The sequence below is a fragment of the Dipteris shenzhenensis genome, chromosome 29 (genome assembly GCF_047967505.1).
Source record: "Dipteris shenzhenensis isolate YYH24624 ecotype China chromosome 29, Dip_SZ_1.0, whole genome shotgun sequence".
In the NCBI taxonomy this organism is placed as follows: Eukaryota; Viridiplantae; Streptophyta; class Polypodiopsida; order Gleicheniales; family Dipteridaceae; genus Dipteris; species Dipteris shenzhenensis.
The window spans coordinates 5,870,704-5,938,173 of record NC_141624.1 but is presented as its reverse complement, the minus strand read 5'-3'; the positions used below and the strand labels follow the sequence as shown (position 1 = coordinate 5,938,173).

General features: G+C 44.1%; 1 protein-coding gene across 5 annotated transcripts; it reads right to left on the bottom strand.

Annotated features, from left to right (window-relative positions):
- Positions 1 to 6,939: 6,939 nt before the first annotated feature.
- On the bottom strand, positions 6,940 to 63,473 carry LOC147882349 (mitogen-activated protein kinase 4b-like). 5 transcript variants are annotated; one of them, XM_087400811.1, is made up of 8 exons: positions 63,316 to 63,473; positions 63,185 to 63,262; positions 62,461 to 63,024; positions 61,536 to 61,665; positions 46,201 to 46,338; positions 27,336 to 27,668; positions 27,010 to 27,193; positions 6,940 to 7,649 (listed from the first exon to the last, which is right to left on the bottom strand). In XM_087400811.1, the coding sequence occupies exons 3-8, from the start codon at positions 62,631 to 62,633 to the stop codon at positions 7,474 to 7,476; spliced, it is 1,134 nt and encodes a 377-aa protein (XP_087256937.1). In that variant the 5' UTR covers positions 62,634 to 63,024; positions 63,185 to 63,262; positions 63,316 to 63,473; the 3' UTR covers positions 6,940 to 7,473. The 5 variants fall into 5 exon arrangements, with proteins under 5 accessions (XP_087256937.1, XP_087256940.1, XP_087256938.1 ...); XM_087400814.1 differs by having other exon boundaries at positions 62,461 to 62,972; XM_087400812.1 differs by lacking the exon at positions 63,316 to 63,473 and having other exon boundaries at positions 63,185 to 63,289.
- Positions 63,474 to 67,470: the final 3,997 nt, after the last annotated feature.

The window sequence follows — 67,470 nt, the reverse complement described above, 5'->3', positions numbered from 1 at the left end:
TCTTTTGTTTACCGAAGCAACATGCTTCATAAACTTTTCCAAGAAACTGTAGCTTAGGAATTCCAATTGGCTTTGAAATTGACATGTCCATATCTCAATAAGTTGCATTAGTTGTTCCTATTGAGCTGACATGGCATGTGAGTCTGGAACTGAAGCTAGCATTCTAAACAAGCGTCCTTCCTTGACTGCTTTTCCTTCTAGCTGATATCCTCTTTATGTGTCTCTGATAGTGCATTCATCTCCATTGAAGATCACTCTGTAATTGTTTTCTGTCATTTGCCCAACTGACAAGAGGTTCTTGCTGAGCTTTGGAACATAGAGTACATCTTTCACCAATCCTTTTGTACTAGTGAAATTGTTTATAGGGACAATGCCTTTCCCTTGAACTGGATTTGGTATGTTATTTTCCGTGTAGATCACATTCTTTGGTCCTTCTAATGGTTTCATCTTTGTGAACCATTCTTGATGCTTTGTCATGTGAGATGATGCACCACTGTTAATGTACCAAGGATCTTGATATGCTTGATCAACTTGATAGATGCATTCCCCTTGGAATTACAATCTATGTCAATGCACACTGTATCAGTCTTCTGCATATCCTCACTTGCAAGATACATATTTTGAGGTTCATTGGCATAATGACTAATGTCCACCGTGGTGATTTTCACTTTCATGAAAATTCCCTCAATTACTGCTAGATTGACCTCCTTGGTTGTACTGCTTCTTACGGCAATCTCTTTTGCAGTGTCCAAACTTTTGACAGTAGTTTCATTGAATGTTTAACAAGTTGGTGGATGCATTCCCTCTTCCTTGAAATCTTCCTCTATTGGAATGATTTCCTCTTGGATACTGATGTTGATGTTGTTGTTGCAGATGATGCTAACGTTGTTCTTGATGCTGGATGAACACTTATGAGTCTTGAGTTCTTCACCAAGTAACACTGATTGTAACTCATCCAGTGTTGGAATGGTAATACTCTGGACTAGATTCTCATAAAGACCTCTCCTAGTCCATTCAGGATTACTTAAACCATTTCTACGTGATTCAGAGTCTCCTTTTACGAGTTGATTGTTGTAATCCTTGATTCTGAGTACATAAGCATGACCAGTTTCATTGTTGTTTTGCAAAATTATCCCATTCTTCCTATACTCGGGCAATGGAAGGATCTATTATAGGTGTAGATCCTTTAGCTTATGTTGCGGCATTGGTGGGAGTTACTATTGGAACATTGGATGGTGTAGGTGCAGGTGCAGATCCATTGACATACTCCCATTTGTCCTGAAGTACAAGAATGGCCTCCATTTGATATTTCCATGTACCGTAACTTGAGTTTTCTAACTTATCAAATGCCTCCGAATTAAGGTTCCTAGTCGTAGACATGATGTAAGCAATGTACTCAAGTCTCAAAGTGACTGTGAAAAAACATTGTCTGAATCACCTACAAAACACTGTCTGTATCAATTGAGATCTAAACTACTGGTGAACATAGAATTGCAATATATTCCAATCTGTTACAAAGCTAATGTGGCAAATGATACCGAGAATAGCCAAGAGGCTTTACAAGGCTCAAAATAGTGTGCACAATGCCAGAAAAACAGCCTATAAGGCTTAAGAAATGATGTGCAATCTACCCTCTAATTAATCTGCCAATACTTCTGAATATTTTGAAATCTACCCAATTGATGTGTCGATGGTCAGGTTTCAGGACATGTGATGATGTGAAACAACATGTGAGCATAGGGACTGACTCCAAGTAGGAACTATTTGGGAATTTTTGGGCATGGCTTCGATTGGCTACTTTGGAGTTCTCTCTTCTCTACTTTGATCTAGATCTAGACCAACTATCGAGTGATGAAAAGCAACAAATAATATCTTTTTCTATTGTTCCTTTCAGGTGTTGGGTCAAATGCGTCAATATAGAGGCTTAAACGTGTACACGAAGTGGATTTGATGCCAAGGCTAAAAAGTGTGTGATACATGCACCAAAATGTAGTACTGATGTGACAAGTGCATAGAGCATAAAAAATCAAGTGTTTTTCCTCTTTGGAGCACCATCAAATTCATCCTGGATCAAGAGATATGGCTTGATCTAGGTGGAAGGGCAAAAAGGGTGAAAATGATGATGTGGTAGCTGTATTCACATGGGAGACTGTGCCTAGAAAGGGTTGTACTTATGGAGCACTGTGTGATGATGTGGAAGCTCTATGCACATGGAAGGTGCCAAGTGTAATTGTGGAGAGGTTACTATGCCTGACGGGAGACTTTGTGCCGTGTAGTAGATGATGTGGCAAATGACATGGATGTTAACATGGCATGAGTATGATGTGGTAGATTTTGATGACGTGGACTGTCAAACGATGTGGTAGATGTGCATACGTGGTAGATAAGACTAACGTGGCAAGGCTTGATGATGTGTAGATAGGTGATACGTGGTACTGACATGGCAAAGATTACATGGCAGGCAAGGCCGCTCTACTGACGTGACAGATAGGGTTGCCACGTGGTAGCACACAATAACCCTTGAGGATAGGGTCAATCAGATTTTTGGGATGTGCCAGAATCTTAAAAAATGCGACGAAATCTAGGAGATGTTGGTATGTAAGAAAGATTCCCTCTTCAGCCACATAGGAGTCATCTTGTGATTGTGATCATCTGGAGGTCGCTTGTTGACGTGCCAGTGATCATAGGAGATGTTGTAAATGCTTGTAAGCTCGTGTATTTACAGCTAGTCATGTTGAGGCTCATGGGCGTTGGCTTGGTGCTGTGTTTTGAAAAGATGGCGATCAATTTACTTGTTGGATGGGATGACGTCGTCGTTGGGGTCGCACTATTTGCTATGGAACTGATTGCTGCCATGGATGTCGTTTGGCATCTGTCGTGGAAGCCGCTTAATGGAGTAGTTGTGCTATGAGCCAATTGATGGTAGCTGCTTCTGCGTGGGCATTAAGCTTTGTTGCTGCCTCGTTGTAGGGGTGACACTCCAGATTTCTCTAGATCCAAGTCCCCGACACACAGACAGCCAGGATTTTTTCGTTGCAGTATGCTCCTCCCCCCCCAAGACCTCCCACTTTGCTCGAGATGTCCGAGAGGAGACGAAGACATCACCATACACAACTCTCTACCAGGACATTGTTAACTTCTCGAGCCACAGGGAAGTCTTCTTGGTTGGGGACTTCAACGTGAGGATAGGGGCCTGTCAGGTACCACTTCTCAACTTCAGAGACGATTCCATTTTACTGCCAAACATTGATATATAAATCAAATCAGTTTGAGAGAACTTAGTAGGTAGATGTGCTTACATGAAAAAAGTTACAAACTATAAGTATCTTGAGATGCAAGGTAGTTATATTTACAATGGAAAGTAATATGTCGTAACTAATTGAATTGGAACATGTCCCACTCTCTGCAACATCACAATGTCTCTTGCTTACTATGGGAAGTAGAATTCTAGCTTGACTTCATCATCTCCCTTTGCAATTGGTGTCCTCTGTGGTCTACTCTCGTATGTCTTGCCCTTGCTATATTCTCTTATGTTTGCTATTCCTTGGGGTGATGGCATAGGGATGTGCATGGATTGCATGAGAATCTCTCCCCCCTAGTCTTTTGAATTTATGTTTGCACCAACTTTTGGTAGGTGTGTCCTTTGCAAGAGATCAACTGGGCCATTTAAATATTGGACGATCAATTATTTGTCACTTGGTAGTTCATTGAAGTAAGTGGGTCTGCGTGCATGTGTATGTGTGTGAGAGAGAAAGATTGCACCAAAAGAGTGTGTGTGTGTGTGTGTGTGTGTGTGTGTGTGTGTGTGTGTGTGTGAGAGAGAGAGAGAGAGAGAGAGAGAGAGTTAAAGTCTTTGAAAGACCGATGGGTCTATGAGACTGTGAAAAGTCCTAATACAAACAAGCTGTGTGGGTGGAGCTACTAAATGAGCATCCATTGCATTGGAGTGAAAATGATAAGTGATGAGTACTACATGGCCATGTCAGAATGATGATCGCCTACACAACACTTAATCCTCATCATCAGAGCATCGAGGAGGTGAGGTAATGAGGGCATAAAGTTAGCGATAGAGTGTTGGTGGATGCCTGCGGATGTGGTTCTATGTCTTCTCTTGGTAGTAGCTCTGCGTCTGATAAGGGCTACAGTGACCCGTGTCGGTGGATCCCCAACTTTGAACGTAGAAGAAATATCCCCAAGCGTATTCTGTGCATCAATCCTCTCTCTGAGCTATCGTGTTGTTGGCTCTGCGTCCCGATCATGGTGGGGCCTCGTGGTGTGAGAACCCGTATGGTCTGGCTAGAAGAACTCAGTGATGAGCTCTGAGAAGAGTCTATCAAGGAGGTATGCTCCTGTCTTCGTGATTAAAGTAGATGCTCGCGGTATTAGATTGCCTCGTGAATGAAGGCGGCTAAGCTAGAAAGGAGAGAAAGCGGGACTATCCCAGAACTGTCTTTGAAGAGGCAATAGAAGCGTCCTCGGATCTCATAGTGTACTGGGCATCTGAAAAGGAAATGCTCCTCCGACTCAATCTCCTGGATGTCACATAATGTGCATATGCGCCTCTCCCTGGGCAAACCCTCAGCCTACCACTGTCGATGCGAAGTCTATGTGGAGACCCGAAATTGCCCAACAAAGATCTTCAACGAGTGGGTAGGTGGATATGCGTATATCTTGGTAGGTCGATAAAACCCTCCCCCATGAAATGTAAACAATGATCCTTGTAGAAGCTGAGCTTCACTGCTCCGAACCAGGTCCTGAATCTGTGTAGCTAAAAGATCCTCACGAATGACCTGGTTGACCTCATGAGACAAGAGAGGGGAAAAAGGTGCATTGATGCTATACTGGAAGGGGGGGAGTCTATCCTCGTGAAGTCCCAGTCGCTCAAACCATCTCTCTATGCATGCAAACCAGCATCTCTGGTCACCTGTTGTTGATAGTGCCATAGAGGAGAACAATGCTAGCTACGGTAATCTGCTGCGTCCAAAAGTGCAATCTCCGTTACCCCTGACCCGATATAAGTAGGTGATAACCTGAAATGCTGCATCAAGCTGTAGTGGAGATGACCCAAACTCAACAAGAATGATCTAGTGAGGAACTAACAGCTTACTGAAAATCATCCGTGATAGCATGAGAACCTATAGGCGCTCCACTCGAGCCCACTCTATATGTGATAGATCCGGTTCCCAACTAGGGCTACCATACATCTCCATTGGACGGACCAAGGAGTCAAAAAGTAAAACCTTGGTCCGCGGGTCCTGAAAATGTGAGCGGAAGCACTGCCTCTCTAATCTGACCGATGAAGTGTATCCTCTGCTCAGCCAGGCCTGCATCGTCGGTCTCATAGTAAAGATAGGTCTAGAGAAGAGAACCCCTAGATATATATATGACGAAACCTCAACTAGTGATCTGTCTAAAGTCAACAACTCCTGGTGCATAGTGGCTTGAGATGTGTTGAAGATCATGACCTTGGTTTTACCAAGGTTGACCTTCAAATCATGGGAATCACAAAAGGACTGAAGTGCATCTAGGTGTTTCTGGAGACCCTCTGCTGAGGAAGATAAGAGTGCCACATCATCTACGTGTAACAAGATCTGAATCAAAGTGCCAACGAGAAAGCATCCATCACCTCCTAGTGTCTGCATAACTGTCTTAAGCTCCTCAATGTATAGGCCAAACAGGGATAAAGGACACCCTTGTTTGACCCCAACAGTACTCGTGATATCATATGTCCATCTAGACCCTATTCGAACTTTGCCTAAGACCCTCTCGTAAAGTGCCATGGCAGCCCAATTAATCTCTTGGTCATAACCCAAGTCCTACAGACATCTAATAGAGCCTGCCCGTAAGATTTAGCTGGAGCTCATTTATCAATTGAAACTCACAGCATACCTGTGTCCTCGAAATTGACACCCTTTTTTGGGTAAACTATCATCAATGCTTTTATCTACAACAATTTGTGATCTCTCTTTAATCAACTTATACATGTTCATTATTAAACAATTGTTGATAACCGGCTTGGCTTGTTTCTTAAGTGTAATTTTTGGGCCCCTAAATGTTTCAAACATGAATTGCCAAACCGTTTGTGTATATTTTCAAGATGGATTGGAAAAAAACAAAAGACTAGAAGGAATTGGCTAATTGAGTAATGAATCAAGAGAATTCTTAGAGAGGTGTTTGAAGCCGCAATGCACATTTTTTTGTAACAAAAAAGCCACAATGCATGCTGGCAACTTATTAGAGTGCGCAAGTCTGCACAAACAAGGAGATGGAGATTCACTCTGAATATCTGAAGCAATCGAACGGTTGCAAAAAATGCTCTATGAGCATGTGTGCATACATGCGATGTGTGAATAAAAGCACTGACGAAAGAACAAGCACCCTTTCCTATGACATGAAGATAATACCCTTACCTCGTCTCTACAGTTAATTGGAGCCAATGACACGGAGCCTTCTGGACAAGCTACAATTGGGAAAAGCACAAAAAGGACTTCAATATTGATAGTAGAAGAAACACATGGCACATACATGACAAACTCCAACTAATGCGCTGCCACAGAATCGAAGTTGATTTCAGATCAGAAAGTTCAAAATAAAAAACATAGCTTGATCACATTGAGAAAAACACTTCAACATAACAAATCCTTTGCTAGAATAACTGAGAGCTACTGCAGTGACCTCTCCCTCTATACAAAGCATATCAACTACCATTTTGAAGACTGATAACATATCACCAATGGCAGAGCCCAGGTTCTTTGCTTCTTGCATTCCTTGCTCTACAAAACGCAGACATCCAGATCTTTTTAAAGTAAATGCCTGAACAAATGCAGAAAGAACTTGTCTGGTCATTGTACAAATACATTGAAACATCCACCTGTTGAGGAGCAAATCCCTCCGCAACTTTTAAGTCTGAAATACAAACTTGGAAAAGCATGGAGCATCTAGTAAATAGCCTTACAATTACAAATACCAGTTTAGAACATGTCAACAGCTACTGGTGCAAGGGATCATATCCGAATCCGCGACAAAAGCAATCTGCTTCAAAAACAGAGGGCATCTGCAATGCAATTCATCTATATACACAGATCATCAGCCTCGCATACATGATCAAAGTTTCATTGCTGAACAAAACACCTTCCAAGCATCACTTCTGAGTGGCTGACATACTGACTGGGCTACAAGTCATTTTCCAGATTATGTCTGTCAATGTCTGCTATAATCTAAAGTGCAATGCTCGTGCTTTGAGATTGCAATGGAGTCTGGCCTTAAATGAAAAAATGTTACTATAGGTAGATAATTTCAAGTCTAAGGACCTCTTGGCACCCTGGTCTACCACATAAATTATTGGCACCTCACCAAGTGAAGCTCCCTGAAGACTCCATAGATAAGGAATGTTTAACGTCAAGCTAGCAACACAAGCCGAACAAGCATTAAAACTAAGTCTTTACAATTGCAACTTGCAAGCTTCCAAGTTTCTCACTGCATCATATCATCTGAATTGAAACTTAGAGACTCCAGCCAGATCAGCTCCTTTATGTGCTCCTCTGTGAAAGAAGTCTGCTCAAAATCAAAATTAAAAGGTTCATGACAGCAAGGTTCATCATTGATGTCATGAAGACTTGCCAAATAGGGGTGACTTAAAGCCGCCTCCACTGAAAAACAAACACCAGACCAAAGGTGATATAATTGTCAGTAGACAAGTCGCGGAACGAAATGATTCCCAAGAAAACCACGAATTTGAAACATTCCACAGTGGGCTCAGGCATATTGTCAATCAAAGCACAAAAAAGAACAGCAGAACACACATCACTCCTAGCTCATGCCAAATGATGGACACAAAAATACAACAGACCTGCCTACATTCTGCTGTTCCAAGCAAAAGTGATTATATGTTCTACATTATACAATCTAGGCTAGTTTGTAATGCACTTTTCTAGAAAAGGAAATCTGAAAGTGAGGTACGATAAAACTCAAAAAGCTAGGGGGGGAGGGGGCGATCCAAACATTAAGGAGCAGTACATCAAGAAGGGAAAACCTAATCCAAACAAAAACAACCAAGTAGAAGCGGAGGCCCTGCCCTTTCCACCTTCCAGGGTAAAATTTACTTGAACAAGAGAGTCTCCAAGAGAAAATCATGAAAACTAAACCTCAAAGAAAAGCCTTGTGGTAATACACCTAAGGGTATAAGGTATAGTGCAGACTGTCTTGGCAGTTGAACAAAGGAGAAGATTTAGCTTCTTTGCAAAATTCCAATAGTAATTTTTAATGCAGGCTCATCATGTATGAACTAAAAGCTAAGCTAAAACAGGCTCCATAGCAGACTCAAGACTGGGATTTGTGGTGTCAGCAAGAATTACCACGAGTTACATCAAAATGTAAGAAATTCAAACTTGCCAACGAGGAAGTTCAGGTCTAATGTTCAAGCTCTTTAACCCACAGCATGCTTCAAATCAAAGTTTTCCTCTACACCAAAAGAGAAAAAAATGGAAGAAGCAGATAGTAGATAACAAAATCATTTTTTCCATGGGTGATGAATCACGGCAAGACAGAAGAAGTATGAGACAAAAACAACAGTGCAGAGAAGACTGTGATCGAATCACCAAAGGCCTTAAATTAGACACTAACCAATCCCAAGCCATGGAGGCTAACGAAAAAGCAACAATCATCACCACCAAGGAAGTCCCTAAACCTTATAGTTCTGGGACTCACGGATAAGACTAAAGACTAAAACATCAACATGGCCACATTCTCTTGCAACTTTTGATTTATAGCCCATCTTTACTTTGAAAATTACTCAATTATTCAAGAAAAATTTATAGACAGGTTAGGTCATAGGCTAATCCGGGAGATTTTGCAGCCCACTGGAGAGCTACTATGATGCAAGGTTTCGGTTTCTGATTCAGCTCCGGACTCTCAGCTCCAATCGAGCTTCTAAGTTTTGATATCTATAGCTATAGCTCAGATTAGCCTAGCACTCAGTAAGGGCCCTAGCGCACCCTTTGCTTCAGTCCTTTGAGGCTAGTATGAGTTTCCATTTCTATTTAGTGTACTGTGTCCCATAGGCCCGCGAGGCCTCCCATGGACATTAATCTCTCTCATATGGGGACTGCACATCAGGGAGACAGAGGTTGTCATGGTTGGCTTTCGATTCCTCCATGAGGTTCGCAGCAGAGGGAGACGAGCGATGCTGGTATGCACGGACTCACAGATGGTTTGTGAGACTGGGGTTTCACATCGACAGGATACCTCCTTTTCAGCACAGTTTGGATGCCCCCCCAGTACTCCCACCCACCATCCCGATCAGGCCACACACCAACCAGGTCATTCGAGAGGATCTCCTGCAGCTACACACCTTTAGGACCTGGTTGGAGCCGAGGGAGCTTCCAGTGAAGCTCAGCTTCTACAGAGATCATTGTCTTCGTATTTCAGAGGAAGGATTCATCACACCACCGGAGTACACTGAGGTACACATGCCTCACTCACTATGGATCTCCATCGGACAGTTTCAGATATCATCACACTGCCTCCGCATAGAGAGCGGTAGAGCAGAGGGGATCCCTAGGGAGCATCGCATATGCACGTTGTGCGATTGTCAGGAGGTTGAGTCAAAGGAGCATTTTATTTTCAGGTGCCCAGTGTACTACGAGATCCGAGGTCGCTACCACTGTCTCTTCAGAGACGGCTTCGGGCCCCTTTCCAGATTCCTCGCCTACCCAGATCAGAGATGCATCGTTGCCTTCATTCATGAGGGGGTTTGACATAGAGAGTACTTACTCAGGCAACGGGGCTTGGCCGCACTACCAGACACCTCTCAGAGCACGATCAGAGAGTTCTTCCCATCAAGTGATATTGCTCGTCCAGTCTCTAGCCGCAGACATGACAGAGACCCCGACCTGACGATCGCATCACGACACACGAGGCATCGAGGGGACACAGATCACTCTGGGAGCCTCCCGTCATTGTTTAGACCTAGGACACGTCCCACGGGAGTCACGGTGGCTTTCGTCTTGCGTCGAGCCTCCTCTAGGAGACCAAGACGCATGGCACCCCTCAACAGACGCCAGTGCCCCATCACCGGCTACGCACCAGCCAAGGCGACATGACATACGGAGGATTCCGCTCCGCTCCGCTCCAGTCTTTTTCCTTTTCATTGTCACACCCAGATGTATTTGACTATGTATGATCAGACTTAGGACTTAGCATGCGTGATGATGCTCGTTTAGTAGCTCCACCCTTACTGTGGTTTGTATCAGGTTTTCTTTCAGTCATAGACCCATCGGTCTTCCGAAGACTCTAATAAAATTTCTCTCTCTCTCTCTCTCTCTCTCTCTCTCTCTCTCTCTCTCCGCTCCTCAACTAATCTCCACAGTCAAAGACTTCATTCACATTGAAGTACAAACAATCAAGAAGAAAGTTACTGTGGAAGTTGGGACAAAGGCAAGTAAAACTGACAATCAAGAAGAGATTAAGAAGCATGAAGCCGATTGTGACAACGCATTGAAGATTCGCATATGAGGACTTCCTGAAAGTTGGTACAAGGATGAGGACTCTTTTAGTGAAACTTTAGCACATGTCAAAGCAGCCATGCCCAACATTGAATGGAAGGATGAGGAGGAGGGACCAACTAACATCAAACACTCCAAAGAACATGCTATCATTACTCTCAAGTCACGTAACTTATGAGCCAAGTTGAGGAGCTCACATGAGCTCAATTGAAGAACAAAGCGACTGCATGAGCCAAGGTTAGAGCTGCAAGGAAGGATGGAAAATGGGCAATATACCATGAAGGCGTAGCAATTATCCATGAATTTGAATGTAAACCAAACGACTCTCAATCTTAAACTAATGTATGGCCGATTATATGTTTTTATGTTTTATTAGATGTAGGTAGTCCAAATATATAGAGCTGCTTTTGCACTCTATGGGAGCTGCCACGTGTCCCCTAAGCTGATGCATTAGTTGCTTTTGTGCTGTCCCATAGACCTGTTGGTCTCCCGTGGCCATTAATAGACTCTCTCTCTCTCTCTCTCTCTCTCTCTCTCTCAAAGGGAAAAATCTGATTTGCCCACCTTCATCAAGAATCCCAAAAAGGGGTGGAAACAAGTTAAGAGACAGAAGGAAAAGATCATGGGAAATATATCAGATGAGGAAATGCTTGAGTATGTTATCAGACTCTATAACCATGCCAATGCAACAAACATGAGAAATGAAGAACTGTCATATGCATGCTTCAGTCAACCCTTTCACTTTTGAGGACATTGAAGCAGGGCTAAAGAAGATGGCAAATGGAAAGGCCCCTGACCACATGCACATGTGTGCTGAACTCTTAAAATGGATAGAAGATAGGACACGACACTGGCTATCACACATACTGACAAATGCTCTACATCATGGCTTTCCTCTGGACTAGCAAGAGAATTGGGTTCAGCCACTATTCGAAGGGGGAGACAAAAATTCAGTCACCAATTACAGGACTATAATGGTTAGCTCCACACTAGCTAAACTTCTTAGCACGGTGCTTGAAGCAAAAATCAGCACTTGGGCAGAAGAGGCCAAGAAGAGGGCCATTGGACAAGCAAGCTTCCGTAAAGAGCATAGGACTGCAGATCATCTGGTCACATTAAGAGTACTCATGGATGAAAGCAAACTCAAAGGAAAAACTCTCTTTTCTTTTAAATATAAATAAAACAGAGAAAAGGAACTTCTATTAATGCTTAAAATCCAACCATACATATTGGCAAACCGGAAAGGTGCCAATCGTGGCCAAAAACAAAAAGGGCTGAAAGAAAACCCGCCTGTTGCCAGAGATCCCAGCTCACTACCTAGGGATTCTTTGTAACATGGGCTAACAACCACGGTGGTGGACTATATAGCTAGTGAATCCCTCACAGCGTGAGATCATAAAATACACCTGCAGGCCAAACCTTGCAGAAACGTGCCTGCCTATCATCGGTAGCTCGAGAACCTAGAACGCCGCGCTCCCAAATGGATCCCAGCGTATAAATAATATCCTACCAAATGGCAACCAACGTATCCATCGGAGAAACATGGTACTAGCCCATGACCCAGTTGCAACGGGCCACCCAGATGTTCCAGGCTATGATGCTGGCCACCGTCTCCCAGACACTATCCTCTCTCGACTGAGGGGGATGGTGAGAAGGGGGGGGAGTAGCCAAGTGAAGCTCAATGCTGTGAATGCTCCGACCTTGTATCCAGTAAGCTGGCGAGACCATGTCTATGGAGAAGGCGTGGCCCCCCTTTGTAAGCCAAGCTGCCATACCCCACGTGAAATCTCTCTGCGTGCTCTAAAGCCATGCCACAATCCGAAGCGCTCCGAGCTAGATTCTCTGAGCTACTGGGCAGCTCCAAAAGCCATAAGGAATAGTCTCCATAGCTCCGACTGTTGGATGCGACGTCCTATCCGCATGGTGTACGAGAAGAAAGACACCTCCTCCACTCTCTCTGAGAGACTTGCTCTGACCGGCCATAACGCTGAGAGGGCGTCCCTCCCATAACCATAGTCTCCAACGGGGGGCATCTAGGTCTGTGATGCAAGAAGGGTTGATCGACAACTCCTTGCCCAAACATCCCACTACTCTGACCCTCTACCAACCCACCTAGCCTAACACCCGTCCATCTCCTGATCCCCTGTGATCCAGGGCTGCAATAGTCCGCCCGGTCCCACATCATAGAACCGCGCACTCATGGGGGTTGGCACCTGCAGGCACAACTGAATCCTCAGAAGTACACCCGTCCTAGAGAACTGTCCTAGCCAGTGTGCTGGAGTGAAAACCTGCAGTCCCTCCCTCAAAGAGTCCGCAATACCTGCCTCTATCTCCACCATCCTCTGGCAAGCCCCTCTCAGATGATAAAGGACCTCCAATCGCTCTTTTATGCTGTTTTGCAGATTTTAAGAAAGCATTTGATACAGTCCTGAGAGGTGGCCTATGGAAAAGAATGCAAGACCTCGGAGTTCCCTTGGCACTAAGAGTAGGCATCTCCCGAATCTACGAGAAAGTATCATGTAGACTAAAACAAGAGCATGGATTGTCAGCTGCATTTCAAAGTAATAAGGGGGTAAAACAAGGTTGTCCTCTCTCACCTACACGAGAAGAATCTCGCGGCCTCCGCATAGCCCATCTATGCGACAAACTTGTCAGGACTCCCTACGAGGGGTTGTCGCAGTGTTAGGCACGAGAGGAGTCGGGCTAGGGGTGGTCGCAAGGGTAGGCCCCTGAGGAGTCGGCTGAGTGGAATCAAAGTACTCTGGAGAGTAGAGATCATGATGTCTCCTCCTACGAGGGGTACCATACTTAGTGGATGTGCGACGTGATGCCATGTCTAATTAAAGAGGATTGGACAAACGTAGACACAAACATGAAAACAAAAACAAAAACAAGTTGAATACATTCAAAAGGCCCACCCTGGAAGGTGAGAGAGAGAACAAGAAGATGAAGAAGAACAAGAAGAAGAGAGAGAAAGGGGGAGAAAAAAATGGGGACAAAAATAGCAAGCACCAATTGGATGAGGACAAAAATAGCTATTTGGAAGAAGAAGAAGAGAGAGAGAGAGAAAGGAGGAGAAAAAAATGGAGACTAAAATAGCAAGCACCAGAAGAACTCATAAATGAATTTACAGCAGCATAAGGGGTAAAAGGACCCACACACGGGATATAGGCAATACCAGTATTGCTTCTATATGCAGATGATGTGGTTCTCTTGCTTATGACTCTGATTCCATGCATCAACTACTACAAACACTTCAGGTCTTTTGCAATGAAAGTGGGCTGCAAGTTAATGTCACCAAACCACAATGATGGCAGTATGCACCACTCAACCTGAACACCTTCCTGTTATCAGCTTTGTGGGGCAGCCCATTGAATATGTCAACACCTTTAAATATTTAGGCATCGACATACCAGCCGACCGTAGATGGTGGCAATGTGCACAAAGAAGGTTGGATATAGGTTGGGGAAAATACTATCAATTTGAAAATGATAGCAGGCACACTGACACTCGGAACTGGAAGATCCGGAATATGTTGTTTGATGCATATGTGATCCAAACAGTGCTCTACGGAGTAGAAGTATGGGGAGGCAGTGTCTCCCAATCTACATGGAATGAGATTGAAAAAATGCATAGAGCATTCCTATGACAACATCTAGGAGCCAAGGCTACTACCCCGTACTCTGTGCTCCTTTTGGAAACAGGCAGGAGGCCAATTGAGTTTCATGCATTGATCAGAGTGATGCAATATCTAGTGGATGTGCAACAAATGCCAATAGACAGATTACCACACAGAGCATGGACAGCAAGTATGAAACTTCAAAAGAACCATAAAAGCAAGTTCATATGTACAGGATGGGGGACAGGCATAAGGAAATGGTTCAGCAGATGGAAAGTGGAACCATACTTAACTATGCCACCTGAAAGGTCAATCTACAGGTATTCCAGTTGTCCTTACTATGCACCCTACAAGCTCAATGGCTGACAACAGAAAGGAAGACCAAGTTAGAATACTACCAAGATCAAATAAATCCTCTATGCTGGTCATCATACATGAAATCAAATGCCTCTGCTCAGCCATACATCAGCACTCCCATCACTCTTCTCTATCGCAGGAATATTGCCAGATTCCGCACATGGTCACATACCTTGGCCATAGAGAAAGGAGCTTGGCTGAATTTGCCACGACATGCCAGAGTTTGCAGGTTTTGTGATTCACAGACAGTCGAGACAGAGGCACATGTAGCCCTACAATGCCCCAGATATGCACATATCAGGGATGATTACCAACAAATACTGGTAGACACCACACAGCTCTCATCAATTCTCTCCATTGCCTCTCTAATAGTATTGGGGTCTTTTTGTCACTCGTCTTTTTTCGTACCGTCAAGAACTTGAAAACTCTTGACCCCTCCACATTGGAGGAGATTTTTTGTACTGAGGATTAGGTCCCAAGCTTTGACCAAGGGTCGAGGCGCCTTAATTATAGTCAAGTCTCTCCAACCGAAGTTGGCACATCTTGGTTAACCGTGGTTAACCCTCTTGGCGCATGCCAAGTCTCGTTGACCGAAGTCAACACTCTCTGACCGTAGTCAGCTCTATAGTTCTCTGGTTAACCATAGTTAACCCTCTTGGTAATAAACCAAGTCTCCCCGACCGAGGTCAGGTTTACTTGACCAGAGTCAAGTATCTTTGACCATAGTCAATTCTTTGACCATAATTAACACATATAAAACTCTTTAATTATGATCAAATAAATGGTTAACTGTACTTTGACTTAGGATATTTACATTATGGTGACATCTCCTCGGTTTCTATTCAGTTGACCTCAACTGAAAAGCTTCCTTGTAAACATCCAAAAGCTGTGGATAATCGGATAACATGTCTTCGTCCATCCACTTGGCATCTAATGATGTATAATTCTTGAATTTTACAAGATACCTGTAAAACTCCTTGCCCTGAGGGCCTTTGCGTACAGTATGGTACACAATCTGCTCTGGCTGAAGGACCTCCTCCAGTTCATCCACTTCTGGTGGATCCTCTGATACTGGTTCTGTAGGCTCTGGCCCCTGGAATTTCTTTAGAAGACTCACATGGAATGCATTGTGAATCCTCCAATGCTCTAGCAATGCTAACCTGTATGCAACCTCATTTATTCTTTCTGTAACCCTGAAAGGGCCATAGTATCTAGGAGATAACTTTGCATACACTTTCTGTTCGCCTTTAAACTTGCGGAGCCTAGCTTTTTCAAACTTCAAAAGTACTCAATCCCCTTCCTTGAGATCTAACTGTCTCCTATGCTTATCTGCAGCTCTTTTATGTTTCTCTTGAGACCTTTCGATTGCTGTCCGGACTTGGTTGTAAGCTGTCTGGAGGTCTCTCACAAACTGATCAGCTGCAAATATTTCATCTTTGGTCCTCAATATAGGTGGCAAAATCACCTTCCCATAAATGACCTCAAAGGGGGCTTTCCCTGTAGAGCTATGTACTATATTATTGTAAGCAAACTCTACCAATGGTAGGTACTTTTCCCAGTCTAAACCTTGGTCACCCACATAGCATTTCAGCACATCTAATGCTGTAGAATTTGCTACTTCACTTTGACCATCTGTCTGGGGATGGAAAGAAGAAGAAAAATTCAGATTCGTCCCCATGTTATCAAATAAAGCTCTCCAGAATAGACTGGTCATTCTGGGATCTCGATCACTAACAATGGACTTGGGCATACCATGATGCTTAAAGATCTGTGCCATGAAAAGGTTAGCCATATGATCTGCCTTTATGGTTTTGTGAACCGGAATGAAATGAGCTTGCTTGCTGAATCTATCAATGATAGTCCAAATCCCATCATTCCCTGACTTTGATCTTGGCAAATCAAAAATGAAGTCCATTGTAATACTTTCCCATGGTGCCTGAGGCACGGGAAGAGGCATAAGTAGGCCAGGTGCCTTCCGTCTATCAAACTTCACTTTTTGACACGTAAGGCATTCAGTAACAAACTGATGTATATCTTTCTGCATCCCTGGCCAAAAGAAATACCTCTCTACTGCTAGAGTTGTTGCTGTAATTCCTCTATGTCCAGCATAGGGAGGTGCATGGCATTCCTCCAAAATCTTTTTCCTCATCTCCTGGGTGATGCATAGGCAATCATCTTTCATTAGATACCCATCTTTCAGGGAATAGTGACTGGTGGATTGCCCCTCTATTGCTCCCTCATGCCTTCCAGGTCCTGATGATAAGCAATAGTCACATTATTGACCTGGGGTCTTCGGGACAAGGCATATGCCACTCTGTTCCGAATTCCTGGGGTATGGACAATCTGAAAATGATACATTGACAACATGTTTGCCCATTTCATATGCTTCTCGGAAAGCTTGGTCTGAGTCAAAAAGTATCTCAAACTTTGTAAAATCTGCACCCAAAAGATAGTGCTTCCATGTATGGATGGCATGAATTACAACCAATAACTCTTTCTCATAGATTCCCAGATATCTTTCTGCATCACGCAATCTTTGGCTCTCGTAGGCTACTACATGTCCATTTTGATGTAATGCAGCCCCAACACACTCTCCACAAGCATCGCAATCAACATCAAAAGGTTGATAAAGATCCGGGACTACAAGAATAGGCTCTGTAGTCAACCTCTCCTTGAGTGTATTGAATGCTTTTTTCTGTGATATTCCCCATGTGAAGGCTGTATTTTTCTTAGTAAGGTCATGTAATGGAGCTGCGATATCAGCAAAATGCCTGATAAACCTTCTGTAGAAACAGGCCTAGGAAACTTCGAACTTCATGCACAGTTTTCAGCTCTGGCCATTCTTGAATGGCACGGATCTTTGCTGGATCCATCTGTATCCCATTCTTGGATATTATATGCCCCAGATAATGGATTTCTTCCAAGAAGAATTCCTTGCTAGAAATATTGGTGTAGCTGGGGGTAGTGCATCCCCCCCTTCCTATGCATTCACCAGGATGCTCATCTCCACATCCAATAGCACCATTTGGAAAGTTGGTGGAGGCAGCGCCATTGTAGGCCTAACGGGTCATAGAGGTGGCCTCAAGCATGGCCCTGGTGGTGGGATCCACTGAGTTGTCGGTGCTGGCATTGTGGCTAAAAAGCTTGTTCCCCCCATACATTGGAGCAATAGCTACAGGAGTGAATTGGCGGACTCTAGGACACAGCAGGCCACTAGACATCTGCATGGAGGTTCCTTGCATTAGACGATAAGGTGGAACTTGTGGGACTACATAGTCAACAAATGTCGGGGGCACCTAGAAGGTAGGAAGTTCATAAAAATTCCGCCCTTGAGAGTCTCATGCATTTTCTCAACTAGGCTCTTGCCCTGCAAAGTCCCTCATCCATGGTTCTTCGTCCTCCATGCGTTCCAAGTCAAGATGCCTTGCAAAGGCTATGGGACCTGAGTCCACAAAGGCAGGGTTAGTCCCCGGCTCAAGAGTTGGTTGTTGCTGGCCTCCCCTTCCCACAAACATGCTGGTGAAGGGGTTCTCCATGTCTACTAAATCCATCCAGCCCAACCATCCAAACATGTTGGATATCATACCTCTTAACCTGGAGGCTATGGAAGGAGCAGGAGAGTTAGGTCGAGCCAAGCTAGTGTAGGGGGTTTTGGAAGCCCTCAGACCTGCGGGGTCTTGCAGTTCCTATTCACTTCTTGCTGTTTGCATAGAGCTGATGATTTCTCAGCTCTTGAAACACTATAGCAAGATGTTCCTTGTCCTGTACTTTTGAAAGATGTGATCCATCATTCTATTGAATGTGGCTGGAGCATTTGTCAACCCAAAAGGCATCACTAAGTATTCATACAACCCAAAAGTAGTGCGGAACGCTGTCTTGTGCACATCCTGAGGCTGTATCCTCACTTGGTGATAGCCACTCTTTAAGTCTATCCTGCTGAAAACTGAAGCTCCATTTAACTGATCCAACACCGGAATAGGGAATCTATTCTTGATGGTCATTTTGTTCAATGAGCGGTAATCGACGCACATACGAAATGAGCCATCTTTCTTCTGTACTAGCAATATAGGGGAACAAAAAGGAGAAGAACTGCGCTGAATCAACCCCTTGGACAACAAGTCCTGCACCTGAGTCATAATCTCTTCTCGTTGAGTTGCACTAACTCTGTATGGGGGCCTATTGGGTGGCTCGCTACCAGGCATTAACTCTATCTGATGATCTTTTGGTCTCTCTGGGGGTAACTCCCCTGGCAAAGCATCGGAAAAGCAATCTTTAAAGTTTACAAGAAACTGAAACTTATCTTTGTCTGCATCATTCATTTCAGCGTGCATATCATTCTCTTTTTCTTTTACAAAAACCATGTACGCAGAAATTGACTTTATTGCTTTACCATATGTAACATCAGATACAATGGGGATAGTCTCCCCTTTATTCCTGGCAACTAAACGCTGGTTTTTCCCCCCATGCACAAACTCCAGCACTCTTTCAAGAAGAGTCAACTTCATTGCCTTGCGATGAAACCAAGGCATTCCCAAGACTACATGATGATGTTTCAGTGGAGAAATGAAGAAGTCTTCCTGATCCACAAATAGAGATTTAACCTACACAGGCTTTCAACGCACTTCAGTGCTAGGTTAGCGAAAGGTAGTCCCAATGGGAATAGTATCTTCCATTGGTGCAGGGGATCCTCACTAATATGCATTCCGCATCTTTTGAAATGTTGAAGTCTCTTCTCACCACACCTTCTAAGAAGATTTGTGAGACAATTCAGATCACCGAATTCTGTAAAGGATAAGATCACCAAAGCTAAGGAGTCTTGCTGAGTCCAAGTCAACAGTGCACAAAAAAGATGTGGAGTTGAAGGAAAATGGGTGTACCTCTAGATTATTAAAAAGCGACTCAAGAAGATGGGAAAGTAGTATATACCTAGATGAATCCAGGGAGATTCCCAAACTCATCCTCTAAAAATAGAACATATTGCAATTTCAATCTCACGATAGTCACTCATAATATTGAAAACCATAAACTCCATCACACATAGCAGGGACTAGCTACTATGACATCCCCACTGACGTCATCAACGCCCAATAGTGGGTGTAGACCATAGTATAAAAATATGCTCTCACACATACAAATCCATACACCCACACATACTTGAGCATCCATTTATACAAAGTCTTCATACTGAGTTTCTGTCGGCACTCCGGAGGTGAAGGGCAGACTCAGCCATGACGAAGGCTAGCACTAAAGGAGAAGGCTAATCAAGAAGTGGTCCAAACTCTCTTGTGAAGTCTAAACAATTTCATTCTCTCCCAAACGAGCATCTCAATGGTCCCTTTCCCATTATCCAGGTTATCAATGACCTGTCAATGAAGCTGTAGTTTTTCACGTTTTATTGACAGCCATGAAAAGCAGCCCAAAATCATGGATATGTGGAGGTTGAGCCCTACAGGTAACCGCAGCACTAAAATGCAGCCAAGCTCAAGCATCAGGATGTGGATTTTTTAACAGATTAGCCTCACCTTCTTGTTACCTACAAGGAGGCATTCAACATACCCTAGTTCTAGCTTTAGCAGAAGGGGATGTCAAGGGTGAAGGGCCGGAAAGAGGAAGAAGAGCAAGAGGGAGAGAGTGTGAGAGAGAGAGAGACTCAAATGTGCGGGTGTGAAGTGATGAGCCACACCACAAACTCTTTAGTTTTATTAGGATTAGGTTTTACCCTATGACTGTCTTAAGACAGTCATAGGTGTCCTATCTTTAATAAAGGGGTGGCAATGTCCCTTTACCCCAACAACCTCCCACCTAAAGGCCAATGTGCCTAAAGGGGAGAAAAGAATAAAAATACAGCAATATACAGTTACTGTATACAAGACCATAAAATAAGAATGGTCTCATCCTAATCCCATGATGTGGCGGCAATGTGCAAACCGCTCTGTAGGCAAGCTAAGACTTAGTGAGCAAATCTGCAGGATTATCATCAGTATGCACTTTCACAAGCTCAAGTCGCTTGTCTTCCAGTACCTCCCTGATGAAATGATATTTCACATCTATGTGCTTGGTCTTTTGATGAAAGACCGGATTCTTTGCCAACATGATAGCACTCTGACTATCACAATGCAAAACTGGCATATCTCCTGTAATGCCCAAATCTCCCACCAGCCGAGTAAGCCATATTGCTTCCTTGCAAGCCTCAGTGGCTGCAACATATTCAGCTTCAGTAGTTGACAGTGCAACACATTTCTACAACCGAGACACCCATGATATAGCACCTCCTGCAAAAGTGAAAATATAACCGGTAGTAGATTTCCGGTTATCTGCATTCCCTGCATAGTCTGAATCTGTAAAACCATGCACCAATGCATCCTGCCTACCATAGCATATGCACAAGTCTTTGGTACCCTTGAGATACCTCAAGACACCTTTCACTGCTTCCCAGTGCCGCTTGCCTGGATTTGCCATATACCTGCTGATGACTCCCACCGCAAAAGCAATATCCGGACGAGTGGCAACCATGGCATACATCAAAGAACCAACTGCAGATGCATACGGAACTTTGGCCATTTCAGCCTTATCATCATCTGATCTGGGGCTGTCCTTACTGCTGAGTTTTAAATGTGGAGGCAACGGGGAGCTAATAGACTTCCCCCCCTCCATTTTAAACCGCTACAGTACTTTGTCAATGTACTCCTTCTGTGACAGAAACAAAAGTCCCTTGGACCTGTCACGAGTAATCCGCATGCCAAGAATATGATTTGCATCACCCAAGTCTTTCATGTCAACGCAGTTGTTTCTTCAAAGCACTAATCTCATGCTGAGATTTACTGGCAATAAGCATGATGAGTAGCATCAAACTGCCATCCTTTGCCCGTTTGGTGTACAAGCAATGATCGGTCTCACACCTATGATACCCTTGGGACTGCATGAAGGCATCAAACTTCTTGTACCATTCTCTTGGCGCCTGCTTGAGTCCATACAAGCTCCTCTTGAGCTTACACACAAGCTGCTCTTTCCCTTTAACAGCATATCCCTCTGGCTGACTCATATAGATCTCATCATGGAGATCTCCGTGAAGAAAAGCAGTCTTTACATCCATCTGACATAAATCCATGTCATCATGAGCAACAAGAGCTAACACTGCTCTCAAAGTAGTCATCTTGACTACAGGGGAAAAGATCTCATCAAAGTCAATGCCTTTCTCCTGCTTGAATCCCTTGGCAACCAATCTGGCCTTATACCTCGGTAAAGCATTTGAATCCACTTTGACTTTGTAAACCCACTTGCATGGCAAAACTTTTCTGCCTGCAGGTAGCTGCACCGAGTCCCATGTATCATTTTGAAGTAGGGAGTCCATTTCTGACTGCATGGCTTTCTCCCACTTCCTTTTCTCTGTTCTTCCCATAGCTTCTTTGAAGCTGGAAGGCTCACCACAATCTGTCAGCATGATAAAATCAGCCACATTATTGGCTCCTGGAACAAACCTGGCAGGAGGCCGTTGTACACGGGTGCTCCTCCTAACAAAATGTTCCGGATTAGGCTGCTGTCCAGCTTGTTCGTCATGCATGACGGGTGGCTGTACCACCATATCTGGCTGTTCTACAGCCCCATCTGCTGGCATATCCAGTGGTGCATCATTGGCAAAATTATCAGGCTGATTTTCAGCCTGTGTACCCTCTTGAACAGGGTTATCTGCAGCAGCCTGCTGCTGCATATAAATGGGCATTCTTTGCTGTCCAACATCATCATAAATAACCCTCCTGTATTCCACAGGTTGCACGGGTTCCTTGTGTACACTATCCTCTTTAAAGATGACATCATTGCTGCCTATAATCTTCCGTTTAACGGGATCCCATAACCTGTACCCCATTTCACCTTCGTCACCATAACCCATAAAGATGCATCTGATAGACTTTGGCTCCAGTTTGGTGCGCAGTGCTTTGCGTACATGAGCAAAGCACTCGCAGCCAAATACACGTAAGTGCTTATATGAAGGTGGCTTGCCAGACCACACCTCCTCTGGCACTTTCAACTCCAAAGCCTTGTTTGGCGACCTGTTAATAATGTGAACTGCTGTTTGCACGGCTTTTGCCCAAAAGCCATGGGGTAATGCAGCATAAGACAACATACATCGAACCTTCTCCTGAATAGTTCGATTCATCCGCTCACTTGCACCATTTTGAGATGCATTATGAGGGGCTGTGAGTTCCTGTTTAATGCCCTTAGCTTCGCAAAACTGCACAAAAGCATGTGACACATACTCACCCCCATTATCGGATCTGAGGCATTTCAGCCTACGACCGGTCCGATTCTCAACCTGAGCGACAAACTTCTTGAAAGCATCTAAGGCATCGCCCTTATGCTTCAAGAAATAGACCCACACTCTGCGTGTGGCATCATCAATAAAAGTAATGAAATACTTTGCACCCCCTAGTGATAACTGTGGCATCTCACACAAATCAGTGTGCACTAGATCAAGCGGTGCTCTATTCTGGGGAGTTCTCCTCTTATGAGGAGTCACAGAATGCTTGCCAAATATGCAATGATCACAAGTAGGCAAATCTGAAAAAGAAAGAGACGGCAGATAACCCAAACGTGACAGTTCTTGCATTCCTTTAACAGACATGTGTCCCAACCGGCTATGCCACAATGAAACCTTTGGCAGCTCGGTTATGGCAACAACATGATTACCCACACTGGAAACATAAAGAGGGTACAAGGTATCACTCTTATAACCCTCAGCCACTACAACCAGGCCATCAGTAATCACCCATTTGGAATCGCCAAATGTGGTGTGGTAACCACTGTCATCCAACAAGCCAGTGCTAATCAGATTTTTCTTGATTTGCGGCACATGGCGGACACCATCAAGCATGAATATGTGTCCATCAGGAAATACTATCTGTATACTGCCAATCCCTGCAATCTGACATGCATAGTTGTTCCCAAGATGAACAACTCCATGAGTACCTGTGTAGGAAGTAAACCACTCCCTATGAGGAGTAACATGAAAAGAAGTACCTGAATCCAAGAGCCAGGTGTGCATGTCATGGCCATCAATAACCAAGGTATGTGCAATTACAGCAGAAGAACATAATACCTCATGTCTGTCACTGTCACTGTCCTCTGCTGCAACATTCACTGCATCCAAGTCATCTACCTTGGCCTTGCCTTTGCCTTTGCTTCCACTGCCTGCATCCTTTGTTTCAGCCTTTTTGGCTTTCTGATCCCGTATGAACTTGAAGCACTTAGACTTCACATGTCCCTTCTTGCCACAATAAAAGCATTCAATATCCTTTTTACCACGGGACTGACTGCGGGATTTGGACTTACTAGCAGATCTGCCCTTCTGCTGAGTCCTGCCTCTATCCTGTACCTGCAAGGCATTTGAAGACTTGCTGCTCGCATTATTCTTCCTGCTCATCTCCTCCATAAGGAGAGAGCTCTCTACATCAGCATACATAAGAGTGACATTCGAATTTGACAGGGTGGTCTTGAAAGTGTCCCAACTCTCAGGGAGGGTACACAGCAAGAAAGTAGCCTTGAACTCCTCATCAAGGTTCAATCCCTGTGCAATAAGCTGTGTAAAGATGGCATTGAACTCACTCAAGTGTGAGGTCATAGCTGTACCTTCCTTCATGCGAAGATCAACCAGCTTCTTCAACCAATAAACCTTACTAGCTGAACTCTTTTGGGCATATAACTCTGCTAGCCTCTGCCATAGGCCATAAGAGGTCTTTTCAGCCTGAACATTGAACACAAGAGTATCAGAAATAGTAAGCATGATAGCTGCCCTTGCGGACAAATCAAGCTCTTCCCAGTCATCATTTGTCATGTCAGATGGCTTGACACCCTTCACCCTTATGGGCTTAGAAATCTTCTTTAACAGAAGTACATTCAAACATTGTTCTGCCCATAATGCATAATTGTGTGCCCCTTCCAACTTCTTTATGTTCAGAATTGATGATTCACTTCCCCCTGATGCCATATCAGATAAGGAAAGTATCTGACTCCCTGTAAGTCAAAAAAGGACTGAATAGAGTTCTGATTTCTCAGAAAAACCTGCTCTATCAAGAGCCAGAAGCACTCACAATAGTGCTGTTTTTACTGTCAAAAGAATCTCCAGCAAAACAGTAAATTTCCTCCAGTTACTGTACCTTCTGACACACTGTACCGTGCTCAAATAGGCATAAAATTCTGATTTCTCAGAAAAAACAGTAAGTTCAGAATGCTGCAGTTGCTCCACAAGTGCTTTAACAGTGCATCATCAGCTGACAAAGCACAAAACACTGCTATACTGATCACTTCTCCCACCTCAGATGAGGTATGCACTGATTTAATATGCATAAACCACTTGGCATACACTGTTTTGTTTACTGAAAAAAAAGGAGGCTCCAGATACTTCAGGCTGTCACAAACCTGCAACAGAAAATGGGACAAATCCCAAGCAATCACCCTTCTGCCAAGGGGATAAAAGGCATCTGAAGATCTCTGACAGTAACCCAAGTGCTCTCAAGCAAAATCTGAGCAAAAGCCCTTTGATCTGACACCTGAACCAAGTGAAGAACACCTCAACACTGAGGTAGCATACAAAATGTAAATCTCTCTGACAAAATCAACTAACAGTGTAATGCAAATACTGCCCTGTGTAGAAATGACATACACAGATCCCAACGTACAAACACTCAATGAGGAACCTTTTGAGCACTGTCAACGATGGACAGTTAGGGACCGAGTAAACTCGATGCGCCCTGGCCAAGCGTGGCTCAACTGAGGTTCTCTGAGTGTTGCACAAGAAATGTGACCTGCAAGAAAATGTCACCTCGACACTGCGGAAATCGAGACAAATGTGTGCTCTCTGGCACCACAATGCCTCAAGGCATACAAAGCATCAACTGCCGGGCAAAAGCCCTATGATCTGCTCACCCGTAAACTGAGATTCAAACCCAGTAAAAGCATATGTCCTCTGCAAAATCAAGGCATTACCTTCCCAAAACAAAATAACTGTGCAATCAACCACACACTGTGGTTCTGTTCACCTCAAGCACGAGGGAGATGAAGGTACTTGTTGTACTTTCAAGAAAACACAGTTTTGAGAACTGAAAGATGATCCTGAATGAAGAGCAGAGTGCTCTTTCTCCTTCTCTTTTTCTCCAAAAAAAAACTGATGTACCTGCTGTACTTTTGTACCAGTGTACTTGTGCAGTACTTGTGCAGAGTACCTGTGTACCTGCTGTACTTCTGCAGAGTTCAGAAAAAAAAAATTCCGAAAAATGTACGTCTCTTGCTGCAGATCTTGACGAAGGAGAATAGGCGCAGATCCCTTCCTATCGCAATCCGTACGGAGGTCCGTACGGTACGGACGACTGCTGTCCGTACGGCTGTACGGACGACCGTACGTCCGTACACCTGCGCGCCGCCTCTGTGTTCGCACAGCCTGCGCCCACGCGTGCGCGCTGCCTTGCCTGCTCGCAGCTGTTGCAGCTGCTGGCGCTGTTCGGCACCGCCTTGCCCTGCTGCAGATCGCGACCCTGCCCGCACTACCCCGCTGCAAACCTGCGCTGGTACCCTGCGCTGCCGATGCAGCTGCTGCCTTGCTGGCCACTTGGGCAAAGAGGTAGGGGGAGTGGGTAGTCAGGGGTAGAGAGGGAGGGGTAGGCTCTGATACCAATTGAAGGGCCGGAAAGAGGAAGAAGAGCAAGAGGGAGAGAGTGTGAGAGAGAGAGAGACTCAAATGTGCGGGTGTGAAGTGATGAGCCACACCACAAACTCTTTAGTTTTATTAGGATTAGGTTTTACCCTATGACTGTCTTAAGACAGTCATAGGTGTCCTATCTTTAATAAAGGGGTGGCAATGTGCCTTTACCCCAACAAAGGGCATGCTCCAGCCAAGCTCAAGCATCAGGGCGTGGATTTTTTGTACAGATTAGCCTCACCTTCTTGTCACCTACAAGGAGGCATTCAACATACCCTAGTTCCAGCTTTAGCAGAAGGGGAAGTCAAGGGCATGCTCCAGCCCAAAGACATGCTATTAGGTCTGTTATAGCAGGCACAAAGGAGCAAGAGACAGTCAGCAGAACTAGCTTCCAATGAGTAGCAGGAGGGTCTGCAGGGCCTGGCCAGCTCGCAGACCAGGCTGCCCTGTAGCGGACCAGTCAGTGTCTGAGGAAAATGCCATAAAAACAGTAGCCAGCCCTATTCCAATTCAGTGAGATCCAGATCCCCCCGCCTCAGCCTATGCAGTAGCCTATATAGCAGGCTCTGGCCCCTTGTATCAGTCAGGAGGAGGGAGGAGCAGATCTGCCACTCTCCACCAACCTAGAGGAAGCCCTGCTTCATCTTGTAAACAGCCCAGTGGCTTGTCTTGTACTACAGTATTACAAGGGGATTTCTAGCCCTTTTTTGTCTACAGCACACTCTTTATTCAGCACATGCGTCTGCTTCCGTTTAACAGTTGACAGGTTAATGAGAGAATAGTTAGCTTGGTTGGTTGCCCATTACCTGTCCCTTGTATCATTTAATCCATAGAAAACTGACCTGTAATACGATTCGCTGGGTTAAAAACAAGCATCTTGTCGATGAGATCTATTGCTTCCACATTGATGTGAGGGTACTTTTGAGCAAGGGGCTGTCTAGCATAACGAGGAAGCTGTCTGATGTATCTGCGAGCATTGTCACTTCTCAAAAACCCCAGGTCTGCATCATTAGGAGAGCCAATCAACTGCATAAACCCATTCAATGCAGATCAAGCCAAAGTTAGAGACTATTGTTACAGATTGAAACAAAATGGAGAATACACCAGCAGAACGACTGGAACAAGCATATCTGCTCTTTAGATTTCCAATTCATCGCACAGGAGCTACCTCTGTGATAAGACGCAGTTGTTGAACATAATCCCTCCCTGGAAACAGTGCCTCCCGGTTCAGTATTTCCATAAATATACAACCCACAGACCACACATCAATTGCAGCAGTGTATTCTGAGCAGTTCAGTAATAATTCTGGTGCTCGATACCAGCGGGTGACAACATATTCAGTCATGAAATCTGTCTCAGATGTCGTGCGAGCAAGTCCAAAGTCAGCGATCTTCAAATCGCAGTTGGCATTAAGAAGCAAATTGCTAGGCTTTAAATCCCGGTGAAGAATATTCGCAGAATGGATGTACTTTAAACCTCGTAATAACTGGTACAAGAAATACTGCACAAAAGGGCAATCATAACAATAAAACCACTGCAAGAAAGCAATATATCTTTCACACACAGTGAACCAAACAGACAAACAGAATCACTTTTCAAAACATTGCACCAATTGAGTAACATTAGCTGTGCATACATGGGATTATCTGCAACCATCAATCGGCAATTTTCATGTATGTAAATCAGCACAGCTACTGTTCCTTTCATTACAGAGGCATCTTGCTTGCAAGAACAAGCTGAACAATATAATGACATTTCATGGAGTACCAACAACAATGGTCTAGATGCCCTACGATAGGAACAAGAAGAAGTCAACCGCAAATCGACTCCCTAGTGTATAGCCTTTGACAACAAGTCTTGCCTTGAACTTATCCAAGGTCTCATAGGATTTATACTTGGCGCAATAAACCCACTTGGTTCCAATTAACTTCCTCTTCCAAAGTTGTTAACCAGATTCCACGTACATTTCTTCAAATGGGCCTCCATTTTTCTTCCATGTCAGCCCGGCACTCTGGAATTCCTTCTGCTTCCTCAAAAGTCTTTGGTTCAACAATCTTCTCAATCTGAATCATCAGAGCATAGTTCACAATCGGAGCTTTTCTTTGAGATCTCCTTAGCTCTGAGCTGTTCTCTGGAATGTCTCCCTTTGAATCTTCAGTCTCGAGATCTTTCATTTCCCTTTCTTGTGTAATAGCAAGCCTGGGTCTCTGAAGAGTAACAACTCGCGCCTCTGGTGCAGTTGTTTGTGGATCAAATTATGTTGCCTAGAAGACTACATCACTGCTAACCCACTAGCTTCTTTGTCTCTCTGGAATGCCTTGAGAATGTCTACAGCTAGTCCCGGCCCATCTGCACACACTGGGGCTTCTGCTAGCCTGCAGATCTGCCCTAAACCAGGGCCACTGCCAGCTCCAGTTGCTGGCCTGGGTAGCCCACACGATCACCCTAAAATAACAACAGCAGCAAATTGCAGTGTTCTATCAGGTTTTCAGACTCCTATAACAGTTTTGGAACAGCTTTGTCAATCAAAAGTCTGATTTTCATGCTTTGGAAATTGTCGCAAATCTTGGTACCAGCTTTTGTGGAGTGTGAGAGTTTTACTTTTGTGTTTGATTTCTGATAACTTTTGATCATAAGTGGACCACAAATGCCATCTCTTAGCCACAAGCTGATTAGTGGAGCCTACAAGCTGATTTTGGTCCTTCACTCATTGGATGCTAATATATATATTTTAACCCTTGTACTGAATGGTTAACTCGTATCAGCTTTTTATTACACTTATCTTACGGTATACCTGATAAGAAAATTCGCATGTTTCAGATGACTGCTATTTGCTCTTGCAAAGGAGCAGGTAGGGGGAAGGGGGTGGGGGTTTGCGGTTCTAGATTTTATAGGAGCTAGCGTGAAAGATGGGAATGGGGAAAGTATTTGTACAAGGGTAGGGAATCTTCTTATCATGCAAGCAATATACAAGGATCCTCTTTTTAATCGTGAATGCAGATCTTAAGGTATGAGTGAGATCCCTTCTGTTGGCGGGAGCGTGAAGATGCCCAAGCGTGATGCTGCTTGTATCACATAAAACAAAAGTACAATAGAAAGTAGCCATGGAGTACTTTTAGACAGGGTTAACCTTAATGGTACACGTTCACACATGGATGGGGGAACAACCTCCTAGAGAGGAAAAAATGTCCCAAGCGACTAACTCAAGGTCCACTAACATCACTACTACAAGTCTACAGATCCCCCCCTGTCCAGGGATCATGTGACGGATCAATTTGGGAAAGGCAGCAGGTTCATAAGCTTGTGAAAAGCTTCAAATTTTCACGAGGAAGTGCATTCACGAAGAATCGGCCACATTATCAGGTGTAGATACATAGATCATGCTGATCTCATCTGCTGACACTCTTTCCTTGACATAGTGATAGTGTGCTTAATGTGAGCATGAAACACCCATCAATTTGTAGCAGTCAACACCACCATCAGCTTTTCTCTTAAGCTATAAACGCACTTGTTACCAATAGTTTTCTTTCCAAAACGCAGATCTATAACATACCAAGTGTCATTCTTTAGTAGGAAACCATATTTGAATGTGTCCCCCAATCAAAGCATGATCAATAAAGAGTCCATATGCATGATGAGTTGCTGTACATGTCCTAGATGGTAATGGATTAACCATCCCGCTGTCACATAGTGTTTCTAACAGCCATTTAGGCACCGTTTGGATGCTTGAACTGCTGTCATTTCCTCATCCACTGTATCTCCTCCACAATTGCCTCACCTATAGGCTGATCTGTAGGCATAATAGCAGACTCAACATCTGTCAAAACAGGCTGCTGTTCTGCTGTTATGGGCTGCATTTCAGCACCATGATGTGTATCTGCACATCTGGCTGACTCATATTGTACAGGGACAACAAGGAATTATACGCATTCTGTGGACAGACCTGTTGCTGTTTTGTGATGACAGCAACGGCTGAACTGAGTTCTGCACAAATGTCAAATACAACATCTTTACTGACTATGATCCGCCTAGTGGCCGGATGGTAGAGTCTGTACCCTTTGCTTTCCAAATTGTAACCCACAAAAATGCATTTTACAGCCTTGTCATTAAGCTTGGTCCTTTGTTCCTGAGGCACAAGTGCATATGCAACTCACCCAAAAACTCTGAAACTGTAGGCTGATATCAAACCAAGCTTCATAAGGAGTGATTGTTTGCAAAGCTTTGTTGGGCATCATAAGGACCCCCCGAAGGTCTTTATTCATGAAAGAGAATCTCAGTACAAAGTTCAGTGTAGAGCTGTGTTATAGAGATTCAAAACGTGAATTGTTTTACAAGAGCTCATGGCTCATTCATTTGGCAACATGCCACTTGTCAAAATAATTAACTACATTTTAGTTACATGCCACAAAGGGCAAAAAATCTAGGGTCTTCCTAGCCCCTGGGTCATACAGACACCTCCTGGCTGCGCATAGAGCTCCAAAGCGCTTGGGTTCTCAACCCCGCTTGGTTCCTGCAATTAATAAACTAAATGGCACCCATTAAAGGTTGTCGCCTTGCATGCAAATAATAATCCGTAGACTAATCCTAGTCACTGTGGGTGTCCCCACCAAGCAAACATATGAACAAAACATAGAACACAATTCTTAATCGACCAAGGTCAATCCTCTTGGTCGTAACTAAGGGGCTTGACCATCAGTCAGAGCGCCTTAATTATGGCCAAAGGTTAGGCTTACTTAACCGAGGTTAAGTTTCTTTGACCGAAGTCAAGACTTTGACCAAATGAAAGTAACTCTTTGAACTTAAATAAAAAAATAAATCATTAATTATGCTCAATAGATTGTCAACTTATGCTTTGACTTTGGAATATTTACAGCTTGGTGACATCCCCTCGGCTTCTATTTAGTTGACCTCAACTGAAAAGCTTCCTTGTAAATATTCAAAAGCTGTGGATGATCAGACAACATGTCTTCATCATCTGCTCTAGCTGAAGGACCTCCTCCAGCTCATCCACTTCTAGTGGATCCTCTATTACTAGCTCTGTAGACTTTGGTCCCTGAAATTTCTTTAGAAGACTCACATGAAAAGCATTGTGAATCCTCCAATGCTCTGGCAGTGCCAACTTGTATGCAACCTCATTAATCTCTTCTGTAACCCTGAAAGGGCCATAGTATCTGGGAGATAACTTTGCATACACCTTTTGCTTGTCTTTTAGCTTGCAATAAAGCTCTCCAAAATAGATGGGTGATTCTGGGATCTCGATCACTGACAATGGACTTAGGCATACCATGGTGCTTAAAGATCTCTGCCATGAAAAGCTTAGCCATATGGTTTTGCGAACCGGAATGAAATGAGCTTGCTTGCTTGCTGAATCTATCAATCATAGTCCATTGCTGAATCTATCAATGATAGTCCAAATCCTATCATTCCCTGACTTTGATCTCGGCAAATCAAAAATGAAGCCCATTGCAATACTTTCCCACGGTGCCTGAGGCACGGGAAGAGGCATAAGTAGTCCAGGTGCCTTCCGTCTATCATATTTCACTTTCTGACAGATAAGGCATTCTGTGACAAACTGGTGTATATCTTTCCACATCCCTGGTCAAAAGAAATACATCTCTAGTGCTTGAGGCAGTCATCTTTCATTAGATACCCATCGTTCACGGAATAGTAACTGGTAGACTGCCCCTCTTGCACTTGCTGTAAAATCTCACCAAAATCTGCATCATTAGCAAATTGCTCCCTCATGTCTTCCAAATGCCGATGATAAGCAATAGTCACATTGTTCACCAGCGGTCTTCGAGACAAGGCCTTTGCCACTCTATTCCTAACTCCCAGAGTATGGACAATCTGAAAATGATACATTGACAGCATGTTTGCCCATTTCATATGCTTCTCGGAGAGCGTTGTTTGAGTCAAGAAATATCTTAGACTTTGGTGATCCGTTTTAACAGTAAAGTCTACACCCAAAAGATAATGCTTCCATGTATGGATGGCATGAGTTACAGACAGCAACTCTTTCTCATAGATTCCCAAATATCTCTCTACATCCCGGAGTCTCTTGCTCTTATAGGCCACTACATGACCATTCTGATGCAATGCAGCCCCAACACACTCCCCCCAAGCATCACAATCCACATCAAATGGCTGATACAAATCTGGAACTATCAAGATTGGCTCTGTGGTCAATCTCTCTTTGAGTGTGGTGAATGATGTCTTTTGTGGAATGCCCCATCTGAAAGCTGCATTTTTCTTAGTAAGGTCGTGAAGTGGAGCGGCTATATCCACAAAATGCCTGATAAATCTTCTATTGTAAGAACACAGGCCTAGGAAACTACGGACTTCATGCATAGTCTTCAGCTCTGGCCATTCTTGAATGGCTTGGATCTTTGCCATGAAGAATTCACTTTTCTTTATATGCCATCTTTGGATATTATATGCCCCAAGTAATGGATCTCTCCCAAGAAGAATTCACTTTTCTTGCTGTTTGCATAGAGCTGGTGATTTCTTAGCTCTTGAAATAATGTAGCAAGATGTTCCTTGTGCTCTTCTTCGCACTTAGAAAAAACAATAATATCATCGAAGAAGGTACCCGTGAACTGTCTGTAAGGTTGGAAGATACAATCCATCATCCTATTGAAAGTAGCTAGGGCATTAGTCAATCCAAAAGGCATCACCAGATACTCATACAACCCAAAAGTAGTATGCGTTGTCTTATGCACATGCTGCGGCTGTATCCTCACTTGGTGATAGCCACTCTTCAAGTCTATCCTGCTGAAAACTAAAGCCCCATTTAACTAATCCAACACATCATCAATGCGCGGAATAGGGAATCTATTCTTGATGGTCATTTTGTTTAGTGCATGGTAATCGACGCACGTACGGAATGAACCATCTTTCTTCTGTACCAGCAATATAGGGGAGCAAAAAGGAGAAGAACTAGGCTGAATTAACCCCTTGGACAACAAGTCCTGCACCTGGGCCATAATTTCTTCTCGCTGAGTTGCACTAACTCTATATGGGGGCCTATTAGGTGGCTCACTGCCAGGAATGAGTTCTATGCCATGATCTTCAGGTCTCTTAGGGGATAACTCCCCTGGCAAAGTGTCTCAAAAGCAATCTTTAAAATTTTAAAGAAACTGAAATTTATTTTGATTTGCCTCACTTATTTCAGTATGCATTTCAACATCTCTCTCTTTTACAACAACCATGAAAGCTGAAATTGCAGAATTTATTTCTTTTGCAACAGAACCATTTAATACAATGGGAATAGTTTCTCCTTTATTCCTAGCAACCACACGCTGTACTTTGCCCCTATGTACAAACTCCAACACTCTCTGAAGAGTCAACTTCACTGCCTTGCGATGGAACCAAGGCATACTTAAAACCACATCGTGATGTTTCAATGGAGAGATGGAAAAGTCTTCATGATCCACATAACTCTATACATGAAGACAGAGCATCCCTATCAAGGGAGTGATTGGCATAGGGTTCCCACAGAACATCTGGTCAGCATCCAAAGCCCTGCCCAACTCCTCCGTCTTTATTCCCAACCTCGGGGCTAAATCCTCTGATATAAAGTTATCTGTAGCCCCTGGATCAAATAAAATCAACGCTTGCTGGTCTCTGATCTTGCCCCATGATAGCAGCAATTCTCGTTCCTCTGGGTTTGAAACACGACCCAGTACATCCGAAATTCCTCCCGCCATTGGTTTATGCTTATGCAGTCCTCGTGGCTTCTCTGCCTCTTTTCCCTTCGGATTTGAAGGCTTTTCTAGGCACTAGCCAGCCACATGACCCCTCTTTGCCGCATCTAAAGCATTTACCCTTTTTCCTAAAAGTTTCAATTTGTTCAGGGGTAAATTGTGGTCTTCCCTTATAGGCCCTTTGTATTTGGTTTCCCCTCGGCTTCTAAGGCTGAAATCCCCTCTTCTGAGCCTTGGGAAACTCTCTTGTTTCAGAATTGGGAGTCGCTGACTTTTTATCCCCCGGTATCCCTGCCTGTAGTGACGGGACAATGGTAGGATCTTGCATATATATAAGATTGGCCACATTGGTTGGATGCATAATATCTTTGATATCCTTAGTGTTCACTTGGGCCTCTATCTTTGGAGTGAGTCTTGCCCGATACTTTCTGAGTTGACTCTTATCACAAATTTTCTTGAGAGGTGAAACCTGCAAATATGAGTCCCAAAATTGCTGATTATAAGACTCAACTATATCTTGTGCTTCCATATGCATACTCTCCCAACCAAGCCATGGCACCCATTAAAGGTTAGCGCCTTGCATGCAAATAATAATCCGTAAACTAATCCTAGTTATTGTGGGTGTCCCCACCAAGCAAACATATGAACAAAACATAGAACACAATTCTTAGTCGACCAAGGTCAACCCTCTTGGTCATAATTAAGGGGCTTGCCCATTAGTCAGAGTGCCTTAATTATGGCCAAGTCTCTCCAACCGAAGTTGGCGCACCTTGGTTAATGAGGTTAACCTTCTTGGCGTGAGCCAAGTCTCGTTGACCGAAGTCAACACTCTCTGATCGAAGTCAACGCTTTGGTTTCTTGGTTAACCGTGGTTAACCATCTTGGTCGAAGCTGAGTCTCCCTAACCGAGGTTAGGCTTACTTAACCGAAGTTAAGTTTCTTTGACCGAAGTCAAGACTTTGACGAAATGAAAGTAACTCTTTGAACATAATTAAATAAATAAAGAACTCATTAATTATGATCAATGGTCAACTTATGCTTTGACTTTGGAATATTTACAGCTTGGTGGCAATGGCCTCCAACCAAAACTTATTGGGTAGCCTCTCCCCCCTGGCGACCGCGGTTGCCAGCCTTGCCATCTCCATGAGAGACCAATTCCTCTCAACCACACCATTTTGCTTGAGGCATGCTCTATCTACCTTATATGAAGAAAAATCCTTTGACATAGTCTCTCTTCCCCCCAAGCGAGACAAACAAGTCATGCTGTGAAATGATCTTCTTGCTAGCACCACTATCAAAATACCAGACATGTGAATCTGAAACTGAAAGGCATAAATCATGAACAAAAGGATCATAGTTGCATTACACGATGAAAGCCCACTCATGTGCATAGTTCACAAATTCCTTCTTTTCACCACTAATGGTGATGCATCTATCAATGCTTCCTTCTTCTTGTCCTTGACCAAGCTTACAAAAGTAATTGCATTTGGCTTTCTTTTTGGGTTTCTTAACCCTCTTCTGTGCATCCTTGCTAAAGGAAAGGGCTGCATCACTCTTGGGATGCTAACCCTCATGTGGATGAGGCTCTACCTTTGCCTCTCTAACTGGCAGCAAATGTGCAATCCCCCACACACAACACTAACTTGTTTCTAGACTGCTCAACCTTCAAGAGCATAGAAACCAGCTCACCAAATGTGAGGGCATTTAGGTTATGCTTCATATGAGCCTGATTGTAGAGGCAAGACTCTGATAAGTGTCAGGTAAAGCATTAAGGACAGTGGGTACCAATGAACAGTCGGCATATTGCTCCCTGAAGTCCTTGATCTTTGTAAGGAACTCATCCATAGAGGCTCCTGTCTGCATGTGTAAGGACTCAAGCTGCTTGTGTAGATATGTAACATGTGCTTCATTGCGCACACGACATAGACCTATAGGTGCATCCCATGCCTCAGCAGTTTTGCATCACCGAAATTCGAATGTGAGGATAAGTCCCCTTTAAACGGACATTGCAATCAATGCATGTGCATCCGCATCCATGCCATCCCAAAAAGCTAGCCCTACTATTGGAGGTGTCACAAGAGTTGCTGTTACAGCAAATGCAGCATCTCCCTTCGAGGTACTAGCTGTTTTGGGCTGAGTTGTTGGCGAGACAGGGCATGTCGGATCACCAATATATATACTCCACAAGCCCTCGGCAACCACAGTATGACACATCATGTATGACCACAAGGATAGTTGGTGCATCCAACTTATTCTCTGGTGCAAGCATACCAAACACATCATCCATCTAACTACAAGAGTATGCAACTGAACCCCAAATCTGGCTGAATCCAATGACTGCACAATGTATCTAAGTGCAAATGTCTTACTTCCCAGTAAAATTGAACGGCAATGCCTACAAATAACAATCCCTGGCAACAAACGAGATTGTACTACAAAAACAAGATTCTATAAACCCTTGAGAGAGCAACTAAAGCTGTAAATTAGAACCCAAATTGAACAAGAATGAGCAGCGGCACACTATCAGTTAACTATGTAGAGGCTTGCAAGTACGGCTTGTACAGCTGGTACAGCCTATAAAAGTTCGTACAATGCAACATATTGTTTGGTGCAAGATCGGCGCTGCTTTTTGCCTGGAATAGGAGCTATCACGGGGGCGTGAAATTCTAAGTACTTTAATGTACTATAAGACTGTGACAACTTTGGTTTTAAAAGTCCAAGCGTGGGCTTGATAATGTGTAATTAAACGCAGCATGGTACCTAGCACATAAGCATAATTAATCCCTAGGCCCAAAGGCATTCCAACGAATTAAAAGAGTGGTTGTTGGAAAATGATGACGTGGCATTTTTAATGGGCCCCTAGAGGGCCATGTACCTTCAATGGCCCCCCTAGAGTTCCACATGGCTCTAGTGCCTTCTACATGCTCCTTTGCCATTCCTGGACCTTCTAAACTTCACATGTGTGGTTTTCTCTCTCATCTTCTCCCTTTGTTGAGATTTTGGATTGGTTTTTCAGCCTCTTGAACTGAATTCCATTATTCTTCATAACTCCTCACCCGTTTGGATTCCTCGACTTTCGTTTGGCCCGATGGCTTCCCCTCTGTCTCCTCTTCGCAGTGATATGCTTTTCCCTTCGTGCGTTTGGTAGAATAGGCAGAGTTGAGCACTTCCTTTGCTGGTCGAATTTGCAAAAGTGGCTTTTTCTGGACCTTTTTGCTTCTACAGCCTCCTAGGCCTCTCCTCTTGCAAAGCTACAGCTTTCTGTTGAATTTCGAATGGTCCCACGCACTCGTTGACTGGTTTTTCTCAATTTTGGAGGACTTTACGGCGATGAAACTTCTCCAAAACCTTCTCAATGCATTCCTCTCTGAAGCACGCTTCTTTTGAGCCCAAGAACTCCCACTTCTTTGCAACAGAAGTGCTTCTTTTCGCATTTTTCCGTGGAATTCTTGCTGGTCGGCTCTTATAAATGCTCTTTCTTCATGCCTTTTTAGGGCTTGGTGAGTTGTGATTTTGCTGCTGCAATTTATTTTTGCCATAAGCTATTCGTTGGCCTCGTGTGCCGCCTCTTTCTTGGTTCACAGGTGCCTAGGCAGTGCTACATGAGTCATTCTTTGGTTGGGTACTTTGCTCATTTTATTTTGAAGCTTTGAAAAGCTTCATGAATGCCATCTGGAAACCACTCAAAGAGAGTGCAGCTGGGGTGCAATGTGATTGCATCTGAATAACCAATGGAATTGCACTCGGAAAATAGAATGCCTTTGGATTGAGCATATGGGTTAAGTGCACTTATGTGATGGTATTCTATGCTTGAAAGCCTTGCGAAGGCTCAATGAATTGGGGCTGCGTGCTCAGTTGCAGGGAAGGTCTCCCAGATGCAACTTGTAATCATTTCATTGTGAAATATAGAGAAATACCGAAAGGGGACGCCACGATGTTTGGGGCCAATCGTTGTTGAGCAGGGGCATTCTAGCCTCCATCCCTTTTTCAGTGGTTCTGTTTGTGAACAAATGGGTAAATGCCAAATGGTGATCATGAAATGGTTAATGGTTGTGATATATGCTTTGTGAGCTGTAAATAAGTGCTGAAGTGATTAAAGGTTTAGTTCCACTGCCCTCTGAGTGATTAAAGGCCGGTTTCATTGGTTCCATTGCCGGGATACCACACACTCTTCCACAAGAGGTGGGCCTCAGTATCTTTGCTGCACTTCTTGACAGCTGAATATAAAACCCAAAGAGCCAGTATTAATGAAGCAAGAGACCCACAAAATTAACAAAGGTTTTAGCTCTCCTTTTCATTTTCTAAAAATATTGGGAGCTTTTCAAATTACTAATATGGTGTTACTTGTATGATGGACAATCGGAGCAGGAAAACTCTACCATCCTGGATATGTTTAAATGCTATGTCTCAGACCACAAAAGCAAATGGAAGCATTATTTGCCTTTGCTGGAATATGCTTATAATAATACGGTGCACACATCCACAGGTAAAGCACCTTTTGAAATAGTGCAAGTCTTCAAGTATGATGATGGAAGTCTTCAGGTAAAGCACCTGTTGAAATAGTGGAAGTCTTCAAGTATGCACACATCCACGAGTAAAGCACCTTCTGAAATAGTGAAATAGTTTCTACAACATGTCTTCAAGTATCATGGGATGCCTGAAGTGATAGAGATGCGAGGATGACCAGCCACTTTGGAGAGGGCTATTTGAAAATATGGACACTACGCTGAATTTTTCGTTATCTTTTCACCCTCAGTTTGATGGACAATCGGAGCACCATCCTGGCTATGTTTAAATGCTATGTCTCAGACCACAAAAGCAAATGGGAGCATTATTTGCCTTTGCTGGAATATGCTTACAATAATACGGTGCACACATCCACAGGTAAAGCACCTTCTGAAATTTGTGGAAGGTGCCTGGAAGATACCTCCCATTTTGCATACAAAAGAGAAAATCTTCGAAGCTGATCGTTTTGTGGAAAGCCTTGAAGAGGCTTGTGCCTTGCAAAGAAGTCAGGACAAGCAGAAAAGAGCAGCAGATAAGCACCGCAGGGAATTGGTATTCACAGAAGGTGATTGGGTTTTGCTGCGTTTTCAGAAGGCAAGGCTGAAAAATAAAAAAGGCAAGGAAAGGTTGTACACAAAGCTGAACATGTGTTACTATAGTCCTTTCCAGTTTTCTGAAAAGATAAACGAGGTAGCTTACAGGCTGAAGTTGCCTCCGCATTGGAAGATACATAATGCCTTTCATGTGAGGTTGTTAAAGCAATATCATGGAGATGTTCCCGAGGATTTACCTGATGAGGTACAGCCTGAAGTGGAAGAACAGGATGAACTTCTGGTCCCAGAGCAGATTCTGGCACAGAGAGATAGAAAGCTCAAGGGTAAAGTTATCCGTCGCTACTTGGTAAAATTTCAAAATTACCCATCACTCGATGCGAAATGGATGGAGGAAGGTGAACTGGCAGATTCACCTAGGATATTACAGCTTTACCTTGATGCTTTCCAGTTAGAGCCGACTGCGGTCCGGGCTCCTACAAGTAGTTCAGCAGAGCGAGCGTCTGGAGCATTACCTAGTGTTCGAGAGGGAGGTAGCACGGGCTTATCGTGATTTCATGAGGTCGCTTGATGACACTAAATGTTTCATCCGAGATACTGAGCTGACAGTATTTCTGTTGTGAAACTTCATGATATTGATGCATCTTGACTATTGATCGCCGAGGATCACATAGATTTTGAGCAGTGTATATGGATGGATGCATGCCTCTCCTAGCCATATTTTCACTGTCTCTGTATACTATAGCTGCAGCTTTCTTATATACTCTTTCATGGTATATTTCATGCTCGCTCCTGTGTTTTGTGTCACGGGGGCGTGAAATTCTAAGTACTTTAATGTACTACAAGACTATGACAACTTTGGTTTTAAAAGTCCAAGCGTGGGTTTAATAATGTGTAATTAAACGCGGCATGGTATAGAGAAACGATAGGGTTTGCAGTAGAGCGATAAAAAATAGACGATACTCAGACACAACTGAAGAACGGAACTCAGAAAACATAGTGCCTGTTGGTAATATGAAAAACTGAATACAAAAACCTCAAGCCGTTGTGTCTCACGGACCGTGGCTGAGATGAATCAGAAAGATGATTCCATGTAGAGAAACGGTAGAAAAGATAGCAGCAGAGGGAGTGAAACGCAGTCCTCCGTGTAGCTCGATGATGACGAAGATGATGAAGGGCTGGAGCTGCCCTAGGAAATGGCTGAAAACAGCATGCTCTCAGGAAGGAACCTTCAGGCTATCTGGAATAGCAACATGATGAAGAAAAGGAGCTCATCTGGCTATAGATTTGGAGGTGTATGCGCAGCAGAGGATGAGGAGATGTGGAAGCTTGTCGGCAACAGTCTGGAGGTAGGAGAGGATGGCAGCAGATGAAGAGGAGAAGTAGAAGCTCGTCGGCAACCACTCAGGAGCAGATCTGGAGCAGCAGCTGGAGGTCCAGGGCTAGATCTGGAGGAGAGGAATAAAGAGACAGAGGAGTTGGGGCAAAACTGGAGCAGAGGAGGCAGAGAATGAGTTGGAGGCTTAATAGCCAGCTCTGGAGCAGGAGGGGCTGCAGCAAAGGATGGAGGTGGTGAGGAGCAGCTGTAGGTCCAGTCACTAAGAGTGAGGGGGTAGGGAGTGTTTTATAGGCCTGACCCAGGAGGTCGGCCAGCTGGTCGGCCAGCTCCAGGTCGGCCAGTTCTAGTCGGCCAATTCTGGTCGGCCAGTAATGGTCAGCCAGTTCTGGTCGGCCGGTAATGGTCGTCCACTTTTGGCCTTTCTGGCCACTTGTTTGGCCCTGTTGGCTGTCCTTTTGGCTGCACTGATTGGTGCCTTTTGTGCCTTTGGCTGGCCTTAATGCCCCTAAAATAGGGATTGCTGATAGCTGGTATGTTTGCCCCTAAAGTGGGGATTGTAGTTGCTTAACACCCCCTCTCAATTGCCAATTTGGAGGGGCAGACATTGTGTGCTTGGAGCTTCGTGTAGAGATGTCGACCGTGGTGGTGGCTATCCCTGTGAAATGCCCAAGAGATGCAATGCAAAAATGCCAGAGAAGGTCACAAGAGGAGTGCCCTTGCAAGGGAATTGTTCACTTCCTCAAGTGTCTAAGTTACACGTATGATCAGCAGAAATAAGAACACTGTGAAGCTCGAGAGAATAAGCCACCCCCTCTCACCGCCCGAAAGGTGGAGGAAAAACAAAGGTAAAGAACAAATATGTCGTAGCAGCACTGATAATCCAGAGATGATGAGATTCCGCCAAAGGAAGAGGTCATAGCTGAACAGTGAGCCACTGTGTGCCCGATCTTGGACCTCGGGAGAGAGGAGTCTATCCCCGCCTCCATGCATGTAGAAGATTCGAAACAATAGTCATCAAGACACATCTGAACAGAAAGAGTCCCGCCTAGGGAGAACTTGTAGATCCTGGAAGTCGATGCCGATGGAGATCTGGTAGAGGTGAAGGATCGTGACCTCCTTGTTCGAAGGAATGGGGAGTGTCAAGCCTGAAACCGAAAAGGGAGGGAGGGATGGGAGTAGAAGATGGGAGGTTAGAAAGGGAGGGAGGGATGGGAGTAGAAGATGGAGGTAAGAAAGGGAGGGAGGGATCGGAGTAGAAGATGGAGTTCTCTCCCGTAGTGCGCAGCAGAATGAAGAGGAAACTGATATGTTCATAGGAGTGATGCTCCCCGTACCTATGGCCTCCATGAAGAAGCAGGATCTTTAGATCACCAGAGATATGGGGTCTTTAGATCACCATGGCTCTAATACCATATAGAGAAACGATAGGGTTTGCAGTGGAGCGATAAAAAATAGACGATACTTAGACACAACTGAAGAACGGAACTCAAAAAACATAGTGCCTGTCGGTAATATGAAAAACTGAATACAAGAACCTCAAGCCGTTGTGTCTCAAGGACCGTGGCTGAGGTGAATCAGAAAGATGATTCCATGTAGAGAAACGGTAGAAAAGATAGCAGCAGAGGGAGCGAAACGCAGTCCTCCGTGTAGCTCGATGATGACAAAGATGATGAAGGGCTGGAGCTGCCCTAGGAAATGGCTGAAAACAGCATGCTCTCAGGAAGGAACCTTCAGGCTATCTGGAAGAGCAACATGATGAAGAAAAGCAGCTCATCTGGCTGTAGATTTGGAGGTGTATGCGCAGCAGAGGATGAGGAGGTGGAAGCTTGTCGGCAGCAGTCTGGAGGTAGGAGAGGATGGCAGCAGATGAAGAGGAGAAGTGGAAGCTCGTCGGCAACCACTCAGGAGTAGATCTAGAGCAGCAGCTGGAGGTCCAGGGCTAGATCTGGAGCAGAGGAATAAATAGACAGAGGAGTTGGGGCAGAACTGGAGCAGAGGAGGCAGAGAATGAGTTGGAGGCTTAATAGCCAGTTCTGGAGCAAGAGGGGCTGCAGCAAAGGATGGAGGCGGTGAGGAGCAGCTGCAGGTCCAATCACTGAGAGTGAGGGGGTAGGGAGTGTTTTATAGGCCTGACCCAGGAGGTCGGCCAGCTTCAGGTCAGCCAGTTCTGGTTGGCCAGTAATGGTCGGCCAATTCTGGCCTTTCTGGCCACTTGTTTGGCCCTGCTGGCTGTCCTTTTGGCTGCCTTGTTTGGTGCCTTTTGTGCCTTTGGTTGGCCTTAATGCCCCTAAAATAGGGATTGCTGATAGCTGGTATGTTTGCCCCTAAAGTGGGGATTGTAGTTGCTTAACACATGGTGTCTAGCACACAAGCGTAATTAATCCCTAGGCCCAAAGACATTCTAAGAAATTAAAAGAGTTGTTGTTGGAAAATGATGATGTGGCATTTTTAATGGGCCCCCTAGAGGGCCATGTACCTTCAATGGCCTCCCTAGAGTTCCATATGGCTCTAGTGCCTTCTACATGCTCCTTTGCCATTCCTGGACCTTCTAAACTTCTCACGTGTGGTTTTTTCTCTCATCTTCTCCCTTTGTTGAGATTTTGGACTGGTTTTTCACCCTCCTTCCACTGAATTCCGTTTTTCTTCATAACTCCTCACTCGTTTGGATTCCTCGACTTTCATTTACCCCGATGGCTTCCCCTCTACCTCCCCTTCGCAGTGATATGCTTTTCCCTTTGTGCGTTTGGTAGAACGGGCAGAGCTGAGCACTTCTTTTGCTGGTCGAATTTACAAAAGTGGCTTTTTCTGGACCTTTTTGCTTCTACAGCCTCCTGGGCCTCTCCTCTTGCAAAGCTACAGCTTTCTGTTGAATTTCGAGTGGTCCCAAGCGCTGGTTGACTGGTTTTTCTCAGTTTTGGAGGACTTTATGGCGATGAAACTTCTCCAAAACCTTCTCAATGCATTCCTCTCTAAAGCACGCTTCTTTTGAGCCCAAGAACTCCACTTCTTCGCGACACAAGTGCTTCTTTTCGCATTTTTCAGTGGAATTCTTGTTGGTCGGGTCTTATAAATGCTCTTTCTTCATGCCTTTGCACTCCTCTTTGGCTGAGAATGCAATTGGGCATTGGCTACTATGTGCTCTTGGCGATTGAGGACTTAATTCGAGTTTTCAGGGCTTGGTGAGTTGTGATTTTGCTGCTGCAATTTATTTTTACCATAAGCTATTGGTTGGCCTCGTGTGCCACCCTGTCTTGGTTCACAGGTGCCCAAACAGTGCTACATGAGTCATTCTTTGGTTGGGTACTTTGCTGATTTTATTTTGGAGCTTTGAAAAGCTTCATAAATGCCATCTGGAAACCACTCAAAGAGAGTGCAACTGGGGTGCAGTGTGATTGCATCTGGACAGCCAATGGAATTGCACTCGGAAAAGAGAATGCCTTTGGATTGAGCCTATGGGTTAAGTGCACTTATGTGATGGTGTTCTATGCTTGAAAGCCTTGCGAAGGCTCAATGAATTAAGGCTGCGTGCTCAGTTGCAGGGAAGGTCTCCCAGATGCAACTTGTAATCATTTCACTGTGAAATATAAAGAAATACCGAAAGGGGGGCCACGGTGTTTGGGGCCAATCGGGTGCACTTGTCTATGTTTGTTGAGCAGGGGCATTCTAGCCTCCATCCCTTTTTCAGTGGTTTTGTTTGTGAACAAATGGGTAAATGCCAAATGGTGATCATGCAATGGTTAATGGTTGTGATATATGCTTTGTGAGCTGTAAATAAGTGCTGAAGTGATTAAAGGTTTAGTTCCACTACCCTTTGAGTGATTAAAGGCCGGTTTCATGGAGGCTGGAGCACAACAGCCTGAGCAATGCAGCCTCACTAGCTGGAGCACACGAAACTGTTTGCTGGCAGCAGCTCAACGAATCAAATGGCCCTCTAGAACTTCTTACTGCTCGATGCACAACATGTATGTGCTCACAAACAAAATGAATAGCAAGAAGCGCAAGACATGGGCACACAAAGGTGGAAGGCAGCACTGAGCAAAAAAAGTGAGTAGCGATGGCAAAGCTGAGTGAAGCAATGTTAAGTAGAAGGGTGCCGACATAACAAAGGCAGAGCAAGGCAGTGTTGATGGATCTACAAGGTGACACATCTAGTCTTTGAAGAGTGTTATCTTTCAGCCTTTGATGTTGTAAAAACTAGGCAATCCATAATGCAATTCCTGACTTGACTGACTCTTACCTTTTTGTTTCCATATACATCAAATCACCAATAAAGTGGTAATGAGCATTCCATGGAGGCAATTTGCCCATTTTTTGATCCGCGTTCAATAGAGTGTCATGCATACGACACTTTTCTTTATACAAGAGAGCAATGAAGCTTTTGTGCCAGACTTTAAAAGCCTTACATAGCAGCCTCTACCTTGCAATTTACTAAAATTAATGATCCTCAGTGGTCACACTCTCACAATAAAAGTGTAGAGTGCTCTTCTAATATTTTGTAAAATGGATGGAGATTTGAACACATAAGTTCATAAAGTAGAAGCTGACAACATTTAATACAAAAAATGAAACTTTTGAACAAAATATAAAGACTAATATCCACACACATACTTAAGCTGACGGTATGGATATTTTGAATTATGCATGCTTTAATATGATACGCACACTTTATTTCTCATCCTTTTTAGCTTGCAGAGGAGATATGATATGAAGAAGCACCTTCAAAATGGAATCGAACTCCAAATTGTAACTACCTATAGAGGCAACTCAACTTCAGTGCCATTGAAATTGTGCTATAAACTACATGTTAGACCCATCATAGTATTGAGATACCCCTTGGAAGAGGGGACAAATGTTTTGTTTTGTTTTGAGAGCCAGCTTTGCTGTGTGAGGGACTTACACCACCAAACATCTCATGGAGAACTCTTTCCTCCCACCTTATTTATTCGATGCCACCTCAAGTGTGGACCCTCCGTATTAAGTCGAAACTTAGAGAGCAGAAAAGATGCCAGGACCCTGACGGACCCAGGCACAGGACTTGCCTTCGACCCCCCAGGCCTCCAGCTCACCACACTAAAACTCCATAAACTGGCAGGTGCTCAATCTAGAGCTGCCATACCCATACCGGGTGTCAGCTCAAGTACTCATGAATGCATGTACATGCATCTATCTATATGTATCTACATACATACATACACAAGGAGTGTAAAAGCATACATGCATTACATATTTCATAGTTTAGATCTATTTATATAGGGATGGTGTAAGCATGCTTTTGCAGTCTCTATGGACACGTGCACAAAAACATCCATCTATGTAAATGATTGCTTTCTTGCTTTGGATTTGTGAAAGGTTGTGGATGGTACAAAGACGGAACCTGAGGCAATGCTTGCAAAAACCAGTAGTAGGCACATACATCATCCGCCTCTCAGTGTTTACATTATATACCTGAAGCCTCCCAAAACAGACTATACCCTAAATAATCACAATGGGTTTTCAAGAAAGTATCGTCATCTATAGAATTCACCTTCCAACAGACATTCCATTTTGTGGATGGTGCAAAGACAAAACCTGAAATAGTGCTTCCAAAAAGCAGTAGTAGTGTTTTAAGTCATATACCTGAAGCCTCCCAAAACAAAACATACTCCGAACAATATCACAATGCCTTAATAATGTAACTCAAACAATTAAAATTTCTCCAAGCAAAAAATATGATGGCTTCAAAAAAACATCATCATCTAGAGTTTGCATTGTAACAGACGTTCCACTTTGAAATAAGGTTACAAATAGAAAGGGTACATGTGCGTTGTGAACCTGAGATTTGCAAATACCTGTTTCATTGCAACAGAACAGTACAACTTCCAAAAGTAAAACTCAAGCCAATGAGACACTCTCGTACGCAACAATACATCTACAGTGCAGACAAGAGTCACAAACCTGACAGTGGTCTCCTGTCAAGGGTTGATTTGAACGTATGATTTGATGCAAATCTGTGTCCATGAGCTCATAAACAATGTAGACATCATTGAAATCCTCCCTCCTGGGTGGACGAATAATATCTCTAATGGCAACAATCTGCATAGGACAAGAAAACACGTCTTCTTTTTAAATACTCAAATGATGGAAATTAGTAAATATTACCAACAAATAGAACATAAATCAAGCAAGATAAGCGGAAAGGGAGAGAAAGAAGAGTGAATGGGAAGGAAAAGAAAGAGGGGGACTGGAAACAAGAAGTAGGGTGAGAAGGACAAAAGGGAAACGCCAGGCATCCACAATTCTAGAGGTCGCTATGCATTCTGAAACACCCAGATACAGTCCACATTAGGGCAACGCCCTTAATATAATTTTCCTGCTCACTGTTGTTGCATCTGGGCTCCCACTGCTACGCAAACCCAGACCGTGAGGTCCAAAAAGACCTCTTTCTAGTATCTACTGCTAATCCACTTGGATCTTTCTTCCCTTTAAGCAGGCTGTGAAATTTTACGTGGAGATTATTGTCCACGAACCCACACCAAATAGCTCTACATCCTACACGGGATGTGGACACATACATGTAAATATAAATCACACTCAGACCTGCAATAGACTGCAATACATGGCAACAAATGACTCATTAAGAACGTCCAAACAAAGGAGCGAAATGTATTACTGTCATTATTTCAAGTTTTTTAGCTGTTATGGAGCATTGGAGTATATCATTTGAGGATGCTAATGAGTTGATTGGGGGGAGAAGAGATGAAGAGAGAGAGAGAGAGAGAGGGATAGAGTACTCACACAAGCAAAACTAAAATAGAAAGTAGTTAATCAAGGCATGGGTGTCCAAAATCTATTGGGAGGACACTTTTTTGCAAAAGTCTCAGTAGAGCGCTGCCTTGCAAACAGAGTGGTAAAAAGCACACTCACAACCCACACTACATGGATAGCAGGGTGCTGCCCACTAGTGCTGGAACTGAGGCTACAAATGTTGCCTTACCCGCCTCAAAACTAGCAAACCGGATGCCAAGATAGCAATGCACCCCATCCATATCTAAGATGGCAAATGATTTCTGCAAATCAGCCTTGAAAGCTGCAATTTGCTGAGTACCTAATAAGCATGTCAACCACGCTGCCATCAGCTTTCCACTTTAACTTGTAGACCCACTTAGTGCCTATGGCACGCTTGCCTGGAGGTAAGCCTGTGAGTAGATGGTGAGTGAGAGAGAGCAAGAGAGAGTGAGAGCTGGAAGCTTGGAAGCTGAAAGGTGAGTTGCAATAGAAGAGTGTGAGAGTACAACTCAATGAGAGAAAGATAAGGTTTTGTCCTAGTGACAAAACCTTAGTAGTCACTAACCATAGTTAGTGAACTAACTGCGGTTAGGGAAAAAAACCTCTTAAAGAGGGAAAAGTGCCCCTAACTAGCTTATTATATTACATTGGTCACTACTGAATTATATCTATAATTCTAACACCCCCCTGCAATGCCAATGTCATGTACAAGGCTGATCAATCACCAAACGGATATAAGTTCAGGGCACTGCAAAATGCCTCAAACTTTTCACGTGATAGTGCTTTGGTGAAAATATCTGCAACGTTGTCATGTGTGGACACAAAGATCATACTGATCTCTCCTGCATGCAACTTCTCTCTGACGTAGTGATAGTGAACCTCAATGTGCTTCGTGCGAGCATGAAACATTGGATTCTTTGCCACTGCAATAGCACTCTGACTATCAGTGAGAATTGGAGAAGGACCCTCCAAAGACAGATGAAGATCAGCAAATAGACGTCGCAGCCACACACATTCAACTGTTGCTGTGAAAGCTGCCCTGTACTCAGCTTCACATGATGAGGTAGCCACTGTAGATTGTTTCTTGCTCAGCCAGGAAATGCAAGATTTACCCAAAAAGAAACAACTGCCACTAGTGAACTGCCTAGTGTTATAATCAACAGCCCAATCTGAATCACTGTAGGCATGCATCTGCAAGTCACCCCACTTGGGAAATAGCAAGCCAAAAGACTTTGTGCCCTGCAAATAACGGAAGATGCGCTTAACTGCCTGCCAATGCATAGTTTTTGGGCTGTGCATGTACCTGCTCACCTGAGATACTGCAAACTGAATATCAGGTCTAGTGTTGCAGAGATATATGAGGCATCCAACAGCCTGACTGTAAAGTGTGGCATCAACTGATTCTCCTGCATCATGCATTGTGAGTTTCAGCCCCGGCTCCATGGGAGTGGCTATGGGCTTACACTCATGCATGTTAAATCTGTCCAAGAGTTTCTAAACATACTTGGACTGAGACATAACAGTGCCACGTCTCTCATGAGAGAACTGGATCCCCAAATAAAAGTGAAGCAGCCCCAAATCTGACATGTCAAAGTTGGTCTGCAAATCAGCTTTGAAATCTGTAATTTTTTCTTCATTGGACCCTGTGAGCAGTAAGTCATCGACATAAAGAAGAATGACTAAAATTTCCTCCCCATCCATCTTGATGTAGAGGGTGCTCTCAGTAGGACTATTGTGCAGCCCCTTGCTGGTCAAAAAGGCATGTATCTTGGCATACCATGCACGAGGGGCCTGTTTCAGCCCATATAAAGCTTTGTTGAGCCTGCATACTTGAAGTGCATTTGCTGTAATTTCAAAGCCCGGAGGTTGTTTGACATACACCTCTTCCAACAAGTCCCCATTTAAGAAGGCTGTTTTTATGTCCAACTGATGAACATTCCACCCAAAATGTGCAGCCATTGCAATAACTGATCGGATGGTGGTCATCCGGGATGTAGGAGCGAATGTCTCCTCATAATCTATGCCCTTTTTTTGAGCATAGCCTTTAGCAACCAGCCTTGCCTTATATCTGTCAATGGAGCCATCTGGCTTCCGTTTGACCTTGAAAACCCATCGTGTGCCAATGGCATGTTTACCCTGTGGCAAGTCTACAACATCCCAAGTCTAATTTTTTGCAATGGACTGCAACTCATCATGCATGGCATTCATCCAATGCACATTATCCTTTGCCTCTTCGAATGTGGGAGGCTCCTCCTCATCAAGGAGAGTACCTGCATATGCTGATTCCACTGAATTAGCACCTTCCATGTGCCTTGCTACACTGCGAGTCCTGCCAGATAACGGAGCATCAATTTTACTCTCCCTGAGAGTCTGTAACAGCCAGTTTGGGACTGTTTTTGCTGCATGTATGTCTGCAATTTCTTGCTGCACCACCTGTTCCACTGCCTGTGGAGGGGGCAAGACATCCTGTGGCGGAACTGAAGCATCTGGAGGTTGCTGTAAATTCTGATTTGCATCAGAAAAATCAGCGGGGGAACCCAAGGCAATGGGTAGCAACCCTTCAAAGACATCCTCTGAAGACGAAGGCATTTGAAATTCAGCCTGAGTGTGAGCTGAATTTTGAGAAATATCACATCTCTACTTACTATGATATTGCGTGTAGCAAGATTGTAGAGACGGTACCCCTTGCTTTCTGCACTGTATCCAACAAATATGCATTTGATGGCTTTATCTGACAACTTGTGCCTAAATTCAACTGGCACATGTGCATAAGCAAGGCATCCAAAGACTCGGAAGTGATCCACTGAAGGCTTCCTGTCATTCCAGACCTCATAAGGAGTTTTTGTTTTTAAAGCCTTAGTGGGAGCCCGATTCAAAATGTAATTGGCACACATCAAACCCTCTAGCCAGAATTTATGAGGCATGTGTTTGCTTTTCAGCATACATCTGTCCATCTCCATGAGGGTTCTATTTTTCCTCTCAGCTTTGCCATTTTGCTGAGGGGTCAGCCTGACTGTGAGCTGATGCACAATACCCTTGCCTTTCAGAAAAGCATCAAATTCTGCAGACAAGTATTCCCCACCTCTATCTGTGCGCAATGTCTGTATCTTGAGTCCGGTTTCATTTTCAACCATGGCTGAAAAGTGTTTAAACACCGTGAACACTTCAGATTTCTGTTTCAGCTCATAAACCCAAGTAAAATTGGAGTAATCATCAATAAATGTAACGAAGTAGAGATGACCACCCAACAATGGAGTCCTCATGGGACCACAGACATCACTGTGTATAAGCTGTAACTTGCGGACAGCTTTAACTGAACCATCCTTCTTGAAGGGGATTCTATGCATCTTGCCTAAAATGCACCCTTCACAGGCATGTGGAGGAGGTATCTCAAGAGGTGGCAATGCATCAACCATGGAAAACTTCTGAAGTGTCATCAAGCTGTTGTAATGCATGTGGCCATATCTGGCATGCCATAATTCTGCATTCTGCATGGCAGCTGTAGGGGTAGAAACTGCAAGAGCATGGGCTGCTCTTTTCTCAAAAATATCAAGCTGAAAAAGCCCACGCAGTAGAGTACCAGATAACCTTAAGGCATAGTCAGCTTCCCTGTCTCGGACAGCACATTTGTCATCCTCAAAAATGACCTGAAATCCCCCTCTGTTAAGAGTGGACACTGAAAGGAGATTTTTGGTTATGCCAGGCACATATAAGACATCTGAAAGTCTGAAAATTGAGCCATCAGTGGCAGTGAGCTCAACATCTCCTGTGCCACGTACTGAATATGATGAGTTGTTGGCACAAGTGACTTTCTTACCAACGGGAGGTGGATGCAAGGAAGTAAAAAGACACTTCCTAGAAGTGATGTGCTTGGATGCACCGCTGTCAAAATACCAAGTGTTCAGTGTTTCATTAACACTGAAAGCGGATGCATCTGTAGAAGAGTCATAACTGCAAGTCAAAAATGCATATGTATCATCACTGCAAGTGGCTGTACTATCCCGAGCATCTGGAACAGCCAGCCTAGAATCTGAAATGCAAGATAAAAAGGCATAATCCTGTCCAACGAAGTTGGCTGCAGCATCCCCACTGTCAGATGCATGAGGAGCTGAATCTGAAACAGCCATACCTGAGCTATTTTTCTTTTCTTTTGCAAGCCTTTTCCTGCATTCTACTATGTGATGACCTGGCTTTTTGCAGTAGTGACAAAAACCCTTCTTCTTGGGCTTGCATCATTTTTAGCCTTTTGGGAAGGCTGTCCTGACCCACTGGAAGGCTGATTTACTGATGTCTTTGCCTGTCCCTTTGTTTTTTATTTAAATTTTGAGAGCATGGCTTGTTCACCTGCACGTGAAGCCAAATTTTTCCTGGTCTGCTCTTCCTGAAGCAGAAGTCCTATCAACTCATGAAAAGTGAGAGGATTTGCACCCCCCCTCAATGATAAGTTCAGCGAGGTATGAAAGCTGAGATAAGACTCAGGAAGAGGATTCAGAGTGGTTGTAATCATCTCTGAATCAGGAATAATTTCATCTATGTTTAACAATTGCTCTCTGAGATCCTGTAGCTTTGTGAGGTGGACTGACATGGAGTCACCCTCTTCCATATGTGTGTTACTCAACTCTCTTTTCAAGAAAGATACCCTTGCATCATTCCGAGCTGCATACATGCTTTCCAAAATATCCCACGCTGCCCTGGAGGTCTTACACGACCGGATATGCAGAATGATAAATCTTTTCACTGAAAGAGAGATGCATGACAAAGCTAAGGCATCCCGTGAATCCCATCTCTTCTGCTCTGGAGTAGTGACTGTAGCTGCACCAACAACTTGTCCTGCAGCTGCACCCTGTGCACGACCTCTTCCACCTCCTTGCTGGGGAGGGGTAGCAGGTGCAATATCTGCTGGTCGGATCTCATCCCCATTGACATAATCCCATAAATTGCAAGAAATCAGAATATTGCGTACCATGAAACTCTAGAGGGAGTAGTTGGTACCATCCAACTTGTCTTCCTGTGAAAGACCACCGAACTGGAACTCATTCTGATTTTGATGGGCCATATCTGAGAAAAAGATTGAAGCAGATACAAAGCTGAATTCCCTTACTCGGAATGAAATGCACAACTCCCAAAAAACACAGCCAAGCACGGGCTGTAAATGCAACTTAGATTTCTGTACTTGCACTGTCAGAAATCTGTCCAAGCATCAAAAACTCTCCAAAATCTGCCAAAAGTGCTTCAAACACTCCAAGAAAAGCAGTATGAACTGCATACTCCAAAAATTGCTCTCCCAACACAAAAGCCCCAATTTGTGGCTTGAAATTGCAACCAGAAAGGGGAAAATTTACTAAAAGCCCCAAATCTGCAATTTCTGAACAAAAGCCCCAAATTTCAGACTAGATCTGCACATCTGTCTGCAAAAGCCCCAAATTTTTCTGCAAAATTACAATGTAATCACAAAATCCCCAAATTTCTTCAAGAAATTGTACTGCAGAACTGAAAGCCCCAAATTTCAGACAAAATCTGCAATTTTTACTCCAAGTGTAGCTCCGAAACTACACAGTGATTGAAATGTCTGCAACATACAAAATGCCCCAAATGTACTCCCAGAATACTGAGCCAAACAATGGCTGTCTGCAAAATTTGCCTGCCAAAGATCACCTGCTAGTTCTCTTCTACGAAAACAAGGGACTACCTGCTGTACGGAAGCAGATTCAGTACGGAAGCACTGTACTGAAAACAGTACGGAAGTGTTGTACGGTTGGTACGGCACTGTACGGATGGTACGACGAGCAGGTACGACGACAGGTACTGTACGGCGAGCAGGTACGTAGACATGTACTATACGGCAAAGTAGTACGCTGTACGAAAAAACAACCTGTACGAAAACAGGTACAGATACCTGTTGGACAGTATGTACGCGCAGGTGCGGTCAACTACGACGGAACTGTACGGTAGCTGTACGAAACTGTACGACTAACCGTACAGTCTGCCGACGATGTACGGCGAGCAAGTCTACACGACGTTGTACGGACGACAATGGAGTACGGAACTGTACGGGAGCAAAGCTGTACGGTGCTCTTTGGCGCAGATCGGTGAACAGGTAAGCAATACGGTGCAGTACGGTAGGATTCCGTACAGTCGTACGGACTGTACGGACGAGGTGTCGCAGTCTAGCTGGAGCTGAACGGGGAGGTTGGAGCTGAAGGGAGCAGGGAGCACGGAGCTCTTGAACCCGCTCTGATACCAAATGTGAGTAGATGGTGAGTGAGAGAGAGCAAGAGAGAGTGAGAGCTGGAAGCTTGGAAGCTTGGAAGCTGAAAGGTGAGTTGCAATAAAAGAGTGTGAGAGTACATCTCAATGAGAGAAAGATAAGGTTTTGTCCTAGTGACAAAACCTTAGTAGTCACTAACCATAGTTAGTGAACTAGCTGCGGTTAGGGGAAAAAACCTCTTAAAGAGGGAAAAGTGCCCCTAAATAGCTTATTATATTACATTGGTCACTGCTGAATTATATCTATAATTCTAACAAAGCCATGTTGGTAAACTGAAAGGAAAGAGTAGAGTGGACACAAATTCAGAATACTTGCATTATGGAATAAAGAAGAGTGAGATCCTTATGTAGGCACCTCTTACATGCTCACTCACATCACTGATGACTTCAGAGCTCCATAATCATCTCCTCAATCTGCTCCTAGATTCTCTCAATCATCCTATGTGGCTTTCCACCACCTAACTGTGCTTATGGGCACCTAACTGTGCCTCTAGCACTCACACATAGAAACCAAGGTGTGCCTAAGGCATACACCTTGACATATCCCATGAAACCCCCCCTCAAGGGAATGCCTCAGGCTATGTCAAGGATACATCTAGTCTCATAGTTTCTCATGCCATCTCATGGTGGTCAAGGATAAATCTATGGCTAGGATCTCATGCTAGCAAGGGTTCCCATGGGTGTAAGGTAAACAAAAGGGATACAAAAAGACCTTTCAATGGTTATCTCCCCTGCATGTACATGCACACAATGTCTGCAGGAGGTACCATGGAGCAAAACATACACATGGCCTACATCATAAGGTGACCAGAGGTGTTTACAAAACACACAAAACACAATAGTTTATTTCATTAATTTTGGAGGACTATCCAGGCTGAGTACCTTGACCTAAAAAGAGAGATCTGGAGCATACATTTAAAATGCATAATCTTCAAAGGATGCCTCGTCTTGTGGAGGCACATCAACTGAAAGTAGATTTGCATTTTCTGTCTTTGCTTTGGCTCTGCAAAACTTCTCATGATGGTTGTTTTTGCCACAGTGTTTGCATGGATTGATGCAGTCCTTTGAAAGGTGATTTGTCTTTCCACAGTGATTGCAAGGTGTAAACTTGCCCTTCTGGATTTTTACAGCATAAACAGTGTCATTGCCTTTCCTGAGCTCCATGTGCCTTTCTTCTTCTTGGAGAGCAGAGATAATACCTTCAAGATTAGGATTAGGAAGATTTTTCAAAGTGGTAACTATATGATCATAATCTTCAGGCATACTCTTAAGTAACACTGCCATAGCATCATCTATAGTAATAGGAGAGTTGATAGAAGCAAGTTGAGTCATAAGACTCCGCATGTAATTGACATGAGCTGCCAAAGTAGTGCCACTAACCATCTTCAATTCAAAGAAAGAGATTTTAAGTGATAATTTAGAGATGTGAGAGCTAGCACCAAAAATCATGTCAAGCTTCTGCCAAGCTTCTGAAGGAGACTCTAAGTCAGAGATGTGATGAATATAATCATCTCCTAAAGCAAGAGCAATGATATCATATGCTTTCTCCTCTCTAGCGGGATCCCTTGCCGGGCGTGTCGGAGTTGAGGATTCTCCAACATTGGAGACTGTAGAAGAAGCGGTTGAAGTCGGTTTGACAAGTCCCCAGAGGTTTTCCCTCATCAATGCAAATTTCACCTTCATCTGCCATGTGTGGAAGCCCTTTCCATTGAACTTATCTATATTCAATATGGTAGCCATGAGAGGGTCTAACCTAGATATTGGGCAGTGTCTTTCTCTCTTACAAGGCTAGAATAACAACTGAAAGGCTTCCAAGTATAAGCATTTAATGTAGCAAAGACTAGTGACCAAAATTCAATCAATGATGCTTTTTCTTACATGCTTCATAGAGATGGCTAAAATGAAAACTTTCCAATCAAAACCAGGTATAGCAACTCAAAGCAAAACTGAAGCCACACTTGTACTGATGTTATTGAAAGTTTCAAAAAACCAGAAATGCTAGAATAGCATCTTATGTAGCATCATCTTCAAAAACTTGTCAAAACTGTCAAAATCAAAAGACTGAACTTGGAGGGCTTGTATCTCACTCTTCAGAGCAAAGGAAAAGGGGGTTTCTGAGGCAAAAGAGAGCTGATATACCACAGAAGGTCCACTGAGGAGAAAAGGGCGCATAGCTAGTCTCTCCAATTTCGACTGGTTTTTCTCTGTTTTCAGCTTGAATATGCAACCATTGCTGCTCAGATTTCAGCACAGGATAGCTCTAGGTATGGACTAGCTCCCTCTGAAAGGAATTAGAGAAGCATGGAGCATGCTGAGAGAAAACGCAGGAACAAAGGTCGACGAACTGCGTGTAATGGCGACGAACCGAGCGCGTGTTTCTTCAATTCCTTTCAGCCAGGGGTTCGCCCCTTCGAGGTGGATCTCCAGCAGGAAGGGCATGGAGAATGGTAGAGAACCGGAGGAGAACAGGCTTAAGCAAATTCTGGGAAGAAGAGGAAGAGGTGGTGAAGAAGAAGATGGAGAAGAAGATGATGATGTGGCAGAAATGGATAAGGGGGATCAAATGGCTCTGATACCATGTTGGTAAACTAAAAGGAAAGAGTAGAGTGGACACAAATTCAGAATACTTGCATTATGGAATGAAGAAGAGTGAGGTCCTTATGTAGGCACCTCTTACATGCTCACTGACATCACTGATGACTTCAGAGCTCCACAATCATCTCCTCAATCTGCTCCTAGATTCTCTCAATCATCCTATGTGGCTTTCCACCACCTAACTGTGCTTATGGGCACCTAACTGTGCCTCTAGCACTCACACATAGAAACCAGGGTGCGCCTGAGGCATACACCTTGAGATATCCCATCAAGCCATAAAGACTAAACAACTTCTCAACAAACGAGTGAAAAACCTAGGTAGCTGTTATAGTCTCTCTTATAGATATGTATCTAGTCAATTTGGTGAGTCAGTCAACGATCACCCAAATTGCATCATCATGCCCATGAGACGTTCGCGGTAAACCTACCACAAAATCTATGGAATTACTTTATATTTATTCTTAGGTATTTCCAAAGGATGCAACAATCCCCCTCGTCTCAAGCACTCAGCTTTATTGACTTGTTCGACATCAACTTTCAGCTTAGGCCAAAAGAAAGTTATTTTGACTAGATTCAAAGTTTTTTGCACAGTTCTTCATCAGCTCCAGGCAGCCTCAGCATCAGCCCGAAGCCTCCAGCAGAGATCTAACTCTCGTCTCTGTTTGGCTAACCTCAAAAGAGGGGATGCACATGATATAAAGGTTAATTATGATCCCACACACAGCAATAAATAATCCAAGAGTAGCTTCAGGAGCTGCAGCAGCTATTTGAATATAGAAAAGAGTCCTCTTGATGTTGACCATCAAGAATGCTATAGCAGCATGTCCTCAGGTAAGATAATGAAGTTCCCAACCCAAGACTGCCTAGGATGCAGGAGGGCATAATCTTGCAGGGTGTAAGGGTTCCACCATACATCGAGGAGATGTTGGACAAGTGTTGGAATAGGGTTTGTCACCTCCCCACCCGTGAGTAGTGCATTGGGGGCTGGACCATAGATTGATAGGATGGGTCATGGGGCTGCCACATGGAAAGCAAAGAAAGAGGATCCACCATGGAGGGAAGACTTGGCAGAGAAGGCTCCAGATGCTGTGCATGCTTGGAGAGGACAGACTGCATAGGCAAAACCAGTAAGCAAGGCTGTAATGACATCAGCATCTTTACGGAATGCCACATCAGCATGTATGGACAGTTCTGGAGCAGTTCCAGAGGCTGGAAGTGACATGAACAGAGGCGGAGCTGTAGCAGACAGAAAGGACAGGATTCATGGATGTTTTGGAGGCCTATGGGCATGGAAAACAAGCTGGATATGGGCAGGCAGGCCTGGACCAGTGGCAGCCTGCCACGTAGCCAGGCAGGGCCAGCCAAAGGCCTGGAAGTGGGCCCCCAGGGGGGGGCTTTATAGGCAGCACGAAAAGCCGGTAGGAGGGGGCTCTTTGAGTCGGCCAGAATGCCCCCCTGCTGGTCGGTTTTTTGGTAGGGCAAACAGTCCTATAAAAGGGGCCATTTGGAGCCCCATTCCTCATCAATTGGAGCAGCCTTTGAAGAGCAGGAAGAAGCAGCAATAGCAGCAGTAGTTGGGCCTTATCCAGGAGGTGAACTATATAGAGAAACGATAGGGTTTGCAGTGGAGCGATCAAAAAGTAGACAATACTCAGACACAAATGAAGAATGGAACTCAGAAAACATAGTGCCTGTCGGTAATATGAAAAACTGAATACAAGAACCTCAAGCCATCGTGTCTTAAGGACCGTGGCTGAGGTGAATCAGAAAGATGATTCCATGTAGAGAAACTGTAGAAAAGATAGCAGTAGAGGGAGCGAAGTGCAGTCCTCCGTGTAGCTCGATGATGACGAAGAAGATGAAGGGCTAGAGCTGCCCTAGGAAATGGCTGAAAACCAGCATGCTCTGAGGAAGGAACCTTCAGGCTATCTGGAATAGCAACATGATGAAGAAAAGGAGCAGATCTGGAGCAGGAGGGGCAGATCTGGAGCGGAAGGAGCAGAGGGGCAGATCTGGAGCAGGATGGGGCAGATCTGGAGCAGAAGGAGCAGAAGAGCAGATCTGGAGCATGATGGGGGCAGATCTGGAGGAGAAGATGGAGCAGCCAGGAGGCAGGAGGCAGGAAGGAGAGGCAAAGAGAAGGCAGAGAGGAGCAGATCTGAAGAGGAGAGGTAGATGGAGCAGGCGGGGCTGCAGCAAAGGATGGCGGAGAAGAGGAGCAGCTGCAGGTCCTGTCCTGTCAGAAGGAGTGTGGGGGCAGATGCCTTTATAGGCCAGACCTAGCTGGTCGGCCAGCTGGTCGGTGGGCCTGCCAGCTGGTCGGCCAGACCAGCTGGTCTTTCTGGCCACTTGTTTGGCTGAGGTGGCTGGCCTTTTGGCTGGCCTGTGAGCTGTTAGATTGCCCCAGAAATTGGGGATTGTTTAGTTGCTGAATACCCCCTCTCAATTGCCAATTTGGAGGGGCAGACATTGTGTGCTTGGAGCTTCGTGTAGGGATGTCGATGGTGGTGCTGGCTATCCCTGTGAAATGCCCAAGAGAAGATCACAAGAGGAGTGCCCTTGCAAGGGAATTGTTCACTTCCTCAAGTGTCGCAGTTACACGTATGATACCATATAGAAATAAGAACACTGTGAAGCTTGAGAGAATAAGCCACCCCCTCTCAACGCCGAAAGGTGGAGGGAAAAGCAAAGGTAAAGAACAAATATGTCGAAGCAGCACTGATAATCCAGAGATGGTAGGATTTCACCAAAGGAAGAGGTCGTAGCTGAACAGTGATCCAGTGTGTGCCCGATCTTGAACCTCGGGAGAGAGGAGTCTATCCCCGCCTCCATGAATGTAGAAGAATTCGAAACAACAGACATCAAGACACATCTGAACAGAAAGGGTCCCGCGTAGGGAGAACATGTAGATCCTGAAAGTCGATGCCGATGGAGATCTGGTAGAGGTGAAGGATCATGACCTCCTTGTTCGAAGGAATGGGTAGTGTCAAGCCTGAAACCGAAAAGGGAGGGAGGGATGGGTGTAGAAGATGGAGGTAAGAAAGGGAGGGAGGGATGGGAGTTCTGAAAGGGAGGGAGGGATGGAGCTCTGAAAGGGAGGGAGGGATGGAGTTCTCTCCCTTAGTGCGCAGTGGAATGAAGAGGAAACTGATATGTTCATAGGAGTGATGCTCCCCGTACCTATGGCCTCCTTGAAGAAGCAGGATCTTTAGATCACCAAAGATCTGGGGTCTTTAGATCACCATGGCTCTGATACCATATAGAGAAACGATAGGGTTTGCAGTGGAGCGATCAAAAAGTAGACAATACTCAGACACAAGTGAAGAATGGAACTCAGAAAACATAGTGTCTGTCGGTAATATGAAAAACTGAATACAAGAACCTCAAGCCGTCGTGTCTTAAAGACCGTGGCTGAGGTGAATCAGAAAGATGATTCCATGTAGAGAAACTGTAGAAAAGATAGCAGTAGAGGGAGCGAAGCGCAGTCCTCCGTGTAGCTCGATGATGATGAAGAAGATGAAGGGCTAGAGCTGCCCTAGGAAATGGCTGAAAACCAGCATGCCCTGAGGAAGGAACCTTCAGGCTATCTGGAATAGCAACATGATGAAGAAAAGGAGCAGATCTGGAGCAGGAGGGGCAGATCTGGAGCAGAAGGAGCAGAGGGGCAGATCTGGAGCAGGATGGGGCAGATCTGGAGCAGAAGGAGCAGAGGAGCAGATCTGGAGCAGGATGGGGGCAGATCTGGAGGAGAAGATGGAGCAGCCAGGAGGCAGGAAGGAGAGGCAGAGAGAAGGCAGAGAGGAGCAGATCTGAAGAGGAGAGGTAGATGGAGCAGGCGGGGCTGCAGCAAAGGATGGCGGAGAAGAGGAGCAGCTGCAGGTCCTGTCCTGTCAGAAGGAGTGTGGGGGCAGATGCCTTTATAGGCCAGACCTAGCTGGTCGGCCAGCTGGTCGGTGGGCCTGCCAGCCGGTCGGTGGGCCTGCCAGCTGGTCGGCCAGTTCTGGTCGGCCAGACCAGCTGGTCTTTCTGGCCACTTGTTTGGCTGAGGTGGCTGGCCTTTTGGCTGGCCTGTGAGCTGTTAGATTGCCCCAGAAATTGGGGATTGTTTAGTTGCTGAATAAACTAGGCTGAATACCTGCAGACTTAGTTCAGCAAGAGTTGCCCACCTAGGCTGGCTTCCGGACAGGAAGGTGGAAGGGATCTTTGGACAGAGAGTCTACATAAGCTCAGAGGAGCACACGGGCTCAGAGATCTAGAGGTGCCCAGGCGAATAGTAAGATGACATTTTGGTAATGCATTGTGTTCAGTTTGTGGACAGACGGAAATATATATATATAAGGGTTGCTTCTATATAGCTTGCACACACACATGAATGGTTGTGATTCGTGAAGTACACAGTTATCAGGTTTGAAACCGTAGTTAAACACTTCCACGTGTAATTCCTGGGCTCAACTATCGCTCTTCCGCTGCGGGATACCCTCTGGTGGGATTTTATGTTCTAGCAATAAGGATGGGCAAGTGGGTCTATCATCGGATCAAGAAGAAAAGCCTCAAGCAAATCGGGAAGAAGTGTCTGAAGCTGTTGCATCGTAACTTTGGACCCTTTCCAATGATACAGGTTATCAACGCTGTATCCATGGAGTTGCAAGTACCTTAACATGAGCCACGCATCCCCATCAGCAGAAGCGGATGTCATGGACATCTAGGCCCATGGACAGGACTGTCCACAGGGCAGTCACACATCAGCCACAGCACTCGCTCCAGGTCACAGTAGCAGCAGCAGAGTACCATAGCAGGAGGGGCTATTTATAGGCCTCCCAGTCAACCTGTGGATTTACAGACTCAGGCAGTCTCTGGATTTCATCTCCAGCCTTCAGTCTCAGCAGCCCACAGCCTCCAGCAGATATAGGACCACCAACACGCCTTTGAGCATCAATAGGGAGGGGGAAAAGAGCAGCAGTCTGCCTCTCTCCCATCTCCATCCTACAGGAAGGGACAGCCCTTCATTTTGGGCCTTGACAACAGTAATATAACAGAAAATACTCTCTTCGGAGGTGGGGCAGTGGCAACCCAATCCCGCATTCCTCACACTCATTCACAGGTGAAAGCAAACGTGTCTAGTATTTCAGTACACGCTTCCACATTGATAGATAGCTAAAGGATTGTAGAGAAAGAAATCGCTCCCTTGTCTACCCAACAGGTTGAAAACCATAAATTCCATATGCCATGATGAATCTAGGAACATGGCCGAACTCATCCTCTATAAATCAAGCAATTAGTGCAGCTTCAACCTCCTGATACTCCCCCACAAGGTTGAAAACCATATAATCCATCATGCATAGCATGGACTAGCTAGCATGACATCCATAGTATAAACATATGTTATCACACTTACATATTCACATACCCACACACACATGAGCATCCCTAGAAAGATCTTTGTGCTGAGTTTCTATCAGCACTGTAGAGGTGAAGGGCAGACTCAGCCAAGGCTAACACTAAAGGAGAGGACCAATAAAAAACAAATCCAAATTCTCTTCATTCAAGCTACAACTCCCTGTGAAGACTAGATCGTAATAAAGCTGCAAAACAGACAAACTTCACAAGAAAAATAGTGGTATGCAAAGAGCCTTGAAATTTACATTTTCATGATCCATGTGACGCAGTAGTTTAATTTCCCGTAGTGTGCGCTTTGCATCAATCCTGTTGTCAAATGCATTCCCAATTTTCTTGATTGCCACTTCTTCATTTGTCTCTGAATTGATTGCAGAACTGTTTTCAAAAAAGATCTCCACTAGAATTAGCACAAAAGTTACAAAGCTAGACAGCATATTTCATCTAGGAAGTCAAGTGTATCTTGCAACAACAGAGCAAATTTGCAGCTAGCACTTCTACATCAGCCAATAGGTGCTTGTCCACAACTATTTATTCTTTGAAAGTTAATAATCAAGGCCCGCATGCATTCTAACTGAGCCTGTTTTATGCATTCATAGAGAATTTAACAAAAGAATAAGTTCATCCCACACATGATTGCTAACACAGAGGGACATTACTTCTGCAGGTTTTGGGAAACATAGAGGAAGGGGCTACGGGGAAGAAGAAAACACAGAGAAGCAAAAACGTGCGTGTGTTTATAGGGATTGGAGAAGGTGGCGGAGGGGAGAGGGGACGAGAAGAAGGAGGGGGTAGGAGGGAGGGAAAACGGAGGGTGGGGGGGGGTTGCAGAATTTCTTTACTGGCTGAAGATCAAACTTCCAAACGTCACTCTTGGATGGTCAAAAATTGAATGAGAACTGTCCTAGATAGACATCAGCTCAGGTAAGGCAACAGAATTGACCAAAAGGTCCTTCCAACTCGACTGAATTGTAGAGGGCGTACAAAAAACAAGACTTTTAGTTGCGAACCAAGGCATACGAAAGAACGGATGTCTGGCATGATATCCAGCATTTCATGAGAAAAGAAAGACCAAGATAGGATTCAACCTTTACTTCTCTAGAGAGCAGAAAAGAATTGGAAACAAGCAACAAGTCCAAAATTACGAGAAAAAAAGAAAGCCCGGTCCTTTACCAGACAATGCCATAAGCCCCGCGGCCGATGGGACGAATAGGGGGCACATACTTCGCTGACAATTCAAACAAGTTGCCAAAAATGTTATATTGGATATACTGGCCCCCATGGGTAGGCACACCTTGAACGTGACCCTCTGCAGCGTTGGTTACGTCCATCACTGCAGACAGCATGGATTTGAGGTGCGTTCCCGGTGTTTACTAGTGACGAAAGATTCTTCCTTTCCCGTCAAAATGTTTGCCGAAAAAATCCTGTTTGGCAAAGCTCAGCTGGTCGACGACGTTGAGTCGCAACTGTAGCTCAAAAGCCTGTCTCGACTGCTGCGTAAGCTACACACGAATTCGTTGCAGGATCTGGCTGGCACCGGCTCGCCCACAACGGGAACACGACAATCCAGAGGTCTGGCATAAACCCAGCTAAGGGAGGTGCAATGAGAGATGGAATCTAGCACGAGAGAGCTGAAAACGATGGAACCCAAATGCCAGAACGCCGCAGAAAGGAAGAAAGTCGAGCTGCAGAGGCAGGGCAACGGCAGGATGAGCTGAAATCCCAGAAAACAGCAGCCTGGGAAGCCCAATTGAGCAACAAAAGAGGAGGGTAAGCCACAAGTACTGTGGATATGGATTCGATCAGAAAGGCTGTATCGGCCCTAGTATATATTATTACTGGCAGGACCATCAAAATACTTAGCAGAATGTACAAACTTTCAGAAAAGAGCAGGTACTTGAATCCTGATTGCCAAAAACGAGACAGCTATCAAACTTTAAACATCTTTGCTTTGCCCAAAAGGACCTGCTCACTACTAACAAAAGGACTGTCCCTTGTCCCCTTGCTCAATCTATTAGACCTGCACACTACTAACAATAGATTCTCAGCTTGCTTTTCTGTGCTCCTCCTCCTCACGGGATTAGAAAGAGAGGTTGCTATCGTCAAACCAATATTACACGTGCCAGTATCTACACGAAAAGATGCTCTCCCAACGTGTTCCTTTCCCTCGGATCTCCATTTTCTTCGTGATGATTCCACCTACCTCCAATTTGGGGCAATGTGAGGAGAGTGAAAATGGCTTCACACAAAGATGAGCAAGGAAGCATCAAAAGGCCTCCCCGCATCGCTCCGGAGGCCGCCTTATTGGCTCTTTTAACCAGACAAATGTCCCTACGCGTCCGCTCTAACGAGACAATGGATGGAGACAAACACTTGCACCTCCTCGAACCTGTTTCGTGGGTTTTCACAAGAATGTAACGCAAGAGAATTCTCAATGAACTAGATTTTCGGCAGGCAGTCTTTCCATCGTGGAGCAAGTAACTACTAACTCGAAATTGAAGCTGAATCCTTCTATTTTACCAATTGTTTAAGGAAAAAAGAGAATGAGTAAAATAGTGGACATGAGACGCGACACTAGGTCCATTAGGACCCGATACTCCCTGCAAATGTCAGGGGTGATGATTTATTATTGATTTTGTGATGTCCATATTTTGGAAGCTGAAGTCCAACAAATGCATGAATAAGGCGATACAATATTGTCACATGGACTACAAGCATATGAATAAAGGTGTAGTCATCCTTCAATCTTGGATTTCCTTCCTCCCTCGCATCGATAACATGCATTAAACGAGAGGAATGTTGTAAGAATTCAGATTAAAAACAAGAAATTTTGAATGGACCAATAATTGAAAATATTTATATTATAATATATAATATATAATTATTATAACCAAGTGTGGGCGGGGAGGCGGCGTGCTTCCTTTCCCAAAGAGTTATAATCCGAGGGAATGGGCCCTTCCTTGGGTGCTGAGATAATGTCGAGAATATTAGCGCCGAGGGTAAGTCTCACGAATGGATAAGAAACTGGCATATTGCCTGAATGTCGATAGTCATAATCATAGTCGAACGCCAAGAGACAATATCTGAAAAACTTGCCAATGTGACCTTGAGAGGATCTGTGTGTGTCCTTGAGCGGGATGATTCCAACATTCTCAGATTGCTCAGTAGACTCTGGACAGCACAAAAAGACAACTATCATTAGAGGAAGTCAGAAGTAGAGCATGTAACATTCTCACTCTCCACTTAGCCAATGTTACGTGCCTCTCCAACCTCGTGAAAATGGGAGCTTTTAGGCTTCTAAGAGTAGAGCATAAGGTCATCGCGAGGCTCTTCAAAGCTTCACGTGCCAATAAGCCCAAACTTGCAAATCAAGTCTTCAAATCGAATAGGTTTGAAACGTTTATATAGTCTTGTTATTGTGAAAAGCACCTATATGCTTTTAGTGCTCTTGTTACAAGACCATAAAGGGCTCTCTTGGATTCTCTATCCAGCCGCGATTCCAGAGTTCTCCCTGCAGCCTATGTGCGTGAACTCTTACCCTCTGTTCCTTCTCTTTTCGTGGAGCTTCCCTCTAGAATCTCCCCTGAACCCAATGCTTGCGACTTGGAGCCCAATTAAGTGCCACATGTCCATAATGGACCTTAGAACCTTACTGCCCTTTAGACCTTAATATTGCACTCCCTATTGATGCAAGCATTGTCGAGCCCTTTAGTTTCCCGCTTCACCGTAACTACACCAGATAATGCTGGGATTATGGCTAACGTAACAGCTTTAGTCAAAAGCTTAGCTTTTACATCAAATGAAATCAAGGGCATAAGATGAAACCTGATCAAGGGCTTAGTTTCATGCTGATTCATGACACGTGGCTCAAGGGGGTGTGAGGAAACCCAAACATCTCCCTAGGTTGCCTACCATAATGAGAGGAGTAGAGGTAGTTTGGACCGTTTCAGCCGGTCTAGCCAGTCCAGCATTCCAATGATGGGCTGGAATTTTCATGCCAAGGTTGCTCAGTCCACATCCAGGGAGAGGGGGGGGGGCTCAACATTAAGGCAGTATGGGGCTGTGGATTGATCATGCCAATAGGGTTGGGCCAGCCCTACTGGTGGTGGACCTGGGGAAGCTTCTAAGGGGAGAAGAGAACCAACCAACTTAAGATGGAAATGAACCCGGATGGAGTTCATGGGCCCTTGTCATACATAAAGGCCCAACTACTATTTCATAACTTAACAATATAGGCTTGCATGGCCACTAAAGACCTCTAGTAGGGCAAAGAAAGATTAGGAGTTTATAAGCATATATCAATAATTATGAAATGGTCAATCCAATACGCAAAGGAAGTGATGATGATCACATGTTGTTAATTATAGCAAACCTGGTCCAAGTGTGAGTTGGATTCATTGGAACTAGAGTCAAATGTCATTATTGACCCTGTTAAGGGCCATGTGTCTATGTTTTATGTAATTGTCTACTAGAGTTTCCCAAATGATACCTATTAACTTTGCCAAGCATTTGTAATCAATGTTTCTTTTAAAAATAATATCAGTCAAGCACTATGAGCCCACAAGATATCATGCTCATATTGGCTTCCTTTGTATTGGAGTTTCATGACAAAAAGTAATAAATGGTAACCATGTTACTATATCTTTTGTAATAAGTGAGAGCATGTTTTCAACTTATGATTGTAGTATCTTGCACAAGCTTAGGCTTTTGACATATGAGTTCCTTCAATTTTTCTAAAGTATTAACGTTGTGCTTATTTTTAGTTATCACACTATTATGAGAAAACAAGTAACCATTAAAGTTTTTTCTCCACATGAAAATGTCACAAAGGATATCGTTGCAAAAGCACCTTTTTAAAATTTCCTTTTGGCGAAGCCCAACATGTTGAATGTGGAATACTAGTAGATATTCCTCTTGTTTGCAATGTTGTGAAGGAGCCCATATGCTCATTACACTGGTGGTAATTATAGAGATTGAAAGTCCCAATGAAAGCATTACCAATCAAAAGCAAATCAATTTGCTCACCATAATCTTGTCTATCTGGATACTATCTATGGCCAATGTGGCCACCTGACGTCCTTACATTTCTAAGTTTCCATATCCTATTTTTGGTTGGAGTAATCTTCAACATTGTTATCGTCAATGACATCCTTTGCATAATTTCGCTTTGCACAACTCCTTTTCTCAATTGAATGCATATTAATTGCATTGTTTGAAGTTGATTGATCCTCCCCCACACACAATTTGCTTTGCACAACTCATTTTCTCAAGTGAACACATATTGATACATCAAATTGTCTTAAAGACAAAAATTAGTAAATTATAGATGTGTAGCACAAGCTTATGTATGGTATTTTCAAGTTGATAATATTTTGATGTGATAACTTTGTGTCTATCAGCAATCTTGCAGTGCCAAAGAATCATGTTGGAAAATAGATTTTTTAATTGCATTTGTTCTAAAATATGCTTAATTGTGATTGATTTTTACAAGGAGCAATATATCTGACATGTGACATGCAATAATCAATAACTTGCTCAACATTTACTAAATTCTGAATCAATGTATTTATAGCATCGATTTCGTTTTCTCTTGATAGGCATACTAGATTGTGGATCAATATATTTATAGCGTTGATTTCATTTTCTCTTGATAGTTGTGTTTAGTGTCTACAATTGCTTTTAGAGTTCCAATGCAACATCTAATTTTCATTTTTTTGCATGTTGTAATATGAAGCAGTAACAAATATGAAATTCAAGTAGTTTCTAGACACTTTAGATTATAGCATGGATGGCCGATTTAGGCATCTTTTAGACAAAAAATTTCGAGGGTGCAACAAATGCTCATATAGAGCATTGGACCCACGAGTTCACGTTCCTCAAATTTGAAATTCTTTTGTTGAACACAATTATGCCATTTGTACATTCCTAGAAGAAACACAATACAAGCAACTCTCTATCTATGTCAAGTTGATTGCAATGCTAAAATTTATAATTTTATAATATATACAAAATTCGTGTGCTTTCTAAGTTCAAATGAGGGCATGATGTCACTAGTGATTTCTAACATCTTTCAGATCAAAATGTTTGGGTAGCAATTGATGCTCACATAGAGCACTGAATTTTAAATGAGAATGCAACTTAAAATGCATTTAATGGCACACAAGGATGAAACATATAGAATCT

What these genes read in the sequence shown, in the direction of transcription:
- LOC147882349 (XM_087400811.1), bottom strand. Translation starts at nt 62,633, where the DNA reads ATGCTGTCTGCAGTGATGGACGTAACCAACGCTGCAGAGGGTCACGTT. An exon ending in TGACAGGAGACCACTGTCAG is followed by an intron (nt 27,669 to 46,200) that starts GTTTGTGACTCT and finishes CCTTTTGTGCAG; the next exon opens with TATTTCTTGTACCAGTTATT. An exon ending in AACTGCGTCTTATCACAGAG is followed by an intron (nt 27,194 to 27,335) that starts GTAGCTCCTGTG and finishes GGGTTTATGCAG; the next exon opens with TTGATTGGCTCTCCTAATGA.